General features: G+C 44.0%; 1 protein-coding gene and 1 long non-coding RNA gene across 8 annotated transcripts; one reads left to right on the top strand and one right to left on the bottom strand.

Annotated features, from left to right (window-relative positions):
• Positions 1-16,079: 16,079 nt before the first annotated feature.
• Positions 16,080-25,020, top strand: LOC111549354. The gene is made up of 2 exons (XR_002733706.3): positions 16,080-16,549; positions 22,978-25,020. It is a non-coding gene; the product is annotated as an uncharacterized LOC111549354 (long non-coding RNA).
• Positions 16,576-43,367, bottom strand: NAAA (N-acylethanolamine acid amidase). 7 transcript variants are annotated; one of them, XM_023222523.2, is made up of 11 exons: positions 43,069-43,365; positions 42,300-42,464; positions 38,337-38,463; positions 33,451-33,541; positions 29,228-29,304; positions 23,829-24,001; positions 23,616-23,678; positions 22,791-22,857; positions 21,649-21,677; positions 17,787-17,904; positions 16,576-17,259 (listed from the first exon to the last, which is right to left on the bottom strand). In XM_023222523.2, the coding sequence occupies exons 1-10, from the start codon at positions 43,272-43,274 to the stop codon at positions 17,823-17,825; spliced, it is 1,080 nt and encodes a 359-aa protein (XP_023078291.1). In that variant the 5' UTR covers positions 43,275-43,365; the 3' UTR covers positions 16,576-17,259; positions 17,787-17,822. The 7 variants fall into 7 exon arrangements, 6 of the variants coding, with proteins under 6 accessions (XP_023078291.1, XP_023078292.1, XP_023078293.1 ...); XM_023222524.2 differs by having other exon boundaries at positions 17,827-17,904; XM_023222525.2 differs by having other exon boundaries at positions 42,300-42,458; positions 43,069-43,364.
• Between the last annotated feature and the right edge of the window lie 9,276 nt (positions 43,368-52,643).

Here is a 52,643-nt window from a genome sequence, read left to right as displayed (position 1 = left end):
AAAGGGAAATTCACATCCCTATGAAGCTGAAAATGGTGTGGGGCCCCCTGGTGGTCTTTCCAAGGCATTATCAGCAGGTCAAGTAGACCTTATGGGCCAGTGTACCTGAAATGAAAACAGAAAGGTAAGTCGTGTCACTAAGCTTTACTGGGAGATTCAGGGTCTTTGTCAGTGACAGAATCATCCAAAGTAAGTTGTTTGTTCACTGCAGATCGACACGGTTAGCTGTGTCAGGATTAAACTTACCCAGTGTCGACAGAGTGTAGCTTAATCCTCACAGAAGGGTGTCAATTACGTTGAAGAACAGCTGCCCAGCCTCCTATTGTCGGGAGAGGGGCAGGTGCGGCTCTCGCTTAGCCCAGTGCTGAAGGAGGCCGGGCTCACGTCAGGCCGTTCGTGTGAGCGAGCTGGATTTTTAGCACACTGGGACCATAAAGTACAAACATCTATTTTGAACTTGTGGGTGACCTTCTTCTGTGCTGCTTGAGTCTCTGTGGACCTTTCTCTGTTTCCTTCCTAAGGAGTCTGTGCCAGGGTCCCAGGCGTTCTCTGGGCTGTACCTCCGCGCCTGCGCACTCGGGAGCCTCTTCCTGGTGGCTGTGGGACTGGGCTGGGCCCACACTGTCAGCATCGTCCGGGATAAGCAAGCCCGTCCCTCTGCACCTCAGTGTCCCCAGCTGCTGAACAGGACTAATCAACTGACCGTCAGGATTAATGAGCTCGAGGAGCAGCCATGGGCGCAGGGAACTCAGTGCGGGGAGCACGGGTGCAGGGAGCATAGGCATGGGGAGGATAGATACGTGTGGGGAGCGTGGGTGTGGGGATCGTGGGTGTGGGGAGCACGGGTGTCAGGAGCACAGGGGTGGGGAGCATGGGTGCGGGGAGCACGGGGGCCGGGAGCACAGGGTATGGAGAGCATGTGTGTGCTTGCTCTGCTCTGACAGATGCTGCCGAGCACGTACTCTGTGCTCAGATGGGTCAGAGCCTCAATGCCTCTTTTAAAAAAAATCTTTCTTTTTCTAAAGATAGGACTTCCCTTTTCCTGGTGGCCCCTTTTAGTCGATACTCTTTTAAGCCTGCTTTTCCAGAGGAAAGCTAGGAAGGATGGCCTCTGTAGGTTCCAGTCTGGGCATATCTGGAAGAATGGCCTGTTTTAGGGTTGAGTCTGGCGTATCTGGGGACATCTTTGAACCTCTGCTCCGAGTCCCAGAGCCACCTGTAGAGGCTCCCCAAATGTCTGCTGGGACTTTCCCCTCTGCTCGGGGATGATGAAGAGCAGAACCTCACTCTGCCACGACCTCTGGGGTCCTCCTTCCTGGCGGGCAGTGCCTCGGTGGCCAGTGTGTGTAGGAGGCCGGGCTGGCACCTTTGGGCTATGCTCTGCAGCGGGGCCTCGTGACATGGGACATCCTTGTGCTCTGCATCGGGACTGGTGATGTGGAGCATCGTCGTGCACTGTGGACCACATGGGGTGCACAAGAGTCAGACAGCTCCTGGAATTCGGACCCTGCCTCTGTCTCAGGTCACCCACATGTCTGTGGCACTTCTGGGGGATTGTGGGGACCTTACGAGTCTGTGTCCCCAACCCTCACTGGCTGGACACCTGTGCCAGGCTGGAGCTTTATGTGTCACCATCCCCTGTTTCGAGTTGTGTGAATATTTATTTTCATTACCTACTCTCATAAGCTTTCCTTTTTTTTTTTTTTTTTTTGAGACGGAGTCTCGCTCTGTCGCCCGTGCTGGAGTGCACTGGCCAGATCTCAGCTCACTGCAAGCTCCACCTCCCGGCTTTATGCCATTCTCCTGCCTCAGCCTCCCGAGTAAGCTGGGACTACAGGCGCCTGCCACCTCGCCCGGCTAGTTTTTTGTATTTTTTAGTAGAGACGGGGTTTCACCGTGTTAGCCAGGATGGTCTCGATCTCCTGACCTCGTGATCCGCCCGTCTTGGCCTCCCAAAGTGCTGGAATTACAGGCTTGAGCCACCGCGCCCGGCCAAGCTTTCCTTTTTTAAAAAAAAATTCAGAGACAGACTTTGAAGTCCCCTGGCCCCACCCTCTGTGGACCTAATGGTATTGCAGAAATTATGGCTTCAATTGTGTGTAATAACTGGGGTTACTTTAAAAGTCATGTAAAGGAACAAGGGGGAGTGGCCATTTCAAGCGGTACATCGTGCTGGATTCTTAAGTGAACATTATCAGGCTTTCAACACATTTTCTCTTTTTATTGACTTTGGAGAATATAATGGATGCTCAGAAGCTGTTGGAGTATAGTAACAGGAAGTCATCCTTAAGGAACTATTTAAGCAAGGGGACAGCTGGAGTAAATGTAAGTTATGAACACACACTTATTCCAAACCAGAGAAATAAAAGCATCCACTGTGCTGGGGTTGAAACTTGGTTGCTAGTGTGTCTTTCCTGCCCACAGTGACTGTGGCAGTGCTGTGGGCAGGAAATTCTGGAAAGAAGACTTGGTGCCAGTGGTAGTTTTTGTGACGATTCATTTGCTTTCAGCTCAAGTGACTATAGTCTTACTTACAAATGGCTATGTCTCCACCAGTGGACCACGACATTGACATAAGACAAATGAGAAATGGCCCCTGGGTTTTTAACAACTATTATTTTTAATGGACACGTTATGGTGCATATCCATGGGATACAGTGTGATATTTCAATACATGTTTATCATGTGTAATTAGCAAATAAGGGTAATTAGCATGTCCATCTTCTCAAACATTTGTGATTTCTGAATGCTGGGAATATTTAAAATCCTCTCTTCTAGCTGCTTGAAAATCTACAATAAATTATAAACTATAGTCACCCTACAAGGCTATAGCACACTAAACCTCATTTTTACTATCTAGATGTAATTTTGGATCCATTAGCCAACCTCTCCCTTTCTGCCCTCCCACCGCCCTTTCCTGTCTCTAGATTCCACTGTTCTATCTTCAGAGGGTAGAATATCATTTTCCTCATAGAGATCTTTAACCCTCTTGGTTAGACTTCTTCTGAGGTATTTTTATTTTTATTTGATATTTTTGTAGCTAAATTGGATTGCTTTCTTGATTTCTTTTTCCACTGGCTCATTGTTAGTCTATAGAAATGTTACTGAGTTTTATATGTTTATTTTGTATTCTGCAACTTTACTGAATTTGTTTATTGGTTCAAAGGGATTTTTGCTGGAGTCTTTTTTTTTTTTTTTTTTTTAAATATATAAGAGCATATTGTCTGAAAACAGACAATTAGAGTTCCTCCTTTCCACTTTGGGTGCCCTTGATTTCTTTCTCTTGCCTCACTGCTCTTGACTAGGACGTTCAGTGCTGTGTTGGATAGGAGTGGCACAAGTGGGCGTCCTTGTCTTGTTACAGATGTCAGAGAAAAAGCTCTTAGTGTTTCCCCGTTCACCATTATGTTAGCTGTGGGTTTGTCACATATGGCCTTTATTGTGTTGAGGTATGTTTCCTTCAGTGCCTAGTTTGTTGAGACTTTTTATCATGAAGCAGCGTTGAATTTTATCAAATGCTTTTTCTGTATCTATCGAAATGATATGGTTTTGTCCTTATTTCTATTGATGTGATATAGTGTGTCTATTGATTTGTGTTTATTGAGCAATCCTTGCATCCTGGGGTAAATCCCACTTGATCATGGTGTATCATCTTTTTGATTTCCTGTTGGATTCAGTTTGTTAGTATTTTGTTGAGGATTTTTGCAGCTGTGTTCATCGCGGTAGTGATGTATAGTTTTCTCTTTTTATTGTGTCCTTGTCTTATTTTGGTATCAGGGTAATGCTGACCTTGAAGAATGAACTTGGCAGAATTCCCTCCTCTTCAATATTTTTGGAATAGTTTGAGAAGAATTGAAATAAAAATGTGTGGAATTCAGCTGTGAAGTCACCTAGTTCTGGGATTTTCTTTGTTGGGAGACTTTTTATTATTACATAGTCATACATGTTACTCATTATTGATCCGTTTAGGATTTCCGTTTCTTCTTGGTTCCATCTTGGTAAGTTGTACATGTCCAGGAATTGATCCATTTCCTCTGGATTTTCCAATCTCTTGACGTACAGTTGTTAAAAATAGTCTCTAATGATCCCTTGTATTTCTGTGGTACCAACTGTAATTCTCTTTTTCTGTTTCTAATTTTATTTATTTGGGATTTCTTTTTTTTTTCTTAGTGTAGCTAATGGTTTGTCTACTTTATTTATCTTTTCAAAAAGCCAACATTTTTTTCTTCATCTTTCATATTTGTTACTTTCAAATGATCTACTTCCTCTTTGATCTTTGTTATTTCTTTTCTTCTACCACTTTTGGATTTGATTTGTGCTTGCTCTTCTAGCTCATTGCAGTTCATTTTTAGGTTGTTTATTTTAAATCTATTTTTTAAATGTAGGAGTTTATTGTTATAAACTTTCCTCTTAATACTGCTTTTGGCCGGGCGTGGTGGCTCAAGCCTGTAATCCCAGCACTTTGGGAGGCCGAGACGGGCGGATCACGAGGTCAGGAGATCGTGACCATCCTGGCTAACACTGTGAAATCCCGTCTCTACTAAAAAATACAAAAAACTAGCCGGGCGAGGTGGCGGGCGCCTGTAGTCCCAGCTACTCCGGAGGCTGAGGCAGGAGAATGGCGTAAACCCGGGAGGTGGAGCTTGCAGTGAGCTGAGATCCGGCCACTGCACTCCAGCGTGGGGGACAGAGCAAGACTCCGTCTCAAAAAAAAAAGTACTGCTTTTGCTGTATACCATAGGCGTTGATATTTTGTGTTTCTGTCTTCAATTATTTCAAGAAATTTTTTAATTTCCTTCTTAATTTCTTCATTGACCCATTGGCTATTCAAGGGCATATTTTTTAATTTCTATGTATTAATACAGTTTTGAAAGTTTTCCTTGTTGATTTGTTTTCTGTTTGTTTGTTTATTAAACTTTATGTTCTAGGGTACATGTGCACAATGTGCAGGTTTGCTACATATGTACACATGTTCCAAGTTGGCATGCTGTACCCATTAACTCGTCATTTACATTAGGTATATATCGTAATGCTATCCTTTCCCTCTCCCCTCACACAACAGGCCCCGGTGTGTGATGTTCCCCTTCCTGTGTCCAAGTGATCTCACTATTCATTATCCCACCTATGAGTGAGAACGTGCAGTGTTTGGTTTTCTGTCCTTGTGATAGTTTGCTGAGAATGATGGTTTCCAGCTGCATCCATGTCCCTACAAAGGACATGAACTCATTCATTTTCACGGCTGCATAGTATGCCATGGTGTATATGTGCCACATATTCTTAATCCAGTCTGTCATTGATGGACATTTGGGTTGGTTCCAAGTCTTTGCTATTGAGAATAATGCCGCAGTAAACATACATGTACATGTGTCTTTATAGCAGCATGATTTATAATCCTTTGGGTATATACCCAGAAATAGGATTGCTGGGTCAAATGGTATTTCTAGTTCTAGATCCTTGAGCAATCGCCACACTGTCTTCCACAATGGTTGAACTAGTTAGCAGTCACACCAACAGTGTAAATGTGTTCCTATTTCTCCACATCCTCTCCAGTACCTGTTGTTTCCTGACTTTTTAATGATTGCCATTCTAACTGGTGTGAGATGGTATCTCATTGTGGTTTTGATTTGCATTTCTCTGATGGCGAGTGATTATGAGCATTTTTTCGTATGTCTATTGGCTGCATAAATGTCTTCTTTTGAGAAGTACTGTTCCTTGTTGTTGATATATAGCTTTATTCTGTTACAGTGTGAGAATATCCTGGATGTTATTTCAAATTTATTTATTTATTTATTTATTTATTTATTTATTTATTTATTTATTTTTTTGAGACGGAGTCTTGCTCTGTCGCCCGGGCTGGAGTGCTGTGGCCGGATCTCAGCTCACTACAGGCTCCGCCTCCCGGGTTGACGCCATTCTCCTGCCTCAGCCTCCGGAGGAGCTGGGACTACAGGCGCCCGCCACCTCGCCCGGCTAGTTTTTTGTATTTTTAGTAGAGACGGGGTTTAACCGTGTTAGCCAGGATGGTCTCGATCTCCTGACCTCGTGATCCGCCCGTCTCGGCCTCCCAAAGTGCTGGGACTACAGGCTTGAGCCACCGCGCCCGGCCCATTTCAATTTTAAAAAAATGTATTGAGACTTCTTTTGTAGCCTACCATGTGGTTGATTCTAGAGAATGTTCCATGTGCTGAGGAGAAGAATGTGCATTTTGTATCCGTTGGATGAAATGTTCTGTAAATGTCTGTTAGTTCCATTTGGTCTACACTGTACTTTCAACTTGATATTTTGTTGTTATTTTCTGTCTAGATGACCTCCAGTGCTGACAGTGGGGTTTTGAAGCCCCTACTATTGTTGTGTTGGTCTCTCCCTCTCACTCTCTCTCTCTCTCTCTATATATATATGTGTGTGTGTGTGTGTCTGTGTGTGTGTATATATATATGTGTGTATATATATATTTGAGACGGAGTTTTGCTCTTGTTGCCTAGGCTGGAGTGCAGAGGTGCAATCTCAACTCATTGCAACCTCCACCTCCCGAGATCAAGTGATTCTCCTGCCTCAGCCTCCCAAGTAGCTGGGATTACAGGCATGTGTCACCATGCTGGGCTCATTTTTTATATAAAAGGATTATAGTGGAGGCTGAGGACAAATTGGGACCTAACTTGGCCTGGCGAGGAGGACAGAGGTCAGATGGGTCTGTAGAAAAGGAAGACTGGAAAGACTCAGCGAAGCTTGGGGTTGGGACTAAGGGGACAGGCAGGAGGGAAAGAAGGAAGATTTGGGACGAGTTGCATTGGGTAAAGAGACTAGGGAGGGACCGTTATGTAAAAGAATGCCTGGACGTCAGGCACCTGAGACCAGTTGCCCATTTTAAGGCAAGAATTATTTAGATCTTGTAGGACGGAAAAATCAAAAGTGCCATTTTCTGACTCTTTGGAACTACTGTTGAATTTGTATTGGGGTTAAGCGGCATCGTAGAAGAAAATAAGGCATTTAGGTTTCAGGTCAAGTGTGAGTTGAAGAGGTTTTAAGTTCTTCAGAACACAGGCTAAGGGAGAAGAAGGAGGAACGGAGGGTGGAAGGTTGCCCATAGTGAAGGAGACAAGCCCAGAGAAAAGAGAGAGTAGAGACACAGAAGGAGTTCGGGGGTTCTTGCCCTCCAGAAAAGCAGGAAAGGGGTCGGGGAGTGGAAGTAATGGACTGGGGCGCAAAATTAAGAGGTCGGGTTTCTTGCCCCTCCCCCAGAAAAGCAGAGAAGGGGTAGAAACAGGGAGAGAAGGGGTTCGAGTGCTTGTCCCTCCCCCAGAAAAGCAGAGAAGGGGTAGAGACAGGGAGAGAAGGGGGTCGAGGTGCTTGCCCCTCCCCCAGAAAAGCGGGGCTTGCCACTAAGGGTGAAGGACCAAGGGAGGCGTCCCTGCAGCGTGGTCAGACACCTCTGAAACGTGGGTGAGTAATCAGAGAGGCGTCCCTGCAATGATTAAACACCAAGGGAAGGCTGCCTTCCCCAGTCTGTGACCCGGCGCCGTCGTTTTGGGTTCGTGGATAAAACGTGTCTCCTTTGTCTCTACCAGAAAATGAAAGGAATTGAAATTAAGAGAAGGGAGAGATTGAAGGGTGGCGCAAAGATTGAAAGGAGAAAGAGGTGGAGCAATAGTGAGAGAGGTTGGAGAAGATGGTAAGAAGAGGCTGCTTACCCAATTTAAAATTGGCGAGATGTTCCTTGGGCTGGTTGGTCTGAGGACCAGAGGTCGTAAGTAGATCTTTCTCACAGAGCAAAGAGCAGGAGGACAGGGGATTGATCTCCCAAGGGAGGTCCCCTGATCCGAGTCACGGCACCAAAATGACATGCGCATCTGTGTGAAGAGATCACCAAACAGGCTTTGTGTAAGCAACATGGCTCTTTACTTCACCTGGGTGCAGGCGGGCCGAGTCCGAAAAGAGAGTCAGCCCCCTTCCATTTTTTAAAGCAGTAGTCATTAGTAGAGCCTACTGCCATTTCTCCTTGAGCTCCACACAGTGGATGGTAAGCATTTGCTTTATGAAAGCAAAGTCCCATGCTCTTTGTGCTAAGTCTCCTCTGCCTTTCTGTGAGAGGCTAGAATTGGGATCGACCCTCAGGTGTGCCAGAGCCTTGGTACATGTCTCAGTTCTGGAATCTACTCTGTGCTTGTTGCCTTCCATCCACCGACAGCCGTCTGTCTTCCTGTCACTCCTTCAACACGGAGTCCAGCAGTGCGCACACAGGTGAGCCTGTGTGAATGCTGGTTTTGTAGGATATTATCGGGACCTTAGTCATCTTTTCACCAGGAAACCAGACACTGCAGAGGACTTACAGAAAAGCCCAAAGAAGCCCTATCAGTAGAATCATAGAGACAGAATTCTATAACCATAGGAAATGGCATTGATTATCATGAAATGTGCATTTATGTGAGGCATAGTAAAACATCACATTTCTTACTGGGTAAGAGCTTGGAAAAGAGATTACGAAAGTATAACTGACTCTACTCTTGTATCGTGGAACATGGTAAAATGATGCAAGGTACTGTATAGAATGGAACAAACAGAATAGAATTCTATAGAGTAGCGCAGAATAGAACAAGTAGTATAATGTTATATAGGGCAGCATAGAATAGAAGAAACAGTGTAACATTATGTAGTATAGTATACAATAGGACAAATAGTATGACATGGTCTAGAATAGAACAAGTGGGATAGTATTGTAGAGTATACAGTTGAACTAATGCCGTAGTACTGCATAGCATAATACAGTCTAGATGAGAACACACAGCATAGCATTAATATTACGTAGTGTGGTGTGGAATAGTAGAGTCGCATGGCACAGAACAGAGAGGATAGTGTTCTGTAGCACTGAAGCAGGAGTTTTGCTCTTTAGCTCAGCTGGGTCCAGGTTCTTGTCTCGTGACCAGGAAGAAACAGGCACGGGGACATCGAAGAGTGAGTGCAGTGGAACTTATTAAGCTAAAAGTTAAGCTCTCAGCGAGAATAGGGGTCCTGAGAGCAGCTTGCTGGTCGCCCGCTTCCCAGCTGACTACAAGGGCTTTTATATAGAAGCTGATGGGGCTGGGCTCCCTGTGTAAGGATTAAATTTCTGGTGGTTCCACCCCATTCTCCCGTGTGCATGGGGACCTTTAGTCTGCTACGAGCATGTTTAGGCGAGGCCCCCCGTGCAAGTCCCCCTATCTGCACAAAACGTGGGCTGGAGGCTCTCTGGGACCCTTCCCTTACTGTCTGCCTAAAGCAAGCTGGCTACCTCCTTTCTGTATAGGAGAAAATAGAATAGAATAGAACAGATAGTACAGTATTTTATAGTATAGAATGAAGCTGTAGTATTCTATCGTAGAGAATGGAATAGTATAGAATAGAACAAACAGATCATACTAGTGTAGTATAGAATAGTGGCCTCACGCAGCACGGAGCAGTGTTGTGCTCCCTATGTACAGAGTGTAACCAGCAGGAGAGCGTTCTTCAGTGGGGCGTCACTGGCCCTTCATATTTCTTTGGTTCTGCGGAAATGAGGAGAGGGAGTTAAGAGAGGGGGAGGAGGTTGGCTTTCTTACTTTTAAGGCGCTCATTACTTCTTGGGGATCATTTGATGGTCCCCTTTGGTAGTATTCTGTGAAGCAGTCTCTGTACTCTGTGTAGGGTGAAATGTGGAGAAGTCTGTGGACTCTATAGGGTGAAATGTGGGGCAGTCTGTGGACTCTGTAGGGTGAAATGTGGGGCACTCGGTGGACTCTGTGTAGGGTGAAATGTGAAGCAGTCGGTGGACTCTGTAGGGTGAAATGTGGGGCAGTCTGTGGACTCTGTAAGGTGAAATGTGGAGCAGTCTCTGTACTCTGTGTAGGGTGAAATGTGGAGAAGTCTGTGGATTCTGTGTAGGGTGAAATGTGGAGCAGTCTGTGGACTCTGTAAGGTGAAATGTGGAGCAGTCTGTGGACTCTGTGTAGGGTGAAACATGAAGCAGTTGAGAAAGGATGAAGTCAGAAGTAGCTCAGCAGAGATGCACCAACTCTTGCCTGGGAGACTGTGGAGCAGTCTGTGGACTCTGTGTAGGGTGAAATGAGGTGTTTTATGTAAATAGTTGTCTCCTGCCTGGCACATGGCAGAGCCTCCGTGGATCTTGCCGTCAGGACCCCTCTGATAACTTCTCTACAGTGCCCTCCACACTCTAAATACCACACATTGTGGGAAGTCCGGGCCTTTTCAAAGGCTGGGTTTCATTTTAACAAAATTGGAATGCCCTGCATATTTGGAATGGCCAGATCATCCTGCACTTTTGACTTCACCTGTCCAGCTGGGTTCACCTCCCTGCGTGCTGCCAAGGTTTATGGCGGAATTCCCTGACGCCACTACCCTCACTGCCTGCACCTGAATCTGCTGTGGGGTCATTTCCTTATTGGACTTGTCTGGGGACCTCCTGAGGGGTGGATGGGTCAGGACTGGGTTATCTGGGGAAGGTGTTCACGGCATTCCTGTTTGCAGTCTGTGTCCCTGTTGGAAGAGATGCTTTTAGCACATCCGTTAATCCAGACGTGATTAGCAAGGGGTGCCTCTCCCAGATAAGAGTTGGTGCGTCTCTGCTGAGCTTCTTCTGACTTCATCCTTTGTCAAGTTTGTTACAGAGAACTTTGGTTTCTCAAGGTTTAAGAATTAATGTCAGAGAGCAATTTAGTGTTCTTTTTGAGTCACCAGCCTTGCTGTGGATGATTCGTGAGTCCTTGGTGGTTAGGGCCGCAGCACAATCGGTGGGCCGTCTGTTCCCCACCCTGGTGGATACTTTCTCACGCAAAGAAATGTATTCTGTTAACATGCCTCAATTAGAATATTTTAGTAGGAGACAGAGTTATGGCTCTTGTTTTAATTTGTAATAGATGATTACTGTAGCAGGGTCAAGGTTGAGACTTGCAGTGTAGCTCATGGAAAACATTGATTAGAAACACCCAAAATGTATCACCAGCTTTGTTGCTGCAGCTCCAAGGGACTAGGAATGCATATCTATTTTTTCTTTTGTTATTATTTATTATTTTTATTTTTGAGACAGTCTTGCTCTGTCACCCAGGCTGGATTGCAGTGGCATAATCTCAGCTCACTGTAACCTCTGCTTCAAGGGTTCAAGAGAATCTTGTGTCTCAGCCTCCTGAGTAGCTGGGATTACAGGCGCCTGCCGCCATGCCCAGCTAATTTTTGAATTTTTAGTAGAGACAGGGGTCTCACCGTTTTGGCCAGGCTGCTCTTGAACTCCTGACCTCAAGTGATCTGCCAACCTTGGCCAAACAAGACAGAGACCATCCTGGCTAACACGGTGAAACCCCGTCTCTACTTAAAAATACAAAAAACTAGCCGGGCAAGGTGGCGGACGCCTGTAGTCCCAGCTACTCAGGAGGCTGAGGCAGGAGAATGGTGTAAACCCGGGAGGCAGAGCTTGCAGTGAGCTGAGATCCGGCCACTGCACTCCAGCCTGGGCCACAGAGCGAGACTCCGTCTCAAAAAAAAAAAAAAAAAAAGGAAGGAAAGAGGCTAATCCCCAGAGAAAACTCTAGATCCTTATCAGCCTGGGCATGGCACCAGAGAAATCTACATACCACACTGTATAAACTAGCCTTTATCTACTGTTAAAGTCAAATAAAATATAGAGACAAATTTAACATTTTTGGGGGGAAGCAAGAATTGCAATTCTAGGTCATAAACAGAGACAGGGTGATCTTCCGTATGTTCAAAGAACAAAGAGAAGGTTGGAAGTTTTATAAAAAGGAGAAACGTTACATATTGTTTTGAAAGAATGTTCATCAGCACTAGTAAAGTTTTGGGGAGGGGGCAAACTCTGATTGGTGAGTGGCTGCAGTGGGTAAAATTAATCTTACAGTCTCAGCAGCTGTTTCAGTAGCTACTAGATAAAACTGGTTTCGGGTTTTAACAGGCGGTTTCAGCAGTCAAGCTTGCCAAGAATTACATTCTTGGAGCAACATTTTGTGCCCTGTGTGCTTTTTCTTCCTTTCCTCTAAATGCCCTTTTATAATTAAAAAAATATTTTTAGAGACAAGATCTCCTGTCGCCCAGGCTGGAGTGCAGTGGTGCAATCATAGCTTACTTCAGTCTCAACTTCCTGGGCTCCAGCAATTGTCTCGAGTAGCTGGGACTACAAGTATGAGCCACCCCACCAGCTAATTTTTTTGTTTGTTTTTTGTAGAGACGAGAGTCTCCTTACATTGCCCAAGCTGGTGGTAAGCTCCTGGTCTCAAGCAATGCTCCTGCCTCAGCCTCCTGAAGCACTGAGCTACTGCACCTGGCCTCGACATTTTTAGTTGGGCATGATAAGAATGACCCAATTGAGCTCACTTGGACTCGGGAAGGGGAACATCACACACTGGGGCCTATCATGGGGAGGGGGGAGGGGGGAGGGATTGCATTGGGGAGTTATACCTGATATAAATGATGAATTGATGGGTGCTGACGAGTTGATGGGTGCAGCACACCAACATGGCACATGTATACATATGTAACAAACCTGCACGTTATGCACATGTACCCTAGAACTTAAAGTATAATAAAAAAAAAAAAAAAAAAAAAAACAAAAAAAAAAAAAAAAAGAAGAATAACCCAATTAATATAATTAACTTACTTTCTTTTCTTTTCTTTTCTTTTTTTATTTGAGACAGAGTTTCACTCTTGTTGCCCAGGCTGGAGTGCAATGGTGTGACTTTGGCTCACTGCAACCTCCACCTTCCGGGTTCAAGTGATTCTGTTGCCTCAGCCTCCCACGTAGCTGGGATTACAGGCGCCCACCACCATACCCAGCTAATTTTTTTGTATTTTTATAAGAGACAGGTTTCACCATGTTGGCCAGGCTAGTCTCAAACTCAGGTGATCTGCCCACTTCAGCTCCACAAAGTCCTGGGATTACAGGTATGAGCCACCACATCCAGCCAATGAACTTTCATGCTATCTTTTGTTACTACATATTTTCCTTCTCACTATTTCCTGCCCCTAGAGACTCAAGGTACTTTTCCTTTTTCTTGTCACTTCTCTAAAAATTTATAGTTCCTTTGCTAAGATGCTATATAAAAACAAGTTCAAAACAAACCTTTGAGTTACTCATTTCCTGGGTACTCCATATTGCATATTCTGTACACATGTTAATCAACTTCTATTTGTTTTTTCAATTGTTAACCTTTTTTGCTGTTATGTTAATCTGTCTTTTGTCAGTCTAATTTTCATGGCCCCAGCTGAGAACATAAGATGGGTAGAGGAATCGATTTTTCCTCCCCTCACAGCAAGACCATCTTCTTTTTTACTTTTTAGAGTCAAGTTCTCACTCCGTTACTCAAGCTGGAGTGCCGTGGCATGATCATAGCTCACTGCAGCCTTAAACTCCTGGGCTCAAGTGGTCCTCCCACCTCAGCCTCCCAAGTAGCTGGGACTACAGGTGCACACCCCCATGCCCGGCGAATTTTAAACAAATTTTGTTTTAGAAACGAGGTCTTGCTATGTTGGCCAGGCTAGTCTCAAACTCCTGGGCTTACGCACTCCTCAGCCTCTTGAGTTACCGGGATTACAGATGTGAGCAACTGTGCCTATCTGCCTTCTTTTTAAAGGATGAATAATATTCCATTGTGTGTACATACCATATTTTCTTTATCCATTCATGCCTAGATGGACATTTAGATGTTTGATAAGGATGTTACTTTCCTCCTGGTATTGGAAGGACATCTTCCAAATGGAGATTTTATCTCTTGTTTTCAGGAAGAAAATGGGGAAGGTCAGAGTGAATTTCTTGTCCCTGCTGGGTTTTGTAAGTGCCTTTCACTCAAAATAGTCCTCATACTAAAGTGGCATATTTGGGGTGGTGTGTTCTGAGCTCCTTCAGCATACTTGAAGTTCAGGAGAAAAGACACAAGAGAATGTAGGAGAGCAATTCTGAGATAGCTGAGTATTTTCCAAAATTGAATAAAAGACATAAATTTGAAATTTGGGGAGCACAACAAATCCCAAGCAAGCTTAAACAAAATTCAATATCTGGACACATCGTAGTTAAACCACACGACACTGTTATGACTGTCACACATGTCCGTGTGAAGAGACCACCAAACAGGCTTTGTGTGAACAATAAAGTTTTTTAATCACCTGGGTGGAGGCGGCTGAGTCCAAAAACGGAGTCAGCAAAGTGTGGTGGGATTATCATTAGTTCTTATAGGTTCGGGATAGGCAGTGGAGTTAGGTGCAATTTTTTGTGGGCAGGGGGTGGATCTTAAAAACTACATTCTCAAGGGTGGGGAGGATATTATAAAGTAACTTCTCAAGGGTGAGGAGGGAATATCGTACAAAGTACATTATCACAAGGGCAGGGAGGGTGTATTGTCACAAAGTCAATTGATCCATTAGGGTGGGGCAGGAACAAATCACAATGATGGAATGTCATCAGTGAAGGCAGGAACTGGCTATTTTCACTTCTTTTGTGGATCTTCAGTTGCTTCAGGCCATCTGGATGTATACGTGCAGGTCACAGGGGATATGATGGCTTAGCTTGTGCTCAGAGACCTGAAAATCACCTGATGGGTTCTTCTTGCTCACTGCACAGGCAAAATCAATTCACTGACATCATAGTACTGCCGTAGAGAAAGAGTTCAATTAACAGTCCTAGCAGGAGCATGAGTGCTATTACTCAAATCGTCTCTCCAAGAACTCAGAGGCTAGGGTTTTAATGGATAATTTGGTGAGTTGGGGGTCTAAGGAAGGGGGTTGCTGATTGGGGACAAAATTACAGGGGCATGGAAAACAATCTTTATGCACTGAGTATGCCCTTTGGGTGAGGGCCACAGGATTAGTTGACTAATGGTCATAGGTCCTGGTGGGGTCAAGTGGTTACCAGAATGCAAAAGTCTGAAAAACATGTCAAAAGACCAATCTTAGGTTCTACAGTAGTGATGTTCTCTATAGGAACAATTGGGGAAGTCACGAATCTTGTGACCTCTAGCCACATGATTCCTGAGCAGTAAGGGATTATAGAAACTATGCCTACATTTAGCAGAATTCGGGTTCCTCCCATAATCCTATCTCATAGCCTTCCATTAGTTTTACAAAGGTGGCTTTTCCATTAGTTTTACAAAGGGCAGAGGTTAGTCTGAGGGAGGGGTTATTATCATCCTTTCTTTAAAGTTAAAACTATAAACAGACTAAATTCTTCCCACGATTAGCTTGGTCTGTGCCCAGGAATGAGCAAGGAGAGCCAGCTTATGAGGCTAGAAGCAAGATGGAGTCAGCCATGCTAGACTTCTCTCACTGTCATCATCTTCGCAAAGGCGGTTTCAACAAAAAGACAAATATCTGAAAAGCAACCAGAGTGTTGGATTACTGAAATCATTTTCCTGAGGAACAGCCGTCAATGCTTTGGCTTTGCCTGGTTAAAATTAGAGTATTCCCCAAATTTCCAAAGATCATAGTATATTTTCAAGAAAATAAGAATGGAGTAAGACTAATAAGTAGAAATTTACCCTGGCCAACATGGTGAAAACCCATCTCTACTAAAAATACAGAATAAACCGGGCATGGTGGCACACACCTGTAATCTCAGCTGCTCAGGAGGCTGAGGCACAAGAATTGCTTGAACCCTGGAGGCAGAGGTTGCAGTGAGCCAAGACTGTGCCGCTGCACTCCAGCTTGGGTGATGGAGCAAGACTCTGTTTCAAAAAAAAAAAAAAGACGAATGAGTAGAAATTTCTAGTTTCAATGGCTGTGTGATGTGTGATACAGCTAGCATGAGTAAACTTCTCATATTTGATTTTTAAAAGGGCACTGGATGATGAAAATTGAACAGTATTTATCCGACACAGTCCAAGAAGAAACATGAATATTCTGGGCCACTAGAGAGGTCTGCAGCGTCAGGGGAGGGATGTTCTGTACCTAGATAACACTTCCTTCTAGACATTCTACTCACTATGACAAAGGAAAAGTTAAACTTGGGAACCGAGAGACTCAAAAACTGCCTTCCTTTTGTTCCCAAACATAGTTGTAATTTCACATGGTTATTTTATCTTATGTAAAATGTAGACTTACTGAGCATGAGACAAATGTATCACTGACTTTCCCTCCATTTCCTTCTTTTCATGTGCTAAATGTAGATTCACTGAGCACCAATAATAAGAGCTCACAAGGATGTAACCACTTGCCTCACTGTCTACCCTCCTTTTCTTCCCCCCTCCTGCTTGCTCTTTCCCCTTTAAATACTGAAGTTCCCCAAATCCTCTTTGGGAAAAGCATAGGACAGGTCCTCCTGTGACTGGTGTTTCTTTTTCCCAGGCACGTCCTCAATCTTGGCAAAAGAAACCTCTAATGGATTGAGTGCCGCCTCAGTCACATTTTCATTTACACTTTCAACCTTTTCTGACTTCATCCTCTAGGGTATTTCTTTCATGCACATGTGAAAAATCAAACTCTACAAAGCAGCTGTTCATTCCCTTGAATCCTGACACTTAAATAACATCACAACTAAGAGAGCTGCTTTCTCAGGACAGCCGTTCAGAACCACAAGACTTCAGAGGTAAGAAAGCAGGGAGAACACAACGCTAAATTTCTTGGAAAATTTTTTAATTCTTCTTGCCAACATTTCTTTTGACATTTTATTACTTAATTATGTGATATTAAGAAACAATTTGGTTGCACATTATTTTCAAAAAGCAGTAAGAAAGTAGCTGTTGAGAAAGAAGGAGGTCCATAGGTTTTTCAATAAAACATTAGAAACATTATAAAAAACAAGACTCCCATTACATGGAAGTACATGATCAAAGATCAGACTAACACACATTCAAACAGGCTTGGTTCGAAATAGAGCTCTCCATTTCTTTCAGATGAGCCTTTTTTTAGGCTCTTTCAGAAGCACTTCACAATGAACAGAGGTCTTGCCAGCTCATTTCATTAGTGGAGAAGCAAAGGTATGATGGCAGAATTATGAGAAGAGGGAAATAAGGTCTGAGGATATGGCTTGAACTCTGAGACCAATTATCTTTGAGTTATTCAGGCCAGGATAGAAGCTTAGAGAGGATCGAGGCAAACCACGAAGGGAAGCAGGTGCAGGACAATGTCCATTACAGGCTTTACCACAAATTTGAAATCGATCTTCTGGCCTCACTTCGCAAGGTTGAAAAGTTAAACGAGGAAGGAGCCTGCATTGTTCGTAACATAATACAATACTTTCACTTTCTCTGATTTTTTAAGGTGCAGCTCTTCAAGAATTTCCTTTCAAAAAATCATCTGTAAGGGAAGAAAAATATGCATTTAATTCAAAGACTGATTTTTTTTTTTTTCTTGAGATGGAGACTTACTCTGTTTCCCAGGCTGGGTGGTATGATCTCAGCTCACTGCAAACTCCACCTCCTGGGTTCAAGCAATTTTCCTGCCTCAGCGCCTGAGTAGCTGGGAGTTTGGGTGCTCGCCACCACACCTGGCTAACAGTTTTTTGTAGTTTTAGTAGAGATGGGGTTTCACCATGTTGGCCAGGCTGGTCTCGAACTCCTGACCCCAAGTGATCCACCTGCCTCTGCCTCCCAAAGTGCTGAGATTACAGGCATGAGCCACTATGCCTGGCCGAAGATTGGTTTTCATACAAACAATTCCAAATAAAATATCTAATGATGACAATCTGACACAAATGACAATGCTAGATGCTTGGCAGAAAATATTATATATGTATACATTTTAAGGACGTTACCATCCTCTGTGAGAAATACCAGCACACACCCACCTCCCCACATCTCCCTAAAACAATAGTAACAACAAACCTTTCACAGCACGGGTGAACTCGCTCTTCTGCTGACTTACTTTCGACTTGGGTTTCTGATCCTACTTATGTACCTGTCCGGGCTACCGGCGCTCATTACCGTAGTATAAATCGTGAGGCTGAAAATAATGAGAGGAAATTTTATGTACACATCATTTTCTCTAATACGCCAGAGAGGGAAGAAAATGACCAAGTGCTTCCCTAACACCTGGGATCTGGGACAAGGCCCTTTATGCCAGAATATTTTAATTCTATGAATCAAGAGGTCAAAGTGCTCTTTCCTGCTACTTTGACAACACTGTGGAAGGCCAAGTTGGAACTTAAAACTCTCAGACTTAATTAGCCGCGTGTGGTGGTGCCTGAAATCCCAGTTACTAGGGAGGCTGAGGCAGGAGAATTGCTTGAACTTGGGAGGCGGAGGTTGCACTGAGCCGAGATTGCGCCACTGCACTCCAGCCTGGGCAACAGAGTGAGACTGTGTCTCATAAAAAATAAATAAATAAAATCTCAGACTCCTCAGAGCTCTACCCCAAGGCAGTGGGGGAGACCAAGCCTGGGCCCTCACCCTGGCTCTGTGGTACCCCCAAGGGCCTTACTTGCATACATGTGACATCACCACCTTCACATTCCCCAGCAAGCACCTACCCCTGTGCTCTCCCTCAGTGGCCGTGCACCACCATCAGGAGAATACCACCCAGGGAAGAGGAAAACACAAACCCTGGAAGTGGAGGTGGGGCTGTTCAGGCTGAGAATTACAGGGTCCTGGGTACTTGGGCAGACTCTAGGTGGGCAAATGCCCTTGGTCCAGCAGATTCCTTACACCATGGTTTGGGGGGTGGTATCACAAGTAGAGGAATTCCAGAGGAGGGCCTCTAAAGCTCCAGGATCAAGGCACCTGCCCCACCCCTCCACCTTGCCCAGATCTAAGGATGAAAAGTATAGTGTCATTGATTCCACATTCCGTATAGGAAGAGACCTAAACAACTTGAGCACATGTGCCCACATGCACACACACTTGTCTTGGAATCCAACTGAGGTGCATGTGCAAAATATCGGAGCTGGGTTGTTCAGAAAACAGGCAGAATTAGTAGCACTGGGTCCACAGCTAAATCATACACTCAGTTAAAGACAGCACTATAAGCAAGTGCAGAGCTCGTCCAAGGGTAATGGAGGTTCCCTGAACAGGACCTTAGTTGCTCGTTTACTTTACTCATGGTTCTATTCTCCTGCACTGGTTTAGTATTTTCTCTGCTGATGAGCCACAGCAGAGGATGGAGTTGTATGGCAGGTGGCTGTAATTCTGCAGCACAGCACAAGGGAGCAGCATAGAGCTAACTGCCTTTGTTCAGACTACTTTTTTGTTGTTTTTCTGTTTTCTTTTTCTTACTGTTACACTTATTTCTATTAACCTCACACAACTGAACAGCCTCGGTTGAGGTTAATCATTACACATAAAGGTCCTGAGAGTCAGAAGTCTGTGTTAATTCTGGCTCCATAGTGATTGTTACTTAAATGCAGTTTCTCTTGAGTTTTCAAGTATACAACAGAGCAAAACACTACTTGGTGAACTGTTTATAATTTCTAACAATTGTATTTTGACCAAACCATTTCAGAAACCATTTCAACATTCACAGCTGTTAACTCAATAATCCTACTTCTGGGAATTCAGTCAAGGGAAATAATCTGAAAGTAAGCAGGGGAGAGGCAAACAAATATGTTTATTTCAGAGTTTTAATAAAGGAAGATATAACAACTGGAGAATGCTTAACTCAATTATAATACAGACAATTGGCCACTGCCACCATGTAGAATTATAAGGGCTGTTCAAAGCAGATAAAATGCTTCGTTCTATTAAAATAAATTTAACTATTTATTATAATACTAATTTTTAAAAGATATATTCATTTTTTTTTTTTTTTTAGACAGAGTGTCCCTCTGTCGCCTAGGCTGGAGTGCCATTTTGGCTCACTGCAACCTCCATCTCCTGGATTCAAGCGATTCTCCTGCCTCAGCCTCCCGAGTAGCTGGGCTTTACAGGCATGCGCCACGATGCCCAGCTAATTTTTGTATTTTTAGTAGAGACTAGGTGTCATCATGTTGGCCAGGCTGGTCTCCAACTCCTGACCTCAAGTGATCCACCCGCCTTGGCTTCCCAAAGTGCTAGGATTACAGGTGTGAGGCACTGCGCCCAGACAGATCTATTCATCACTTCCATAATTACCTAAAAAAACTGTAAGAACACAAAAATAGTTTATTAACCCCCATTTAAAAAATGACTATTAAAAGGGCAAAACTGTGCCCTGCTATGAAGCGTACAGTCAGTAGTGCATTGGAGCTGGCTCCTACAGGCTGGTGAGGGCCAATTCTTAAATATGCAGGAAGTGTATGAGCCAACTGTAAGCTTGAAATCAGCCATGTGGGAGTATTCACACCATGGAAGTCAACAAATGCTACAAATTTGGGAATTTTTTTGTTTGTCCCTTCTCACACAAAGAGCTGGCTTACTAGCAGACCACTGGGTATGCTTTGTTACCCAAATAGCTCACTTGTTTGAGTAGCAGAATACTGACTAATTAGTTTTCTTTTCTTTTTCTTTTTTCTTTTTTTTTTTTTTTTGAGACACAGTCTCGCTCTGCTGCCCAGGCTAGAGTGCCGTGGCATGATCTCAGCTCACTTGCAGCCTCCACCTTCCAGGTTCAAGCGATTCTCCAGATGCTGCCTCCCAAGTACCTGTGATTATAGGCGTGCACCGTCACGCCTGGCTGATTTTTGTATTTTTCATAGAGACGGTGTTTCATTATGTTGTCCAGGCTGGTCTCGAACTCCTGACCTCAAGTGATCCACCTGCCTCGGCCTCCCAAAGTGCTGGGATCACAGGTGTGAGCCACCACACCTGGCCTGCTTTCACTTAAAAAAAAAAAAAGAAGAAAAAAGTATGTGGATAAAAATCCTAGACTATAGACTAGAGAAACCATTGCTCACAGAATGCTGCTATCAAGGGTACAGGCTAAAAAAGAACATTAACTTAGTGAATTGTCAGTGGAACAAGGAACGGCATCAGAGATAGTGGAAATTCCTCAGGAAGATAAAAGAAAATCAAAGGTATTCAGAGTTTATTTCTAAGGAGCTCCTAACAGGTGAAGGCTGTCTACAGCTACAACTGAGTTAGGAGGAACACCTCACTGCCAGAATATTTCAAATGTAGGAATCAAGAGGTCAGCCAGTCAAAGTGTTTTTCCTCCTAGTTTGACAACACTATGGCAGGCCAAGTTTGAATTTAAAATTCCCAGAGCTGGCCGGGCATGGTGGCTCATGCCTGTAATCCCAGCACTTTGGGAGGCCGAGGCAGGCAGATAATGAGGTCAGGAGATCGACACCATCCTGGCTAATACGGTGAAACCCTGTCTCTACTAAAAAAATACAAAAATTAGCCGGGCGTGGTGGCAGGCATCTGCACTCCCAGCTACTCGGGAGGCTGAGGCAGGAGAATGGTGTGAACCTGGGAGCCAGAGCTTGCAGTGAGCTGAGATTGAGCCACCGCACTCCAGCCTAGGGGACACAGGAGACTCAAAAAAAAAAAAAAATTCCCAGAGCCTCCTTCAGGGTCACTCTATTCTCTTTACCTTTGGATTTCTTCATGGACTTCTCACCTGATTTATATTTGTTTATCACCCCCCACCCCTACCCTACCCATATTAGTCCCATGAGAGCAGAGACTTGATTTTGCTCGCTGCTGTACCCACAGGAGTGCCCCCACAGCCGGGTTACAGGAGCCCTCAGATCCTTGCTGAGCCAAAGAGTGCATGAGTGAGTTCACTGTTCTGGAGTGATGTGTGAACAGACATGTTTAACAAGTCACTTACTTGTTATAAACTGGAACCACCGACAAAACCTGCATAGGACAAAGTCATATTATAGAGAAGATTACATGCTAGAAGAAATACACAAAGAATATCTATGGAGGGCCAGGTGCAGTGGCTCAGGCCTGTAATCTCAGCACTCTGGGAAGCTGATGTGGGAGGACTGTTCAAGCTCAGGAGTTCAAGACCAGCCGGGGCAACATAGAGAGACCCTGTCTCTACTAAAAAAGAAAAAAAAAAGAATGTCTGTAGAAAGAACATAACCACTCTTTAGTGTATCTTGAGGTGATAGTTATAGACTTTTTTTCTGAGACAGAGTCTTGCTGTTTCACCCAGGCTAGAGTGCAGTGGCATGATCTTGGCTCATTGCAACCTCCACCTCCAGGTTCAACCGATTCTCCTGCCTGAGCCTTCCGAGTAGCTGGGATTACAGGCACACACTACCATGCCTGGCTAGTTTCTACATTTTTAGTAGAGACAGGGTTTCACCATTTTGGCCAGGCTGGTCTCCAAATCCTGACCTCAAGTGATCCTCCTGCCTTGACCTCCCAAAGTGCTGGGATTACAGGTGTGAGCCACTGCACTCGGCCTGACTTTTTAATTCTTTCTCTTTTTTTCTTTTAAATAATGAACATATATTACAGCTATGCCTTTTTCTTTTTAACATAAAGAAAAACTTTGGTGAAGATGGACATTTTAACTTATATAGAAGCATATAGCTTTTTTTTTTTTCTGAGACGGAGTCTTGCTCTGTCACCCAGGCTGGAGTGCAGTGGTGCGATCTTGGCTCACTGCAAGCTCCGCCTCCCAGTTCACACCATTCTCCTGCCTCAGCCTCCTGAGTAGCTGGGACCACAGGTGCCCGCCACCACACCTGGCTAATGTTTTGTATTTTTAGTAGAGATGGGGTTTCACCATGTTAGCCAGGATGGTCTCGATCTCCTGACCTCGTGATCTGCCCACCTTGGCCTCCCAAAGTGCTGGGATTACAGGCGTGAGCCACCACTTTTAATAAATGATTTCAACCAAATAAAATTTTTACCCTAACATTTTCACCTACCAGAGGATTTCACGGAGTTTTTCATATTCACTATTAACAAAACACCAAACATCCTGGGTAAGCGCGACACTGTGACACAAGTTACCTGGAAAAGTGCCTCCAGGCTGAGGTTTGCTTGTCCCGTAGCATTAAGGGCCTTGATGGCAGGTGTTCTGTAAGGACAATGGTCGAAGGTCACCTGGCACTTCAACAAGCACTGAAGCCCATCAGCTGTCATTTTTGTGAGGCACAATGCAAGCTCTAGTCTCATTATCTCCCTTTCTCCAAAACAGATTCTGGCCCCAAGCCTGTTTCCTGCTGAGGCCCAGCTCACCACGGCGGAATTTATCCAGCAGCTGGGACGGTTGGCACCATCTGCTCAAGAAAGCTGGGATGATGAAAATGTGTGGCTGCAGAACTGAACAGTGGCCAAACTTGTGAGGCAGTAAAGCCAAGGCAGCATATATAGCTACCTGCACTTTGGAACTGTGCTGACTTATAATTATAGAATGTTTACAACTTGAAGGGACAATAAAAACCCTTGACTGGTTTATTATTTAAATAAGGGAAATAATTTCCTTCTAAAAGTATCTTGCCTAGAAGACCATGAACCTGGCCCTTTGCTTTCATTTTACAGATGGATAAACAGAGGCCCGAGAGCCACCCAGTGAGTCATTAGCAGAGCTGGTGGTGGGCTCTAGGTCTCCTGACCCTGAGACCCTCCCAACACCCACCCAGCTGCTGAGAGGCTCTGCCCATTGCTTTCCTCTGCACAACACTCCCTTCCAGGCCAAGGCACTGGTGAAGGGGCCCAGGTACATTTTTTGGGAGAGGATGACACCCATAGGTCTTGCCGGTTCCTGCAACAGAATGGGCATATTCTCCTGACCACGAGAAAACACTGCAAACCAGAAAGCACATAGCAGCCTACCTTCGGTCATCTTGCTTGGGTGCTGGCTTCCAGTGGTCGTAATTTGTCTCAACTCGGAACCACCTATAACAGAGCACATCATCTTGTCTTATCCACGACAAATTACGACATAGCAAAAGAGACATATGAACAAATTTTAAATACCCCTCATTCCACCAATTTAAAAACATGATTATTTGATACAGAATGACCAGAGGTTTCAGTTCTACTTACGCTCCATTCAAAGGATCTAGAGGCCAAATGTCTGCTGGGCCATCTCTGTTCCTTGTGATGACCACCCCCTCCTGGGGGGATGTGCCACCAACAATGTAATAAACATCAGCAATGAGGGGAGTCTTGGCCAACTTCTTAACAGCTGCTTCGAAGTTTTCTGACTCATTCAGGGTCTGAACAAAAAGAAGAACTTGCATGAGCAACCTCACCTGCAGCTGGGTCCGTACCAGATGATGCAAAAATGATCCAAAGCACATTCTCCTGATAACGTTATGTCATGACTATCACTTTGATTTGCTCTGACCTTATCCTCTTGCAATCAGGGCTCCTAAGACGGAAGAAATTTCAGCTTCAAAGGGGGTGCCAGGAGCAGCAGGAATTTCTGACAGGAGGAGAGAACTGTTGACAAGTCCTAGGCCTGGCTCAGCAAACATGGGCTGTGTGCTCTCCAGGCAGATCGCCCTCACAAAGGACTCCTCATGCTTCTTCATTCATTTATTATTTCAACAGGGTTTTCTTGAATACCTACTCTGTGCCAGGCACTGTGCTGGTGTGGGGATAGAGCAGTGAATGAGTCGACTGGTCCTATTCTCCCCAAACCTCTGAGGAAGACAGAAAAGTCAACAGCCAATGGTGACACAGTGTAATGAGTGTTCACATAGGGGAAGATGCTATGGATGTCACCGTAGGGGACCCATCCTCACCAAAGGCAGTGGAAGAAGTACTGCAGGGAAGCATCACATGAACTGAAGCCAAAGAGACAAACACAAGTGAGTGGTGAAAGTGGTGGTTGCAGGGTGAGGAGTGGCAGTGGGGAGGAGGGTTCTAGTTCGATGGACTAGACTGGCAAAGGTTTGGGGATGAAAGAGCATGTGCTACATTAGGGCCCTGAGCTTAATAGGTGTTCAGACACCCTGAGGGCCCAGGAAGACTTCCAAAGGCCTGTGGCAAGGATACTTAAGGGGATCACTCCCTGAATCTTCAGATTCCATATGGGCTCCTTCCCAGTGCTGATCTGCTCAAGAATATCCTTCGGTGGAGGGCCTGCTCTTCCTGTCTCCACCTTCACAACCATTCTGCCGCCATGTTTTAAAGGAAGTACATTGTATGCTCACCCATCCTGGATATTGCCAGGGCACATTGTCAAGGGTGGAGGTGGTGACAGGGTCAAATAAAAGAACAATTCAAGATATTGGTATCTGCAAAGGCTCCATCATTCAGCACCATAAACCCTAATAGCAGTAAGTATAAGGCAAGAAAACTCTACAAAACCCATGGCAGGGCTTTGTAGAGTTTGCTTGCCTTATACTTAGCTACTGAGGGAGGCTGAGGTGGGAGAATTGCTTGAACCCAGGAAGTGAAGGTTGCAGTGAGCTGAGATTGCGCTGCTGCACTCCAGCCTGGGCGACAGAGTGAGACCCTGTCTCAAAAAAAAAAAAAAGAAATGATCTGTCCTAACTTGTTTGACTGTAGGTCATATGATCCCTTTCCAGAGAGGATGCTGCCCTGTACCCAGAAGAAGGAAATGTATGGTCAGAGAGGCCAAGAAGAATCTAGACAGACAGGCCTAGCTGGGTTTCCCCACTCCATTTATTAGCACTGGATCTACCTTTTTGTCCAATCATATTTCTACATGGCATTCCATACTTTGTTAAACCTGAGCATAAAACTGGACAACTTCCCCTGTATCTTTTTTTTTTTTTTTTTTTTTTTTTTGAGGCGGAGTCTCGCTCTGTCGCCCGGACTGGAGTGCAGTGGCCGGATCTCAGCTCACTGCAAGCTCTGCCTCCCGGGTTTATGCCATTCTCCTGCCTCAGCCTCCGGAGTAGCTGGGACTACAGGCGCCCGCCACCTCGCCCGGCTAGTTTTTTTGTATTTTTTTAGTAGAGACGGGGTTTCACCGTGTTAGCCAGGATGGTCTCGATCTCCTGACCTCGTGATCCACCCGTCTCGGCCTCCCAAAGTGCTGGGATTACAGGCTTGAGCCACCGCGCCCGGCCTTCCCCTGTATCTTTGGGTCTTCATTCTGAAGACTCCTATGTCATGTACATGTTAAATAAATTTGTATGCCTTTTCAATTAATCTGCCTTTTGTGAGTTGACTTTTCAGTGAACCTTCAGAGGGCAAAGAGGACATTTTCCCCAGGCCATTGCAAAGGTAATAGGAGTGATGAAATATTAGTTTGCTTATGTTGCCTATACCATCCCCCAACTACCATAAAATTCATTGCCTCTAACCTGTGACAACAAAGCAAAAGAACATCAATAAAAAATAATGAAGGCAGTGGTGACTTATTTTACCCAGGTGACAAAGTCAGGGAGTGCAAATGCCTCATCCATCTCAGGAAATGGAGGGAATGGGCAGTGACTGCTAATAGACATGGGGTTTCTTTCTTCTTTCTTTCCTTTTTTTTTTTTTTTTTTTTTTTCAGTCTAGGTCCCAGAGATTTCTTTTGTTATTTTATTTATTTACTTCTTTTCAGACATGGGGTCTCAATATGTTGTCTGTTGGACCTGAACTCCTGGGCAGAAGGGATCCTCCCACCTCAGCCTCCTGAGTGTCTGGGACTGCAGGCGAGCACCATCACACTCAGCAGATTCGTCCTTACCAGAGAACATAGCAACCTCAGCATAAGGATTTTTTTCTTTCCTTACCAAGAACTTTTACCTTTTTGATACAGGAGATAGAAATAAATTATTTAGGCAGATAGGGTAAAAGAGTCTTTGGCAAGGCTTCCTTTCTAACAAAAAGTAGCCCAAGAAGTTATTCTTTTCTAACGAAGAGCAGCCTGAAAAATGGAGCTGCAAACACAGATATAAGCAAGCTGGAAGCTTGCACAGGTGAATGCCAGCAGCTGTGCCAACAGAAAAGGGCTACCTGGGGGCCAGGCATGTTCAAAATGGAGGCTCCATCTTCCCTGCTTTTTTCTTTTTTTTTTGGAGACAGAGTCTTGCTGTGTGGCCCAGGCTGGAGTGCAGTGGTGCGATCTCGGCTCACTGCAACCTCTGCCTCCTGAATTCAAGTGATTCTCCTGCCTCAGCCAACCAAGGGGCTGGGATTACAGGCACCCGCCACTACACCCGGCTAATTTTTGTATTTTTAGTAGAAACAGGGTTTCACCAACTCCTGACCTCAGGTGATCCACCCGCCTCGGCCTCTCAAAGTGCTGGGATTACAGGTGTGAGCCACCGCGCCCGGCCCATTTTCCCTTTTCTTTGTCACCATGTGTACAGTAAAGAAGCAGGCAACATGGCACCAGCCAGGTAGAGAATCCATCTGCACAATAAAAGATTAGGGTGGGGAAAGACAGCTTTTCGTGCCCTATGCAAATGGCATACCTGGTTCAACCAATCTTTCCTGCCCTATGTAAATCAGATACCGCCTCCTCAAGCTCATCCATAAAACCTCCTGCATTTCCCCGTGGAACTCATTTTTTTGGGACCTCTCTTTGCTGCAGAGAGCTCTTCTCTTTCTTTCGCCTATTAAATTTCCACTCTTAACCTCACTCTGGTGTGTCCGCATTCTAGTTTTCTGTGGCCCTGAGACGACAAATCTCAGGTATCACCCTGGACAAACGATGCTGTTTCATTTTCACTTAAAGGAAGCACCTTACAGCTTCTTTTTGTCATACCCAAGTTGCCAGCATCTCTATCCTTGCACTTTGTGGCAAATTATTAAGTACGATAAGGGTTCCTTGAACACAAGCACTGCGATGCAGTGACAGTCTGATAATTGAGACAATTACTAGGTGACTGATTTCATCCCACTATTCAGAATATTGTGCAATTTTAAAATGATGAATTATTTCTGAAATTTTCCATTTCATATTTCTGGACCACAGTTGACTGTGGGTAACAGAAACCAAGAATAAGGGGAGACTACTGTAGATATGGCCTGGAACCCAGCACATTTTAATAGGTTCTTGTAGAGCAGATGTTCCTTTTGTTATGTGCATAGCTACCTTCTAATGCATTTGCTTTGCTAGTCTGGATATTTGCAAATGGAGATTTTATTTTTTATTTTTATTTTTATTTTTTTTTTGAGACGGAGTCTTGCTCTGCCGCCCAGGCTGGAGTGCAGTGGCCGGATCTCAGCTCACTGCAAGCTCCACCTCCTGGGTTCACGCCATTCTCCTGTCTCAGCCTCCCGAGTAGCTGGGACTACAGGCGCCCGCCTCGTCGCCCGGCTAGTTTTTTTTTTGTATTTTCTATTAGAGACGGGGTTTCACCATATTAGCCAGGATGGTCTCGATCTCCTGACCTCGTGATCCGCCCGTCTCGGCCTCCCAAAGTGCTGGGATTACAGGCTTGAGCCACCGCGCCCGGCCTCAAATGGAGATTTTAAAAGGAAAGTACATCTGTCTCTGTAGAAGAGCATAATATTATCTCCTATCTCAATCAGCTATTGTGGAAAACTCTGGCCTATGACAAAGATTCTCTCCTTGACCAAACTCTAGCCAGGCTTCTCTGAGCCCTCTTCTCTATTACACCTTGACCCTGGCTTATAAAGACTCAAACAAATACTAATAGTTTCTAACAGCTCAAGGCCACATCTCTCAGATGACTAAGCCCCCTTAAAGTGCCTGTCTGAGAAAACTTCAGGCTGTCAAAATAATTTGACATTTGTTTCAGCCAACACCTGAAGGTAGGGCCTCTGTCTCCGTCTCCCTGGTTCTGTGGGAGGGTAGGAGCAAAACTTCTTTTCCTTTTTTTTTTTTTGAGATGGAGTTTCGCTCTTATTGACCAGGCTGGAGTGCAGTGGCGCGATCTCGGCTCACTGCAAGCTCCACCTCCCAGGTTCATGCCATTCTCCTGCCTCAGCCTCCCGAGTAGCTGGGACTACAGGTGCCCGCCATCACGCCCGGCTAATTTTTTGTATTTTAAGTAGAGACAGGGTTTCACTGTGTTAGCCAGGATGGTCTCGATCTCCTCACCTCAAGATCTGCCTGCCTCGGCCTCCCAAAGTGGGATTACAGGTGCGAGCCACCGTGCCCAGCCTGGAGCGTAACTTCTAAGTTCTAGTTAGCAAACTCAAATTGGTTTCACATGAACCAACCCCTCCTTTCCACTTTTCACTTTTCTGATTTTCCTAAGCTCCTGTTCCCTCACCTCCTTTTAAAATACCCATCACCTCTGCACAAACCAAAGTTGAACTCAGTTCACACTGGACTCTTCCTTACTGCAATAGCTTATACTGATTACAATCTGTCCTTACCATTTTAACTAGTGTCTGGCTTTATCTTTGACATTTATCAAAAAGGTTTATATGCACTTTGCAAACATTTAGATGCTTCTTCTTTTAAGGAGCTCCTTACATTAAAAGCAACATTGTTAAATGACACAGAACAGTTTAGAAGGTGGAAGTGGAGTTAAGGAGGGCTCCACATTAAATATACTCACAGCACGGATCAGCCAGCTGACTGGAATGTGTCTCCGAAACAGGGCAGCGATAGCATTCTCCCACCACCAGCCTTTATCTGCCAAGTTGAGTATATATGTTATATATGTGTGTGTGTGTGTGTGTGTGTGTATACACACATGCAACAGATATGTCATTTTAGCAAGGGAATATAGATATTCACTCAAGTTTTGAAAGCAGAATCTTTTGTACCAGGATACAATGATAATTATGTTAAAGGAAATAATTCTATTAATTACACCAGACAAAATAAAATTATGTAGCTGTCAAGGGTGGTGTCTTAATAAATATTAGGAAGAACGTAGAGAACGTGAATCTTCCACACCTGTGATTTGTGCGCACATTTAAAAAAAATACAAATTTGCAATCATTTGCCAGAATTATTTTTGGACAACTTTTAAAAGTCTGTTAGGGGATTCATTGCCAAACAAAAATTTTCATTCAAGGATAAGTAATGGCAATACAAGAAAAAAATGGACAAATTTTTAAAATTCTGTGCATTAAAAGACAGTATCGGCCAGGCGCAGTAACTCACGCCTGTAATCCCAGCACTTTGGGAGGCCGAGGTGGGCGAATCCACCGAGGTCAGGAGTTCAAGACCAGCCTCGCCAACATGGTGAAACCCTGTCTCTACCAAAAATACAAAAATTAGCCGAGCATGGTGGCAGGAGCCTGTAATCCCAGCTACTCGGGAAGCTGAGGCAGGAGAATTGCTTGAACCCGGGAGGCAGAGGTTGCAGTGAGCCAAGATCGGGCCACTGCACTCCAACCTGGGTGACAGAGCAAGACTCTTGTCTCAAAAAAAAAAAGACGGTATCAACAGAGTAAAAGGCAATTCACAGATTGAGAGAAAATATGTACAACAATAAGGGATTACTATCCAGAGTATTTAGAGAACTCCTAAAATTCAACAAAATAAACATTCCAATTAAAAAATGGGCAAAGCACTAGATGTGTTGGCTCACGCCTATAATCCCAACACTTTGGGAGGACCGGGTGGGAGAAGTGCTTGAGCCCAAGAGTTTTAGACCAGCCTGGGGAAAATAATGAACCCATCTCTACAAAAAATTTAAAAATTACCAGGCATGGTGGCACATGCCTGTAGTCCCAGCTTCTGGGGAGGCTGAGGCAGGAGGATTGCTTGAGCGCTGTTGGTCAAGGCTGCAGTGAGCTGTGATTGAGTCACTGCACTCCAGCCTGAGTGACAGAGTGAGACTCTATGTCAAAACAAAAAAAAAAAATGGGCAAAGGACTTGAATAGACGTTTCTCCAAAGAAGATATACAAATGGCCAGTAAGCACATGAAAAGATATTCCATATCATTAATCATTAGAGAAATGCAATGAAAACTACAATGAGATGCTACCTCATACCCATTAAGATGGCTACTATTGGCCAGGTATAGTGGCTTATGCCTGTAATCCCAGCACTTTGGGAGATCAAGGTGGGTGGATCACTTGTGCCCAGGAGTTTTAGACCAGCCCGGGCAACATGGCAAAACCCTACCTCTACAAAAATTACAAAAATTAGCCAGGCATGATGGCACATGCCTGTAGTCCCAGCTACTCAGAAGGCTGAGGTGGGAGGATAACTTGAGCCTAGGAGATTGAGGCTGCAGTCAGCCAAGATCCCACCACTGTACTCCAGCCTGGGTAATAGAGTAAGACTCTGTCTTAAGAAAACAAAGAAAAAGAAAAAAAAAAAACCCAGGCCTTGTGCAGTGGCTCATTCCTGTAATCCCAGCACTTTGGGAAGCTGAGGCAGGAGGATTGCATGAGCTCAGGAGTTTGAGACCAGCCGGGGTAATATAGTGTGACTTTGTTTCTACTAAAAAAAAAAAAAAAAATTTTTTAATTTTTTAACGACCCCCCACCAAAAAATAGCTAGAATTTGACTGCTTCTAGTGTAAAGAAAAGACAAATATTTAAAGTAACACATATCACAATCAGATCATGCATATATGATAGTGCATTTATGAATGTGTGATTTGAGACAGTGAGATTCTGTCTCAAAACAAACAAACAAACAAACAAAAACTGGACAAAGGACTTGAATAGACATTTCTCCAAAGAAGATATACAAATGGCCAGTAAGCACATGAAAAGATATTCCATATCATTAATCATTAAGAGAAATAAAAATGTGATTTGCATTTCTCTGTGATTATATGAATTTAACACATTATCACATGTGCTCCCGAAATATGCACCTGTAATGTGTACCAATAACAAAATTAATTTTTTAAAAACCCACTCTAGCAATTTTGAAATACATAATACATGATTGTTAACTGTAGTCACCTTGCTGTGTGGATCACCAGAACTTATTCCTCCTGTCTAACTGAAACTTTGTACCCTTTGACCATTTCCCTTTTTCCCCAGTGCATAGCAACCACCATTCGACTCTCTGCTTCTATGAGTTCAAACTTGGAGATTCCACATATAAGTGAAATCATGCGATATCTGTCACGATAGGTTTTACGCAGGGGAACGACCTGACCATTCTAGTTGCTGGGTAGGGAAATAATTATAGGAAGGTAAACATAGTAGCAAGGAGATCAGGTGGGTTATCAGGCAGTACAGGTGTGACGGGGGCTAGTTCAGCAGTGGAGGTAGAGAGAATGGACAGGTACAGTCTAGTTCTGCTGTCAGAGCTGATAAGACTTAGGGAGTGAGAAAATGTGGAAGAAATACATTAGGATAAATAATTGTTTACTGTGGACACTGATATATACTCAATCATCATCTTCCCGGTAAAGCCTTATGTAAAAAGAGAAGAATAAACAACCACACTGGCCGGGAGCTGTGGTTCACACCTGTAATCCCAGCACTTTGGGAGGCCAAGGTGGGTGGATCACCTGAGGTTCGGAGTTTGAGATCAGCCTGGCCAACATGGTGAAAACCCATCTCTACCAAAAATACAAAAATTAGCCGGGCATGGTGGCACGTCTTGTAATCCCAGCTACTCAGGAAGCTGAGGCACGAGAATCGCTTGAGCCCGGGAGGCAGAAGTTGCAGTGAGCCAAGATCACCCACTGCACTCTAGCCTGGGCGACAGGGCAAGACTGTCTCAAAAACAAAAACAAAAACCAAACCAAACCAAACCAAGCAAAAACCCAAAAAAACAACACCATGAAGTCAATCAGGGTTCATCAGATGAGCAACACTAAACTTTAAGATACTCCTTGTATATATCCTTCTCCTTGATTCAGCTGCACACTGAGGACAGACACAGAGCTCACTTATCTCTCTAGGTTTCCCACATACTGTGGAACTAAATGGTGTTCCCCTGAGATCTGGGGAATCGCAGTGGGAATGTCAATGAACAGAGCAATTGGGTCAGGACCCAGGAGAGCAATCTGAGAACTTCCTCTCCCACTACTAGCTGTCATTTCATCTCACAGCCTATGTCCTTCTCTGCCTAACGAATGGAGTTAAAAATAACAGCCCTGCCTAACAGGACTGTTGTGAGGGTCTAAGAAGAAGACACGTGAAGATGTGCATGGTAAACCAGAAAGTGCTTTACAAATGTTGCTTGTATAACAGCATCATATATCCCCTAGATTATCACAGTAGTTTCCAAATGGTCTTCTGCTTCCATCTTAACCTAACACAATCCAATCTCTACAGAGCAGCAAAAGTAATAGTTAAAAATATAAATCACATCTGTTCACTCCCTGGCCTACAATCCCCCTACAGCTTCCATTATGCTTAAAATCCATACTCTTCACTGTGGCCCTGCACCATGCCTTCAGCCTCTTCTTCACTTCTAACGTCACTACCCACTTACTCCATGCTATAATCACACTGACTTTCTTTGGCTTCTGAAATCCACCAAGCTTATTATTACTACCTACGGCCTTCGTCCTTGCGGTAAGTCCACCAGAAATGGTCTTCCCCTGGCTTCTGTAGAACTAGCTCCAGGATCACATGGATCAGGCCTTCTCTGACCCTCTGACCTGTACTAACCACTCCACCTCCTCCTTCACTCTCTATCACAGCTTCCTATTTTGCTTTCTTTGCAGCATTTGTTGCTACCCGAAATCATCTTCATTGCTTCCACGCATATTATTTTCCCCCACTAGGATGGAAGTCCCTGCCACATAGTGGGTGTTCTGTATGTTCTGTTGGGCGAGTAAAGGAAGTGCTTGGATAGAACTGAACAATAATGTAGCTAAAATTACACAGGAGTTTGTTTTGATTACCTCGTTCATCACCAGAAACTGTAAACTTGTGTGGGCTCTGGCCAGTCCATAATCCTACATAGCCAATAAAAGTAGTTCCTGTGAATGCAATCTGAAATCAAGAGATACATGGATCATTTCACCATTCCAATCGAATACACTGAAATCATCTGTTTTGCCCCACAGTTTTCTGGATTTTTAAAAAATATTTCCAACAAAATAGAATAAAACTCTGAAATAGCCTTCTAAGACAGAGGTTCTTAACCTTAAGCTGGGGAGGGGGGCATGGTCCATAGATAGATTTTAGTAGATTTGTGACCTTGGATGGGAAAAAAAAAGATGCATCTTTATTTTCACTAACCTCCAACTGAAATTTAATTCCTTCTGTAATGAACGCATGCAACAAATCACGCAATCATAGTGGTGCCTATAATTTTGTCACTAGTAGAAATCACAGGTTTTTTCACATACACAATGTTGGCTGCAGATATTTTGAAACACTGTCCATAATTTACTACTTTGAAATCATGGTAGTTATTAGACCCACTGCTAAACCTTACTATTTAATGTGTTAAGAAAAAGTATAACATTGAAATGGCTGTTTTCAACACAACTGATTTTCTTTGTAATCACACATGTTTTATTTTATGTATTTATAAAACATTATTCACCAAAGGGGTACACAAAGCAGGTTAAGAAGCCCCATCCTAGAAGTAGCAAGTGGAGTCTTACTTTAAAACTTGTTTTGAAGCTGGGTGCAGTGGCTCACACCTGTAATCCCAGCACTTTGGGAGGCCGAGGTGGGTGGAACACCTGAGGTCAGGAGTTCAAGACCAGCCTGACCAACATGGAGAAACCCTGACCCTACTAAAAATACAAAATTAGCCGGGCATGGTGGGGCATGCCTGTAATCCCAGCTACTAGGGTGGCTGAGGCAGGGGAATCGCTTGAACCTGGGAGATGGAGGTTGCGGTGAACTGAAAAAGTGCCATCACACTCCAGTCTGGGCAACAAGAGCAAAACTCTGTCTCAAAATAAAATAAAATAAAACTTGTTTTGATTTGATTATAAGAGATAAATATCACGTATTTTATAAGCTCTGTGACGTTAGGAGAAACAAGTGGGACTGTTCACCAATAATAATCACGTTTAAATTTTAAATATTTAAAAATCCTTTTACATAGCTCTTTCATTTAATCCTCACAACTATCCCATGAATTATAGGCATCACCCCCACTTTAAATTAAGGTCACGAGCTCCAGTGATTGCAAGATACCACTATGTAACCTGCAGGAGAAAAATCAAACTCTATATGTCACCGAGGCTGGAGTGCAGGGGTGCAATCACAATTCACTGCGGCCTCGACCTCCTGGGCTCAAGCGATCCTCCCACCTCAGTTTTCCAAGTAGCTGGGACCACAGGTGCATGCCACCAAATCTGACATATATGTATGCATACACACACACACACACACACACACATATATATATATATATATTTTTGGTTTTCCTAGAGACAGGTTCTCCCTGTGTGGCCCAGGCTGGTCTCAAACTCCTGGGCTCAAGCAATCCTTCTGTATTGGCTTCTCAAAGTGCTGGGATTACAGGTATGAGTCACCACAGCTAGCCATTATCAGTTATTTCTGATACCAAATTTTATTTTTCAGAGAAGTACTTTGGCCAGGCGTGGTGGCTCACGCCTATAATCCCAGCACTTTGGGAGGCCGAGGCAGGCAGATCACTTGAGGCCAGGAATTTGAGACCAGCCTGGCCAACATGGTGAAACCCCATCTCTACCAAAAATACAAAAATTAGCTGGCTGTGGTGGCGTGCACCTGTGGTCCCAGCTACTCAGGAGGCTAAGGCAGGAGAATCGCTTGAACCCAGGAGGTAGAGGTTGCGGTGAGCTGAGATGGCACCATTGCACTCCAGCTTGTGACAGAGCAAGACTCTGTCTCAAAAAAAAAAAGTACTTAAAACAGTATCTGACTCATACTGTTTGATAAAAGTTAACTAATATTGTTATGTTTTAAGAAATAAATAGTCCTAGATTGATATTTTCCTTAGAAAAATTAGGTCAGTAATGTTTTTCATTTAATTATTTATTTTTACCTTATCTGCTTATAAAAATAATTTAGGTGGCTGAATTACAAGGGAGAATGCAGTGGCCTTAGTTTTATAAATGACCTCAGCCCTCAGACTTACTGAGGGCCTCCATGAGTGCCTCATCTCCACGGATGGTGGTAAAGTAGAAATAAGTCTACCTTACTACTCAAGCCCTTACAAATGTAATTACGTGGAAAATAAAAAGTAATTATATGGCCACCTTATTTGCATGACACTGTGACCCTCAGGGTCACTCTTGAAGGGCTGAGAAAATCGAAGTTATGAGATCAAAAATCACATCATAGTTTTCAATTACCATACATAATTATAAATAATTTTGAGATATAATTTGTAAGATATTTTATCTTGCAGCTCCGAAAATCTGTCTTTACTTCTGTTTGTACTTCCCAACTGTTTCTGCCTAGTCAGTTAACATAAACAAACCCTTAGCAGGGAATTTTAAGTTATTTTAAGTTACAGCCTAATTGCCTGGTGCAGTGACTCAAACCTGTAATCCCAGCACTTTGGGAGGCTGAGGCAGGCGGATTATCTGAGCTCAGGAGTTCAAGACTAGCCAACATAGTGAAACCCCATCTCTACTGAAAATACAAAAATTAGCCGGGTATGGTGGCACCCTCCTGCAGTCCCAGCTATTTGGGAGGCTGAGGCAGGAGAATTGCTTGAACCCGGGAGGCAGAGGTTGCAGTGAGCCAAGATTGCGCCACTGCACTCCAGCCTGGGCGATAGAGTGAGACTCTGTCTCAAAAATAAAAACAGTAATAATAATAATAACAATAATAATAATTTACAGTCTAATTAAGGCTGAGCTTTGACAACGAAAACTATCAGTAGGCCCAACGCCTGGGTTCTGGCCCTACCTCTGCCATGTCTCTGCCTTGTGATTTGGATCTGTGAAGTTAGGCTCCCTCATCTAGAAAGTAAAGATAAAAATGTTGACTGATGCCTGCTTCGCAGGGCTGCTGGGGGGATCGAATGAGGTCCTGTGTATGACAATACTTTTGTTGTTGTTGTTGTTGAGATGAGTCTCATTCTGTCACTGGGCTAGAGGGCAGTGGTGCGATCTCAGCTCACTGCAACCTCCGCCTCCCAGGTTCAAGCGATTCCCCTGCCTCAGCCTCCTAAGTAGCTGGGATTACAGGTACCCATCAAAATGCCCAGCTAATTTTTTTTTTTTTTTGTAGTTTTAGTAGAGACGGGGTTTCACCACATTGGCCAGGCTGGTCTTGAACTCCTGACCTAGTGATTTGCCCGCGTTGGCCTCCCAAAGTGTTGGGATTACAGGCGTGAGCCACTGTGCCCAGCCGAAAATACTTCTAAGATTACAAACACTAGACAAGAATGAGAGATGAATTATTTTGTGGATAACCTGTTCTTAATTTCGTAAAACAATTTCTTGGCCATGAGTCCTCCATAGAAAAGCAATACCCAAGAGTAAACTGTCTATATTCAGTAACAGTCACCTGAGTACTGAGAGTAAAACTACCTCTACAGACTATTTCTCTACAGATTATTTCATGGGAACTCCAGGAAAAACAAAAACAAAAGAAGAAACAACTATTAGAGTGAGTTTCAGAACAGCTGAAATAATTTATTTTCATTGCATTTATTCCTTTGTCTCTTTATAAGAGTATTAGCTCATTATAGAATAATGGAGAAAAACATGAATAATAATAAATAATATTATCCCATCATTCAGTAATAAAACAATATTTAGCAGATTTCCTTTGAGAATTTATTATGCATTTATATTGTCATTACCACTTAAAATCATTTTCAAACTAATACAGCTAGAAAACAAATTATTAATAGTGGTGAAGTAGAGAATAGGACTGGAAAAGAGAAACTTTTACTTTAAATATTTCTGTACTGTTTAAATTTTTTATGAAAAAAAGTGTTTATAAAAGCAGATGACTGAGTAGTTAGTAAATGAGTTTTTAGTATTTGTGAATCAACCCCTAAATGCAAAGAACAAAGGGAATACAGTCCTTGTCCTTACAGCCAAAATCTGGCTGTTGCACACTGCATTCTGTTTTACAGCAAAACATGCTTTGTGTACTCAATGAACATTGATTAATTCTGTCTCTCTAAATGTTTACACAGTGACAACAGTATATAGTAGATTACAGTTTTAAAGGGACCATGCTATATACAAAAAATCTAAGTATAATTTTTTAAACATCATACACAAGAAAGTGGTGTGGGTCAATCGTACTTGCAGAATGAAGGACCATTTATTATTTGGCTACAACTTTACACAGACTACTTCATTTAACATTTATAAACATCTCAGTAAAGTAGTTACGCACCTCCATGAGTTGTAGTCTGCAAAATTAGGGAATGAGTAATTTGTCAGGTTCACAAAGGAAGTACAGTAATTGATAGAATCAAGATTCAAACCTGGGACTGTCAGATCCCAAAGTTGAGTGTTCCTAGTCATTGCACTACCCAGCCCCTCCATATTCCAGAAGCAGCCTGGGCATGGGAAAGCAGAGGAAAGAGCTGACTCTGCATAAGTAGATGATTGATCACTCTCTAAAAGAGATTTGCCTATGGAAAACTAGGTGATCTCTTTAAGTAGACACTCAATAATAAATAATAAATGACCATCCTTCCTATAAGCATAATTGATATAAACCTCTTTTCTGCCTTTGTTTTTCCAGGGGTGTGATTTTTTTGTGTCCTATATTGATAACACACTTAAGTTAGCAGGCCATCCAAATGATTGCTAACTTGAGTTTGCAAATCTTTCTGATTTCTTATCTTATACGGTATGGACTATACCTGCCCATTCTTTAAGAATTGCACATCCACGGTCAACTTGCGTAAGACATTCCCAAAAGGATAATCCAGATTCCGACCGTGGTAAATGTGGCCTCTGGAGTCTTGAGCCACAATACTGGTGCAGAATCTGAGAAAAGGAAAAAGTCCAACATGAATGAATAAGACAAATAAGAAAAAAAAGGAAAAGGAGTTTTTCATTTGTAAAACAAATCCTCAAAGTAAAACGGTTTTTCTTCCTTATGACTGACATATGTGCTATAACACTTGTAAAAATATAGATTAACAATTCAAGATGAAAAACACAACTGGATACACCTCATCTGTGCTCATTCAGTGTTTCTCGGGTCTTTGCCCTTAGCACACATGCAGAGCATCCTAAGCATAGTAAGTGAGAATTTCATCCTCAGTCCAAATCTGCAGTGAAACTAACCCATCCTGGGCTCAGGAGACCTGTGAACTCTGCTTTTTCCTCTGCTTGGCAGCATGTATTCTATTTAACACATGATTCAAAGCCAGCTCAAGCTCACCTCTCCACATATTAATTCCTCAGAGCAAATAAAGTAACACTAAACCATTGTTTCGCCAATGTTTCATTTTGTCCCCTTGGGAAAATGGCTGGCTCTTAAGGGACTTGGCACGGAATTTTCCTGTCTCTCTCCCAGCTCCTTGCACAGAGATCATAATTTTTAAAAAGGGGGAATCTCTATGAACAGAAGCTCATAGAGAGGAAAAGAGGAGGAGGCTTGTTAAGTATCCATATTCTCTGAGAATATTTAATGGTACATGAAAAAATATTATATATTTATAAAAAATATTTATAAAATATTTATATAGTGTGTCCAATACCAGGGGAAAAATATGTATATCCATATGAACAAAACTGAGAGAAAACATCCTGGAGGGTTTTTCTGGTCATTTTTTAATAACAGGATGGTGGTTAGCTTTGTTTTTTTACTTTTCTACATGTACTGATTTTCTACAATGATTACATGTTACTTTTATAATTGGAGGAAAAAGTGTTACTTTTTGTTTGTTTGTTTAAAGGTGGAAACTTGTGCCAGGCACCAGAAGGGTGTCTCAGGCCTGTAATCCCAGCACTTTGGGAGGCCAAGGTGGATGGATCATGTGGTCATGAGTTTGAGACCAGCCTGGCCAACATAGTGAAACCCCGTCTCTACTAAAAATACAAAAATTAGCCGGGCATGGTGGCGCATGCCTGTAGTCCCAGCTACTTGGGAGGCTGAGGGAACAGAATCGCTTGAACCCGGGAGGCGGAGGTTGTGATGAGCCAAGATCGCGCCACTGCACTCCAGCCTGAGCAACAGAGTGAGACTCCATCTCAAAAATAAATAAAATAAAATAAAATAAAGATGGAACCTTGGTCAGTTTTAATTCCCTCCAAGGTTTCTGTTATTTATTTATTTATTTATTTTTTTGAGTCTCTGTCACCCAGGCTGGAATGCAGTGGTACAATCTCGGCTCTCTGCAGCCTTGACTTCCCAGGCTCAAGTGATCCTCCCACTTCAGCCTCCTGAGTATCTGGGACCACAGGTGCAAGCCACCACATCTGGCTAATCTTGTGGTATTTTTTGTAGAGACAAGGTTTTACCATGTTGCCCAGGCTGGTATCAAACTCCTGGGCTCAACAGATCCTGGTATCGAACTCCTGGGCTCAAGAGATCCATCCACCTTATCCTCCCAAAATGCTGGGAAAGGAGGCATGAGCCACTGTGCCCAGCCTCCCTCCAACGTTTCTGAGTTTAACTTCAAAGAGTTCAGGTCAGGGAGAGAACTGGTAAGACATGGGAAGTACTAAAGCAGAGTTTGTAGAATCTCTCTCAAAGGCGATTTTTCAAAATTGGCAAGATAACAATACTTTCATATCAGGCCCAAATGTTGTGGTGTGATGTAGCAGTGCACAAGCACGGGAGACAAATGAGGAAACAGGCTCTGCTTTGAGAGGCACTGCAGCGAACTGGAGATTCCCATGCTTTTAGCACTCACCAGCCACTTGACTTCCAGCAAGGTGGCCCCTTTGAGGCTTGGTTTCCACATCACAAAACAGATACCATCTTCCCCATGGGGCTGTGTTCATGAAGTACCTGGCACCCAGTAGGCTCAATAAAGGGTAGCTAGTATTATTCTAATTCAAGAAGGCTTACTTCCAACATGAGAAGAAAGCATTTCCTTTGTTAATGCTAGTGGAATTGAATTGTGCTTTCTATTAGGCAATTTTATAAATACCTTAGTATCAAATCCAAAAGTTAGAATGTTTTTACTGGACCTTTTGCTTTAATCTGTTTGAATATGGTGACTCCAACAGATGAGGGTAAAAATGATTTGTGATTTTTCATTAAGAAAGCCGTAAGTTAAAAATAGGAAAAAGTTGGAGGTAGGAGAGGGAGGTGGTACAATTATAACAACTTAGTTCAACTGAAAGGCATGTTATTTAGCAGGCCTGTGTTTTTTCTGTGCCTGAAAGCATTTCCTGAAGAGGAAGGCAGTCCCAGTGCTTTTTAGCTTACTCTGCCTAGGTGTTCTGGGAAAATGCCTGGGCCAGTAAAGTTTCATTATTCCAAGATCTTTTCTACCCCCATCATCTTTAGGCAGCAAGAAGCTCTAAGTATGTACAAGAGGTTACGAGATGAAGCTAGTCTGGTGGCAAAATAATAAGTATTAAAGGGAGAAACCAAGTCAAAACCTCTCTTTATTCCAGAACCTGTTACTGAGCCCATAAACCTTTAGTGGTCCCCTGCACTCTGCCTGGGATCAACCACACACTCCATGTTGCTTTCACTTCTGGGTGCACTTTTTTCTTTTTCTTTTTGATACAAAATCCTGCTTTGTCACCCAGGCTGGAGTACAATGGCGCTGTCTTAGCTCACTGCAACCTCTGCCTCCTGGGTTCAAGTGATTCTCCTGCCTGAGCCTCCTGAGTAGCTGGGATTCCCAGGTGCCCGTCACCATGCCTGGGTAATTTTTTTGTATTAATAGTAGAGACAGGGTTTCACCATGTTGGCCAGGCTGGTCTTAAACTCCTGACCTCAGGTGATTCACCTGCCTCGGCCTCCCAAAGTGCTGGGATTACACGCGTGAGCCACCACGCCCAGCCTGGGTGCACATTTTATCATGCCCACTTCCTAGTCCAAACACTGGCTGGCCCTATTAGAGCAGCATTCCCTGTCGCCCCAGCCCTGGTGGACACAGACACTTCAGCCATGACACACATGAAAGGAGAAATGCAGGGCAACAAATACAGGCAGAGATGAGCCACTGCCAGTATAGAGATGGAAGGTCACTGAGTTAACTAAAGGGTACAGATGAGAGGAGGCTTAGTTTCAAAAACTTCCTGGAAAAGTACGTTTTGAGCAGAATTTTTTTTTTTTTTTTTCTGAGACAGAGTCTCGCACTGTTGCCAGGGCTGGTGTGCAGTGGTGCGATAGCGGCTTGCTGCAACCTCCACCTCCCGGATTCAAGCGATTCTCCTGCCTCAACCTCCTAAGTAGCTAGGATTACAGGCGCCCGCCACCACGCCTGGCTAATTTTTTGTGTTTTTCGTAGACGGGGGTTTCACTATGTTGGCCAGGCTGGTCTCGAACTCCTAACCTCGTGATCTGCCAACCTTGGCCTCCCAAAGTGTTGGGATTACAGGCGTGAGCCACCTCGCCCTGCCTTTGAGCAGAATTTTAAAAGTAGGATGCTACCTGGATTGGGGGAGAGAAAACCCCAGGCTACCGGTAGAGGGAAAGTTCAATGCTGAGTGGGAGAAGTTGCTTTCCCTCTCGAAGCCTACGATCTGCAGCTCAGATTTACCCAGAGAGGCGACGAGGAAGCACAGGAAGTTTCTGGGCAAGCAGGCACCACCCTGTTTTTATCACACGGAAAACATGTCTCCTGCCGCTAGTCTGTGTCAGGAGGCCCCAGCAAGCCCCGCGTTACTCCGCACCGGCTTGGGGCACTCACGCGGAGGACTCGTAGGCCAGGTTGACTAGGAGGCAGTCCGCCAGGCTGACGTTCAGGAAGTCACACATGCCACGGATCTCGCCGGTAAAGGGCTGGGGCAGGAAGCGCTCCAGCTCCAGGACCACTTTTCCGATCAACACGTGCACCCACTTGGGGACTCTATCCCTAGAAAAGAAGAGCATGAGGGCGTCTGACCCGCTCAGAGGTCGGCGGCGTGCGACTTCGTGTGCACTGCGAGCGGAGCTACATCCTTAGGGCGTGAACTGTCAGGGCCACGGCTCCCGACAGTGGACCGCCCCGGCGCCGTGTCACTCAATCCGCAGCCTCCTGGGGGTGGGGGTGGGGCGGGCAGAGGGTGGAAGCTGGGTGGGGGGCAGGGAGGGGAGGCGGCAGGTAAGAAAACTTGGAGATGGGGAGGGCGAGTGAGGCTGGTCCCAAAGGGGCAAGCTTAGAAGGCCCGTGAGGCCCGCAAGGAAGGCGCGGTTGCCCCTCCTCGGTAGCTATGCAGCCCGGGCGACAACTCGCGCGCCACGCCGACCCAGAATGGCTCAAGGACTGGTGTGCCACGGGTGACACCGAACTTGAAAGCCAAACCTGCCGCGCTGGATTCTTCCCAACCCCGACACTGCTGAGGGCGGCAGCCAAAGCCAGTTCTCCAAGGGTGGCGGGGAGTAAAGCGTCCCGGTTTAAAGCACTCTGAGCAGCGCGCGTTTAACTCCAACCCGCACCGCCGGCGTCCCCGCAGACCCTGTCCAGGGCCCCAGCTCACCCGATGACTTGCGCCATCGCTGCGCGCACCAAGTCCAAGTCGTAGTGCCGCAGCACCGGCAGCCAGCGCAGCTCCGGTGCCGCATCCAGGCTCACGTTGAAGCGCGGTGCTGCTGTGGGCGAGGCGGCGGACAGCCCGGCCTCGGCCAGCAGCAGCAGCAGCACGGGCAGAAGCCCCAGGCGCGCCTCCTGGTCTACTGTCCGCATGGCTCGGGCTCCTGAGGCCGCAACTCAAGAGAGCTGCAGCCACTGTTGGAGCCCAGTTAAGCCGTGGAGGAGGAGGACCTGGGGCGGGGCCGCGATCGCTGGAGGTGGGGCCAGCGCACGACCCGCCCGCCCCTGTCACCGGCGAGCCGGAGCGGCGACACCTCCCGTCCTGCCGCGCATCCACTAACCCGCCCCGACGCCGCGTGCTGGGATTACAGGTGTAATAGCCCAGCCTCTCCGTCAGGCCTGGAGGTCCCCGACCGCTGGGCCGCTAAGGGCTGGGGCTGCCGGCAGCCGGCAGCCGGCTTCTCACCAACTCCTGGTTCCAGCGCACCTGCTTGGGCCCGAAGAGTGTAGGCTGCGGTCGGGAGAGGCTTTACGATTTTCAGTAGCGAAAAGGTGTCAGGAAAGCCTTTTCAGTTAAACTTTTGTTTGTTTGTTTGTTTGAGACGTAGTCTCACTCTATTTCCCAGGCTGGAGTGCCGTGGCGTGATCTCGGCTCACTGCAAACTCCGCCTCCTGGGTTCAAGAGATTCTCCTGGCTAAGGGTCTCAAGTAGCTGAGATTACAGGCGTCCACCACCATACCCGGCTAATTTTTGTATTTTTAGTAGGGACAGGGTTTCACCATGTTGGCGAGGCTAGTCTTGAATTCCTGACCTAAGGTGATCCACCCTCCTCGGCCTCCCAAAATACTGGGATTACAGGCGTGAGCCACCGCGCCTGGCTGGTAAAACATTTTTTAAAAGGTCAAAATTTAGTTAACATTTACCTGCCAAATATTTTCTGCGGACATTATCTCATTTAATCATCAAAACAAGCCATCAGGTTGGTTCCCCTAACCCTTGCTTTACTGATGAGGAGCGTGAGGCTTGGAGAGGTGAAGCCATGTGCCCGAGGTCACTCTGCTGGTGTGTCTCTGCACTGGCCTCCAAGTCAGGAAGTCTGAATCCACAATCCACCTTCACACCTAAGTTTCCTTACCTTTGAGTTCCCAATGTCTGGGAGACAAACCTGTCTTAGGAAAATCTTAGTAAGGCTGGGACAATCTTAACGGTTAGCACAGTTGTCTGTGGGTAAAACACGGTACATGTGTACATGAATAGTAGAAACAAAATGAAAGGGCAGGGCATGGTGGCTTACGCTTGCAATCCCAGCACTTTGGGGGGCTGAGGCGGGTGGATCACCTGAGGTCAGAAGTTTGAGACCAGCCTGGCCAACATGGCGAAACCCTGTCTCTACTAAAAATACAAAAATTAGCTGGGCTTGGTGGTGGGCACCTGTAATCCCAGCTACTTGGGAGGCTGAGACAGGAGAATTGCTTGAACCTGGGAGGCAGAGGTTGCAGTGAGCCGAGATTGTACCACTGCACTCTAGCCTGAGCGACAAGAGCAAAACTTTGTCTCAAAAAAAAAAAAAAAAAAAAACTAAATGAATAGTAGAAATTAAACAATTTTTTTTGTGCCCTTATGTATTTTATTGACTTAAATTGTAGAAATGGTGAATTACACCTTTTTCTGTTTTTATTTGTGTTCATATGTCTCTGCCATTTCTTGAATATAGGTCAGAATCTATCTTCTGAAACACAATTTTTTTAAACCAATTTTAGGACAAAGGAATACAACTTTTATAATCAATCACTTGTTTTTAAGGATGACACTTAAAGAAATTACAAAATTTCTTGCCAGGCATGGTGGTTCATGCCTGTCATCCCAGCACTTTGGCTGGCTAATCATCTGAGGTCACTTGGTTCTAATGAATAGAATCAGAATTGGTGGTGGCTGACTTCCAAGACTAGGTCACAAAAGACACTGGGGGTTTCTCCTTGCTCTCCTGAATTGCTCACTATAGGAAGCCCACTGTCATGTCCTGAGGAAGCCCTATGAAAATGTCCCTTTGTGGTTGGACAAATCTCAGCACATGGAGAGTCTGAGGTAGGAGGACTGCTTGAGCCCAGGAGTTGGGAGACCAGCCTGGACAACAGTGAGACCCCATCTCCACAAAAATAAAAATAAAAATAAATTAGCCGGGCATGGTGGCACGTATCTGTAGTTCCACCTACTTGGGAGGCTGAGGTAGGAGGATTACTTGGGCCCAGGAGTTTGAGGCTGCAGTGAGTTATGATCATGCCACCGTACTCCAGCCTGAGTGACAAACTGAGATCCTGTCTCCAAAAAAGGAGTAAATAAAGCTGAAAAAAAGAAAAAAGGAAGTCTCTTTGTTGAGGAACTGAGACTTTCTACCAAGAGCCAGAGAGGAACTGAGGCTTGTTGTCATCTGAGTGAGCCATGGTGGAAGTGGATCTTCCTGCCCCAGCTAAGCCACCCCCAAATTCCTAACCTACAGAAACTGTGAAGTCGGCTGGGCATGGTGGCTCACATCTGTAATCCCAGCACTTTGGGAGGCTGAGGCAGGCAGATCACTGGAGGTTGGGAGTTTGAGACCAGCCTGGCCAATATGGTGAAACTCTGTCTCTACCAAAAATTATAAAAATTAGCTGGGTGTGGTGGCGGGTGCCTGTAATCCCAGCTACTCGAGAGGCTGAGGCAGGAGAATTGCTTGAACCCAGGAGATGGAGGTTGCAGTGAGCCAAGATCGCACCACTGTACTCCAGCCTGGGTGACAGAGTGAGACTCCATCTCAAAAAGAAAACAACTGTGAAATAATGTTTATTGCTTTATGCCACTAAGTTTTGAGGTGATTTGGTATGTGGCAAATAGATCATTAATATAGATTTGTTTGGGAACATAAGTGTAGTGCTACCGTAACACATGCCTAAAAATGTATTGCTTTGGAACTGGTAGTAGGGGGAAACTGTAATAATTTTGAGCAGAATGTTAGTGAGAGCCTAAAGTTCTTAACTATTAGTAGAAGTCTGATGGTCCCTCAAGAAACAAACCATCCTAAGAAAAAAAGTCTGATGGTCTTGAAGGAGACTGCCAGCAGTAGCCATTGCCACTTCAGAAGTGAGAATGTTACTGGAAACTGGAAGTAAGAGGTTCCTTTGTTATGTAGAGCCAGAATGTTAAACATGATCACCTAGAGTAATGAAGAACACAGAAAAATGTACCTAAGGAACTAGGTACTCTAGCTAGGTCTCCAAGCAAAATGTCAAAGTTGCTACCTGGCTTCTTGCTGCTTATAGTAACGTATGAGAGGAAAGACAGAAGCTAAAGCAAGGACTGTTAAAAAGGATCCAGAAATAGTTTTGAAAATCCTAGGCCCAAAGTATACACGGGAACTTAGTTTATCATCGATGTGGCATTGTTTATATGTGGAGATATCTGCAACATAGGTAATTGATAGAGAATTAGTAGCTAGAATATATAAAGAGCTCCTATGTTTTTATTACTAAAACAAGGAAAACAAAAGGCTATAAAAAGAGGAAAACCCAAATGAACATCAAAATGTGAATGAAGTTACTTCAACCTCTCTAGTAATCAATGAAATGCAAATTAAACCATGATACCATTTCATAAACAAAGACTGTCTGAAGTTTCAAAGTCTAACATCTTGTTGACATGGAAGTAGTAAAATACAAACTTACATGAATTACTGATGAGAATATAGTGTAATTCAGTATTGCCTAGTAAAGTTGAAGAAGTACAGACCCTGCAAACCCAGTGATTTCATTTTCAGTTTTCTGGATTTCTTTTTACTTTTTTTTTTTTTGAGACAAAATCTTGCTATCGCCCAGGGCTGGAGTGCCATGGTGCGATCTCAGCTCACTCAACCTCTGCCTCCCAAGTTCAAGCAATTCTCCGGCCTCAGCCTCCTGAGAAGCTGGGATTACAGGTGTGCACCACCACACCTGGCTAATTTTTTTGCATTTTTAGTAGAGACAGGGTTTCACCATGTTGGCCAGGCTGGTCTCAAACTCCTGACCTCAAGTGACCCGTCTGCCTCAGCCTCCCAAAGTGCCGGGATTACAGGTGTGAGCCACTGTGCCCAGCCCATTTTCAGTTTTCTATCTAAACTTTGTTTAAAGAAAAAACTCTAAGACCATGGACCCTAGAAGACATGTTCAAAGATGCTTACTGCAGCAAGGTTTTAATTAAATTAATTAATTAGTTAATTTTTTTGAGAGGGAGTCTCACTCTGTCACCCAGGCTGGAGTGCTGCAGTCAGTTCACTGCAACCTCCCCCTCCTGCCTTCAAGTGATTCTGCTGCCTCAGCCTCCCAAGTATCTGGGATGTGCTATAGGCATGTGCCACCATGCCTGGTTAATTTTTGTATTTCTTAGTAAAGACAGGGTTTCACCATGTTGGCCAGGCTGATCTCAAACTCTTGACCTCAGGTGATCTGCCTCCCTCAGCCTCCCAAAGTGTTGAGTTATAGGCGTGAGCCACTGCACCCAGCCTGCAAGGTTTTTAAATAGCAAAAAAGTGGAAAACAACCTGTTTTTTGGTAGAATGATAAATTGTGGATGTATGAATAAACAATGGAAACTATACAACAATTGAAATGAATCTTCATCTATCAATAATCTAATATTGTTACATAGCAAAATAATTTATACAATGATACTGCTTATGTAAAAATTTATATATACACACAAATATACATGTGAAAGGAAAAATAACTACAGGAATGATAGGCATCAACTTTGAGATAAGGATTATCCCTGAGAAGGGGGTGGGAAATGGCTGAGTGGGACATAGTGATATTCTTAATGTTCATCAACTTCTAGATAAGGGTTATCCCTGAGAAGAGGGGGGGAAATGGCTGAGACAAAGTTATACTCTTAATGTTCTATTTTTTTTTTTTAAAGCAAAATATTAACACTGAATAAAACTGGGAGATGAACATGTTTCCTTATGTTCTATATTTTCTGTATGTTTTTTAAAAATCACGAAATGATAAACTGTTTAAAAGATTTAAGTATCCTTAAAACAAGATGTTCTGTTGAACACCATTTATTCTTAGTTTCCATGTAATTCTTTTAAACTTCTCCTTTTGTAACATTTCCTGGAATTAGGGTTTCCATTTTGTTCTTAATTTTCTTTTCTTTTCTTTTTTTTTTTTTTGAGACGGAGTCTCGCTCTGTCACCCAGGCTGGAGTGCAGTGGCCGGATCTCAGCTCACTGCAAGCTCCGCCTCCCGGGTTCCCGCTATTCTCCTGCCTCAGCCTCCCGAGTAGCTGGGACTACAAGCGCCCGCCACCTAGCCCGGCTAGTTTTTTGTATTTTTTTTAGTAGAGACGGGGTTTCACCATGTTAGCCAGGATGGTCTCGATCTTCTGACCTCGTGATCCGCCCGTCTCGGCCTCCCTAAGTGCTGCGATTACAGGCTTGAGCCACCGCGCCCGGCCTGTTCTTAATTTTCTTTTCCTCCTTGGCCAAATTTCTTTTAAAAACATCTCTGATGGTAACTTAGATATTAGGAACATCAAGTATACCAAAACTGAATCTAAGATGGAACTAGAAGTATTTGAGATTTTAAAAAATTCTTAGTAGAAATGTTTGATAAGCAACATTACAAAATATTTAAAATGTAAAGGAGTTCATAGCCATGAGGAGCTGTAAAATTTTTTTTAAATGTAAAGGAAAAAATCCAGTTATATTCCCATAACCCAAACCTAGCAACTACTTTCATATGCATATTTTATTTATGAAATTGTAGTTATACGAAGCACCATTATTTTACGTACCTTGAAGAAAAATTCACTGCCATTTAAATTGATACAATGCTTTCTTACCAGAATTTAAAAATGTGTATGTATTGAAAGAGTCTTCTTAAGTTTTTTTGTCAAAATCATTTGAAAATCACGTATCTACTCTTGTACGTTTTTAAAAAGTGAAATAAATTAAGGTATTGCTTAAGCTTCTTTGCATTCAGTATTAGATTCTCCTGAATCACTGTTTGACTACAGATACCCATGTTTTCCCACACCATACCACTTTTCTGTGCCATTAAGAATCTTGGCTGATGCGGTGGCTCACACCTGTAATCCCAGCACTTTGGGAGGCCAAGGAGGGTGCATCACTAGAGGTCAGGAGTTCGAGACCAGCCTGACCAACATGGTGAAACCCTGTCTCTACTAAAAATACAAAAAACTAGTTGGGCGTGGTGGTGGGTGTCTATAATTCCAGCTACTTGGGAGACTGAGGCATGAGAATCACTTGAACCTGGGAGGCGGAGGTTGCAGTGACCTGAGATTGTGTCACTGCACTCCAGCCTGGGTGACAGAGTGAGACTCTGTATCAAAAAAAAAAAAAAAAAAAAAAAAAAAGAGAATCCTAGTGCTGGCCAGACATGGTGGCTCCCACCTGTAATCTCTGCACTTTGGGAAGCCAAGGTGGGAGGATCACTTGAGGTCAGAAGTTTGAGACCAGCCTGGGCAACATAGCGAGACCCTGCCTCTATTAAACATAAATTTTTAGAAATGATTAAGAGCCAGGCATACAGGCCTGGGCCTGTGGAGGATCTCGAGCCTAGGAGCTCAATGCTGCAGTGGGTTCTGATTGTACCACTGTACTCTGGCCTAGGTGACAGAGCAAGACCCTGTCTCTAAAAGAAAAAAATAAAAGTCTTAGTGATGCTGCATTTCTTAAAAGTTCTCCACTCACAAAGGCGGTTTCAAGGTGTTTGTAATGTTTCTTAATCTAAGTGCTGGTTACAGGAATGTATTCAGCTTGTGAAAATTCACTGAGTTTAAGTACACCTGATGGTACTTGTACTCATCTTTATATGTCGATAAAGAGTTTGGAATTTTTTAAAATTCCAGTTTTTTTTTTCTGGAATTTTCATAGAGACTACTAATTCCCATTCTGCAAGTTTTGATGTTAGTCCCTGCTTCATGTTAGCAGATGTCAACTGAAAATACCAGACCAGATTTGTGAATGTGCAGGCAATGACAACTACATCAAGACTGTTGTCTGGCTGCAAACATTTTAAAATGTATCTCAATTTCAGAGATTAAAAGTGTAAAGAAATTGTCTTAAAACCATTTGATCATTTTATTTATTTAGAGACAGGGTCTCACTCTGTCACCCAGGCTAAACTACAGTGGCTTGAACTTTACTCAATGCAGCCTTCACCTCCAGGGCTCAAGCGATCCTCCTGCTTCAGCCTCCTGAGTAGCTGGTATGGCAAGCATGCACCATCACACCTGGCTAATTTTTACAAGGTCTCACCATTTTGCCCAGGCTTCTTTATCATTTTATACTCTGCTTTTGAAAATAATAGTGGCCAGGCACAGTGGCTCATGCCTACAATCCCAGCACTTTGGGAGGCTGAGAAGGGTGGATCACTTGAGGTGAGGAGTTTGAGACCAGCCTGGTCAACATGGTGAAACCCTGTCTCTACTAAAAATGCAAAAATTAGCTGGGTGTAGTGGTGGGCCCTTATAATCCCAGCTACTCAGGAGGCTGAGGCAGGAGAATTGCTTGAACCCAGGAGGCAGAGGGTGCAGTGAGCTGAGATTGCGCCAGTGCTCTCCAGCCTGGGCTGGAAAAGAACAAGGTGATCTGCCTGCCTTGGTGGAAAAGAACAGCAACAGCCTATTTTGAAAAGAACAAAAGCCGGGCGCGGTGGCTCAAGCCTGTAATCCCAGCACTTTGGGAGGCCGAGACGGGCGGATCACGAGGCCAGGAGATCGAGACCATCCTGGCTAACACGGTGAAACCCCGTCTCTACTAAAAAATACAAAAAACTAGCCGGGCGAGGTGGCGGGCGCCTGTAGTCCCAGCTACTCGGAGGCTGAGGCAGGAGAATGGCGTAAACCCGGGAGGCGGAGCTTGCAGTGAGCTGAGATCCGGCCACTGCACTCCAGCCCAGGCCACAGAGCCAGACTCCGTCTCAAAAAAAAAAAAAAAAAGAAAAAAAAAGAAAAGAACAAAAAACATTGTAAACACTGGAAATGTTTACAATGGGAAATGCTTATTATAATAATGGCTGCATAATACTCTATCTTGGATAAATGATAGTTTTATTCAACCATCTTCACACTGTGATTGGACTGACAAAACATGAAAGCAGAATCTGCAGAAGGAAATAAGTTTACTATATAAGAAATGGTCTATACAAACATAAGCTTATGCTATTTAAGGAGTACTGAATTAGCTGTGCTCTCTGCTTTTATTTGCATTTGTAAACACGTGCAGACCAAAGACTCTGCTAGGATTGGAAAGGTTATTTCTAGAGCCTTGACCTTGTAAGAGAAAAGGCTACAAGTCATTGTCCTACCTTCTTATTAATTTAAGATCTTTTTAAAAATCTCATAAAGTACATTTCAAAAGAACATAAGCAATTAATGAAAGACTATCACTTGGTAGAACTATATTATCTATACACAGTTTTAAAATGTGTTATCTAAAATAGCTTAAAGACCAGAACATTCTGAGTAAACATTCTAGTTAAAATGGAGTTGCAATGCAAGTCTATATAGAGTAAATTTTCAAAGGACTAGACTATGAAGAAATAACATTTATATTAACCATGGTCACTTGCTGAGATCACATAGCTAATATATCACCATTCTGGATTTATATACCACTTTTATACATTATGAGACTGGACAAAGTTAAGTTCATCCCTGAATGGCTTCATTCTCTATGTTGACAAAATTTGAGACTAAATAGCTCAAGTTCAGACACTGATGACTTCTTCAAAGTAGAAGTCACCTTGCAAGCTCACCTACCCTCTGCTGAAGCATTCACCCTTCTGAGAATCTCATCTTCAAATAGATAGCAAACAAAATATTCTCAAGAGAAGATTTGGAAAATAATAAAAGGAATCAGATAGAAATAAGATACTATGGGATTAAAGAAATAAAAGTTCAGAATACACGTTTATAAACCACATACTACATCTTTCTGTCTTGCATGTAAGAAAGGCTAGTTAAGAAGAGGGTGAGTGCATAGTAGAAGAACAGAAGTCACAACACAGAATGGACTTTGGCCTCCTGGTATCTAAGTTGAGTGGGAAAATCTAGAGGAAGGATGAAACTTCCAGGCACCATCACAATTCACACAATAAAGCTGTGAAAACTTGCTATTTTGAATTTTTTTCACTTTCTGGATCCAGACACACAAGGAGACACCCAATTCAAAAATGTGAAAAGAAAAAGGAGCAGTTTCAGTTCTAAAATATACAAATTTGCATCAAATACTTCCTGTGAAACACTAAAGTTGCTGGGGCTTGACTCTGGTAGCTTGACTAATCTCCCAACAGCAATCCGGGGCATTTTAGGGACAGTCTCTAAGTCGCATTGAAATAAAACTGAAGTTGAATGCAGAAAGTGAACAGAAGAAACTGGAAAGGAAATAAAAACACTGGTTTTATAAATCGCTTTCTAGGCCGGGCGCAGTGGCTCACACCTGTAATCCTAGCACTTTGGGAGGCCAAGGTGGGCGGATCACCTCAGGT

Source organism: Piliocolobus tephrosceles, chromosome 3, assembly GCF_002776525.5.
Source record: "Piliocolobus tephrosceles isolate RC106 chromosome 3, ASM277652v3, whole genome shotgun sequence".
In the NCBI taxonomy this organism is placed as follows: domain Eukaryota; kingdom Metazoa; phylum Chordata; class Mammalia; order Primates; family Cercopithecidae; genus Piliocolobus; species Piliocolobus tephrosceles.
This window is presented reverse-complemented; position numbering and strand designations above follow the sequence as displayed.

Bases quoted from the DNA above. Each gene is read 5' to 3' on its own strand.
- NAAA (XM_023222523.2), bottom strand. From the start codon at position 43,274: ATGCGGACAGTAGACCAGGAGGCGCGCCTGGGGCTTCTGCCCGTGCTG. The intron at 38,464-42,299 runs GTGAGTGCCCCA...TCCTTTTCTCAG, and splicing joins CTGGCCTACGAGTCCTCCGC to ATTCTGCACCAGTATTGTGG. The intron at 33,542-38,336 runs GTATAGTCCATA...TCTTGATTTCAG, and splicing joins AATTCTTAAAGAATGGGCAG to ATTGCATTCACAGGAACTAC.